We start from the raw sequence: 72089 nt of genomic DNA, 5'->3' as shown, positions 1-72089 counted from the left end.
GGGGGCGAGAGAGGGGCGAGAGAGGGAGCGAGAGTGGGGGGTGAGAGAGGGGGGTGAGAGAGGGGAGAGAGGGGGGAGACAGAGGGGGCAGAGAGAGAGGGGAGAAAAAGGGAAGAGAGGGAGAAAGAGGGGGAGAGATGGAGGGGCAGAGAGAGAGGGAGAGAGATGGGAGGGAGGGTGATGAAAGAACGGGGGAGAGAGAGCCGGGGGTGAGAGAGAGGGGGCAGACAGTGGAAGAGAGAGAGGGGGAGAGAGTGGGGAGAGAGAGATGGGGAGAGAGGGGGGGAAAGAGAGAGGGGAGAGGGCGAGGGAGAGACAGGGAGAGAGGGGGGGGAAGGGAGAGGAACGTGCGAGGGAGGGTAAGAGAGGGGGGACAGAAAGGGGATGAGAGTGGGGGGAGAGAGAGGGGAGAGAGATGGGGAGAGAGTGGGGGAGGGAGAGGAAGGTGCAAGGTAGGGGGAGAGAGGCCGACGGAGAGGGGGTGAGAGCGGGGGGAGAGAGAGGGGAGAGAGATGGGGTAAGAGTGGGGGAAGAGAGTGAGGAAAAAGAGTAGGAGAGTGAGAGGCGAAGAGAGAGAGGGGAGAGGAAGGGGGAGAGAAGGGAAGAGAGACGGGGAGAGCGACGGGGAGTGGGGGGGAGAGACTTGGAGAGAGAGTTGAAAGGAGAGGAAGGGGACGAGGGAGGTGGAGAGAGGGGGAAAAAGAGGGTGAGAGTGTGGGAGAGAGAGGGGGAGAGAGAGGGGACAGTGAGAGGGTGAGAGCGGTAGAGAGTCAGAGACGGAGAGAGAGAGAGGCGAGAGATTTAGGCGACAGAGTTAATGAAGAGCGAGGAGGAGAGAGAGAGTTTGAGGGGTAGAGAGAGAGGGTGAGCGGGGTAGAGAGAGATCTGATAGAGACAGGGGATGAGAGAGTGGGGTAGAGAGAGCGGAGAGGGAGGGGGAGAGATGGGGAGAGGAGAGAGGGGTTAGAGGGGTGAGAGTGGGGGACAGAGAGGGGCGCGTCGGGGGGGAGAGAGTGGGAGATAGAGGGGGAGCGCGATGGGGAGGGGGGAGAGATGGAGGGAGAGAGAGGGGGAGGGAGATGAAGGGAGCGAGGGAGCGGGTTAGAGAGGGGGCAGAAAGGGGGAGAGAGTGTGGGGAGAGAGAGGGGAGAGAGATGGGAGAGTGGGAGTGCAAAAGGAGGCGAGAGAGGTGGGCGAGAGGGGGGCAAGAGGGGGTGAGAGAGGGGGAGAGAGAGAGAGAGAGGCGAGGGGGGAGAGAGAGAATGCGAGAGAGAGGGGTAGAGAGAGCGGGGAGAGAGAGAAGGGTCGAGAGGGTGGCGAGTGAGGGGGGCGAGACGGGGATGAGAAAAGGGGCGAGAGAGGGGGAGAGAGAGGGAGAGGGGGCCGAAAGAGAGAGCGTGTGGAGAGAAAGGGGGAAGATAGAGCGGGAGAGAGAGCAGGCAGAGAGGGGCGAGAGATAGAGGGAGAGAGAGAGAGAGAGAGAGTGGTGGGGGGGAGACAGGGGGAGGGGGAGAGAGAAGGGGGGAGAATGAGACCGGACGAGAGAGTGGGGGTGAGAGCGTGGGGGCTATATTGGTGGGTGAGAGAGGGTGGCGCGACAGAGTGGGGAGAGAGAAGGGGCGAGAGAGAGAGGGGGAGAGAGAAGGGGAGAGATGGGGGAGAGAGTGTGGTAGAGACTGGAGGAGAGAATGGGGGAATGAGTGGAGGGAGAGAGTGTGGGGAGAGAGTGTGGGAGAAGGGGTAGAGAGTGAGGGAGAGAATGGGGGATAGAGTGGGGCAGAGTGAGAGGGTGAGAGAAGGAGGGAGTGAGAGAGGGAGAGAGAGGGGGGAAGGTTTGGTGGCAGAGTGGGGAGAGAGTTGGTGAAGAGAGAGGGGGAGAGACAGTGAGGGGGTACAGAGAGGGGGAGTAGAGAGAGGGTGAAGCGCGGGGAGAGCGAGTGAGTGAGAGGGAATGAGAGGGGGAGGGAGAGTGAGGTGACAGAGTGAGGGGAGAGAGGGAAGGGCAGAAAGAGAGGGGCTCGAGAGACGGGTGTGAGAGAGGGAGAGAGGGAGGGGAGAGAACGAGGGGAAGTGAGGGGGAGAGAGAGTGAGGAGAAAGAGAGGGAGAGAAAGGGAGTGGGGAGGGAGAGGGGGTGAGAGAGAGAGGGGGAGAGAGAGAGACGGGAGACAGAGGGGGAGAGAGAGGGGGGACAGAGAGGGGGAGAGAAAGAGGGGGAGGGAGAGAGGGTGGAGAGCGAGTGGGGGAGAGAGTGGGCCGAGAGATTGGGGCGAGAGAGGGGGAGAGGGAGGGGAAAGCGTGAGGGGGAGAGAGAGGGTGAGAGAGGGGGGGGAGAGAGAGGGGCGAGAGGGGAGAGAGGCGGAAGAGGTGGCGAGAGAGGGATGAGAGAGGTCGGTGTGTGGGGTAAGTCAGAGAGCGTGGGAGAGAGGAGGGAGAGAGGGGGAGATGGAGAGGGGGGGACAAAGAATTGGAGAGAGAAGATGGAGAGGGAAGAGATAGAGGAGAGAGAGACAGAGAGAGAGAAAGGGTTGAGAGACAGGGGTAGAGAAGTGGAGTAGTGAAAAGGATAAAAAGAGAGGGGAGAGAAGTGGGGTGAGAGAGAGGGCGAGAGAGCGGGACAGAGGGAGTGGGAGAGAGAGAAGGGGAGAGGGGGGGAGAGAGGGTGGGCGGAGAGAGTGGGGGAGAGCGAGTAAGGGAGAGTGAGTGGGTAGAGAGAGAGACAGAGGGAGAGAGAAAGGGGGAGAGGGAGAGGAGGAAGGGGTAGTGAGGTGAGAGAAAGGTGAGAGAGAGGGAGAGAAAAAGGTGGGAGAGAGAGAGAAGCGGGGGAGAGACAATGGTGGGGGAGAGAGAGATGTAGGCTAGAGAGAGAGAGGTTGGGGAGAGACAGAGGTGAGTGAGAGAGAGGTGTGCGTGAGAGAGGTCGGGGAAAGAGAGAGAGGGGAACAGAGAGGAGGAAAGAGATAGAGGGGAAGAGAGTAGGGGAAAGAGAAGGAGGGCGAAAGAGGGGAGTAGGGCAACGGATAGGGGTCAAGGGAGAGGGCGGAGAGAGAGATGGGGAGACAGAGAGGGGGAGAGAGAGCGGGGAGAGAGAGAGGAGGCAAGGTAGAGGGAGAGAGAGAGGTGAGTGAAACGGGCAGTGAGAGAGGGAGAAATAGAGGGGAAGGGAGAGGGGGAGAGCGAGCGAGAAAGCGAGGGGCGAGAGAGGGTGACGAGCGAGAGGGGAGACAGAGAGGGTGTGACAGAGAGAGGAAAGGGAGAGGGGGAGAAAGAGAGTTGAGAGAGGGGGGGAGAGAGGGGGAGATAGAGTGGGGGAGTGAGTGGGGGGATTGAGTGGGGGGATTGAGTGGGGGGAGAGAGGGTGTAGAGAGCGTGGGGAGAGGGGGAGAGAGGGGGTAAAGAGTAGGGGAGAGAGAGAGGGAGGGAGTGAGATGGGGAGGGGGAGGGGGAGGGGGAGTGAGGTGACAGAGTGAGGGGGTCAAAAGAGGGGGCGAGAGAGGGGGAGGCAGGAAGGGGAGAGAGGGAGGGGGGAGAGAGAGAGGGGGGAGAGAGAGGGGGAGAAAGAGAAAGGTGAGAGTGAGGCAAGCGAGGAGGCAAGAGATGGGAAAAGAGAGAGGGAGAGAGAGAGGACGAGAGCGAGGGGGGAGCGAGAGTCAGAGCGTGGTAGAGAGGGGTGGCAGAAAGGGGGGGGAGACAGAGGGGGAAGACAGAGAGCGGGGGGAGAGAGTGGGGAAGAGAGGGGGGAGATGGAGATAGAAGAGATGGAGAGAGGTGAGAGGGAAGATGGAGAGTGGAGAGAGAGTGGAGAGATAGAGGAGAGAGAGACGGGGGGTTGAGAGACAGGGGTAGAGAGAGAGGGGAGTATTGAGAAGGATAAAGAGAGAGTGTGGAGAGAGAAGGGGGCGATAGAGGGGGCGAGAGAGGGGGACAGGGGGAGTGGGAGAGAGTGAGGGAGAGAGAGTGAGGGGGAAAGAGGGATTGGGAGAGAGAGGGGAGAGAGAGGGGAGAGAGAGGTGGTGAGAGAGACAGGTGAGGGAGATAGAGAGCTAAGTGAGAGAGACGTGGGGGAGAGAGAGGTGGGGGAAAGAAAGAGAGGGGGAAGAAAGAGCGAGGGAAGAGAGAGGGGCAGAGAGAGAGGGAAAGATAAGGGGAGAGATAAGGGGAAGAGATTGGGGAGAGATTGGGGAGAGATAGGGGAGAGGTACCGGGAGAGATATTGGAGAGAGAAGGGGAGAGAAAAGGGGAAAGAGAAGGGGAAAGATAGGGGAGAGAGAGGGGTGAGAGAGAGATGGATTAGAGAGAGAGAGAACGGGACAGAAAGGGGTCGAGTGCACGGGTCGAGAGAGGGGGTCGAAGGGGGTAGTCGAGTGAGGGCTTTCGAAGGGAGCGGTTGTGAGAGGTGTGTCGAGAGAGGGGGGACAGTGCGGGGGTCGAGAGAAGAGGGCTGATGAGGGGGGTCGAGAGAGTGGGTCGATAAGGGGAGAGTGACGGGAGGGGGAGAGAGAGGGGTGAGAGTGTGGGGGAGAGTGAGTGGGGAGAGAGAGTGGGGGGAGAAAGGGGGCAGAGAGGGGGTAGAGATGGGGGAGAAAATGAGAGAGAGTGGAGAGAGAGAGTGAAGGGTGAGAGATGGGGAGAGCGAGGTGCGAGCAAGAGAGACGGGCGAGAGAGTGGGTGAGCGAGAGACAGACAGAGAGAGGTGCAAGTGTGAGTGAGTGAGTGAGGGGACGGAAATGAGAGAGAGTCTGAGAGATCGAGAGAGAGCACGCGATAAGGGGACAAGAGAGAGAAAGAGAGAGAGAGAAAGATAGAAAGAGGGGGAGAGCGAGATAGGGAAAGATACAAGGTGAGCTAGAGAGAGAGGGACATGAATGAGAGGCACGCGAGGGGGGGAGAGAGAGAGTCAGGTGAGAGAGAGGGATGAGGTGGAGAGTGAGTGAGTGGGTGAGAGAGAGTGGGTGAGGGGAAGAGAGATAGAAAGAGAAGGTGAGAGAGGGGCTGAGAGAGAGAATGAGAGTGAGAGTGTGAGAGACAGGTAGTGAGGGAGTGAGAGAGGGGATCGAGAAAAAGAGACAGAGAGTCTGAGAGAGAGAGAGAGAGAGAGATGTCTCAGGGAGGACCAGTCCAGCAGAGGTGAGAACAGGACCCTCACAAGATGGTGGGAATGAAACCTGGAATGTAGCTTTTCCTTACCCAGCTCTGTGTCCATGTCCTGTCTTCTGGGTCTGAATACAGAAGGCCACTAAGCCCCTCTGTGCTGTTTACTGTGAGTGATCTTACCGGTTGCAGGATTTACTGAAGGCTCCAGACCTCCCTCTACATCTCTCTCTGGCTGACCAAGCGTCTTTGATGCGGTAAAGGACGAGACAGGAGTTAGGAATTCGGCTGAGACAGGAACATCCTGATTACCTGCAGGTGACAGATAAATAGACAGAATGGGAAATTAGACTGATGCAGTGAGGTTTACACATGGAGGATCTGGAAAAGCCCTGTCTCCATCCCTGGCCTGTGCTTCTGAGTCTCTCTGGAATGGGGAATTCCATTGGCTCAGGATCTGGAGTAGCTGCAAGAGTGAGAGACGCTGACAGAGGCAGCAATTAGACCCACACAGTGAGGGATACCACATGGAGAGATACTGAGTGATATCACCAGAGTGCAGGAAGGTATCAGGATCACACAATAGACATGATGAAAGGGTTGTGATTCATGTTGTACTGGGATGAGTACTCTCTGATGGTTGAACTATGAGTGGGAAATGTGATGGCCTCGCGCTATTCTCACCTGACTGTTTATCCAGATGTTAATGCCGGTGTCCAGTATACCCATCTAACTGCTTAATATCCTTTCAGGAAGAAAATCTGTTATAGGCAGCGGGCCTGGCCTACACATGATCCAGACCCAGAGCGATGGGGTTGACTCTAAACTGATCTCTGTAATGATCCAGCAAGGCACTCAGCTCAAGAGCAGCTCAGGGTGGGCATGCGATGCTGGCCAGCCAGAGCCAGCAACACCACATGAGTGAATTAATCACAACACTGCTGGGAGTTGTCCCTTAGATTCCTTTTATATCTTTCCCCCTTCATCCTGAACCTAGGCCCTTCAGTTCTGGACTACCCCACCCCTGGGAGCAGTGTCCTGGCCAATCATGTCGGTAGGCTTATGTGCAGAACTATAAGCTGACAGATAGGATGCAGAGGATTCAGGTGAAAGAAGCTTTCCAAATCCAAAGAGCAATGGCAAAGTCGCTGAAGACAAGCAGAAAGGAACAGGAAGAGACAGAGTTTAACTGAAACTGCACATCAGTGAATTGGACTGTGACAAGAAATTGTGGAAGAGTCAATTGTAATGTTCTTTTTTTTGGACTGGATAAAGTCTCTGCAATAAGGTGGATGGACTGTGGCACAGAGATAAATGAGATTTAGTGGTGACAGGGTGAACAAAAGGTGGAACATGAATATTCTATTGTACACCTCCTTGAGGGGTGTCAGGGAGTGCAGGATGGGTAACCCTGACAGTAATGGGTAACAAAGGCATTACAGAGAAAGCATTTGGCCTCAGATGATGAAGCTGAATCAGCCTGAATGCAGATTCTGGGTAACACGTGTCAAAAACACAAGCAGGAGAACAGTTTAGAGGCTTCCTAACAGCATTTCATTGCTCAGACCTGTTACACATTCCATGAATTCCTGTGAACTGCAAAGGCACTGTGATAATTCTGGGAGACTTCAGTCTTTGTATAATCTGGGACAGTCACATCGGCAAAAGTGATGTTCTCCGAACTCCTCTTTGAATGTTTGTGTCAGTGTTTCTTTGAATGACACGTTGTGCAAACGGCCAGGGAGGTGAATATCTCAGATCGACCGTTGGGTGATGACGCTGAGGGAAGGAGTAATGTCACACTGAGATATACTCTGGGAAATTGTAGTGTAGTGGAATTCAGCGAGATGATGGATTTTTAAAGTGACCATATGCACACCCAACAATCACAACCAAAGCCATTGACATGTGTTTGAGAGGAGAACTGACCAAGGTAAACAGGGGAAATAGTGAAGTGTATGGCTGGAAATGGACAGTGCAAAACTTTCACAGTCATAGAGATGTACAGCACAGAAACAGGGCCTTCGGTCCAACTCATCCACGCCACCCACATATCCTAACGTAATCTCGTCACATTTACCAGCACTTGGCCCAAATCCCTCTCAACCCTTCCTGTTCTATACCCATCCAGATGCCTTTTAAATGCAGTAATTGTAACAGTCTCCACCACTTCATCTGGCAGGTCATTCCATACACGCAACACCCTCCACATCAAAACGTTGTCCCTTAGGTTCCTTTTATATCTTTCCCCTCTCATCCTGAACCTAGGCCCTTCAGTTCTGGACTACACCACCCCAGGGAAAAGACCTTGTCTGTTAATCCTATCCATGCCCCACATGGTTTTATAAACTTCCATGTGGGTTACCCCTCGGTCTCAGACATTCCAGGGAAAGCAGGCCCAGCCCATTTCACCTCTCATTGTAGCTCAAATCCTCCAACCCTGGCAGCATCTTTGCAAATCTTTTCTGAGCCCTTTCAATTTACACAATATTCTTCCGAGAGGGAGGAGACAATAATTTCACACAATATTCCAAAACTGGCTGATCCAATATCCTGTATCGCCACAACCTGACCTCCCAACTCCTCTACTCAATGTCCTGATCAGTAAACGCAAGCATACCAAACACCTTCTTCACTATCCTATCGACCCACAATTCTCCTTTCAAGGAACAATGAACCTGCTCTCCAAGGTCTCTTTGTTCAGAAACACGCCCTGGGACCTTAACATTAAGTGTATCAGTCTTGCGAAGAGTTTCTTTCCCAAAATGCAGCGCTTCTTATTTATCTGAATTAAGCTCCATCTCCCACTCCTCAGCCCATTGGCCCATCAGTTCACCATCCCATTGTAATGTGAAGTAACATTCTTCACTGTCCACAACAACTACAATTTTGGTGTCATCTGCAAACTTACTAACTACACCTGCTGTGTTCACATCCAAATCATTTATATAATTAATGGAAAGTAGTGGACCCAGCACCGATCCTTGTGGCACTCCACTGGTCACAGGTCTCCAGGCAGAAAAAGCCACCCTCCACAACCACCCTCTGTCTTCTACCTTTGAGTCAGTTTTGTATCCAAATGGCTGGTTTTCCCTGTATTCCGTGAGATCCATCCTTGCTCTCCAATCTTCCATGTGGAAACATTTCGAATACCTTACTGAAGTCCATATCACTCACATCCACCGCGCTGCCCTCATCAATCTTTTTGTTACTTCTTCAAAAATCTCAATATCTTGAGACATGATTTCCCACGCACAAAGCAATGCTGACTATCCCCAATTAGACATTACCTTTCTAAATACATGTAATTCCTGTCCCTCATGTATCCGTCCTTCAACGTGCCCATGACTGACTTCAGGCGAACCAGTGTGTAGTTCCCTGACTTGTCCTTACCAGCCTTCTAAAGAGGTGGCACCACGTTTGCCAACCTCCATTCTTCTGGTACATCATCTGTGAATATTGGTGACAAAAATATCTCAGTAAGAGGCCCAACAATCACTTCACTATCTGCCCATAGAGTTCTCGGTTACAGCTGATCAGGTCTTAGGGATTTATCCACCTTTAACCGTTTCAGGACATCCAGCACCTCCTCCTTTGTAATATAGACGTTTTAGAAGATGACATCATCTATTTCCCAATGCTATCTCCCAAACCATCATCCTATTCTATATCTTCCATGTCCTTCTATACAGGAAATACTTGTTCAGTATCTCCCCCATCTCTTGCAGCTCCACGTGCAGGCTGTCTTGATCATTGAGGGGCCCTATTCTCTCCCTCGTGACCCTTTTGTCCTTTATGCATTTGTAAAAACACTTTGGGTTCCACTTAACCCTATTTGCCAAAGCAATCTCATGTCACCTCTTTGCCCTCCTGATTTTCCTCTATCCCTACACAACATTGCAATCACCCCTCACTGACTAATCCCTACAAAACACTGCACTAACCTCCTCCCTGACTGATCCCTACCCAACATTGCACTCACCCCCTCCCTGACTGATCCCAAAACAGCACTGCACTCACTTCCTCCCTGACTGATCCCTATCCAACACTGCAAACACCCCTCCCTGATTGATTCCTAGACAACACTGCAATCTCCTCGTCCCTGTCTGATCCCTACCCAACACTGCAATCTCACCCTCCCTGACTGATGCCTACCCAACACTGTAATCTCCCCCTCGCTGAATGACCTCAAACCAACACTGCAATCAACCTGACTGATGCCTACCAAAGACTACAATCATCCCCTCCCTGATTGATCCCTATCCAACACTGCACTCACACTCTCCCTGACTGATGCCGACACAAAACTGCAATCTCCCCCTCCCTGACTGATCCCTAACTAGACTTAAATCACCCCGTCACTGACTGATCCCTACCCAACACTGCAATCTCCCTGCAGACTGATCCCTACCCAACACTGCAATCTCACCCCCTCATTAACTGATCCCTACCCAACACTCCAATCTCCCCCTCCCTATCTGATGCCTACCCAACCCTGCAATCTCCCCCTCCCTGTCTGATCCCTACTCAACCCTGTGCTTACCCCCTCATTAACTGATCCCTACCCAACACTCCAATCTCCCCCTCCCTGACTGATCCCTACCCAACACTCCAATCTCCCCCTCCCTTACTGATCCCTACACAACACTGCACTCACCCCATCCCTGACTGATCCCTACACAACACTGCAATCTCCCCCTGCCTGACTGATCCCAACCCAACACTGCAATCCCCCCCGACCTGACTGATCCCTACACAACACTGCAATCTCCCCCTGCCTGACTGATCACAACCCAACCCTGCAATCTCCCCCTCCCTGACTGATCGCTACCCAACACTGCACTCACCCCCCCATTAACTGATACCTACCCAACACTCCAATCTCCCCCTCCCTATCTGATGCCTACCCAACCCTGCAGTCTCCCCCTCCCTTAATGATCCCTACACAACTCTGCACTCACACCATCCCTGACTGATCCCTACACAACACTGCAATCTCCCCCTGCCTGACTGATCACTAACCAACACTGCAATCTCCCCCCCGACTGATCCCAACCTAACCTTGCAATCTCCCCCTCCCTGACTGATCCCTACACAACACTGCAATCACCCCTTCCCTGACTGATCCCGACACAACATTGTAACCTCCCCCTTCCTGACTGATCCTTACCCACCATTGCAATCACCCCCTCACTGAATGATCCCTATCCATCACTGCAATCGCCCCCTCCCTGACTGATCCCTACGCAACACCGCAATCTCCCCCTCCCTGAGTGATCCCTACCCCCACTTTAATCACCCCATCCATGACTGATCCCTACCCAACAGTGCAATCTCCCACTGCCTGACTGATCCCAACCCAACACTGCCGTCTCCCCCACCCTGACTGATCCCAACCCAACACTGCAATCACCCCCTCCCTGACTGATCCCAACCCAACACTGCAAGCACCCCCTCCCTGACTGATGCCTACCCAACACTGCAATCTCCCCCAGTCTGACTGATCCCAACCCAACACTGCAATCTCCCCCTCCCTGACTGATCCCTACCATTCACTGCAATCTCCCCCTCCCTGACTGATCCCTACCATTCACTGCAATCTCCCCCTCCCTGTCTGATCCCTACACAACACTGCAATCACCCCTCCCTGACTAATCCCCAGACAACACTGCAATCACCCCCTCCCTGACTGATCCCTACCCAACACTGCAATCTCACCCTCCCTGACTGATCCCTACCCAACACTGCAATCTCCCGCTCCATGACTGCTCCCTATGCACCACTGCAATCTCCCCCTCCTTGACTGATACCCACCCACCACTGCAATCTCCCTCTCCCTGAATGATCCCTACACAACAATAAATCACCACCTCCCTGACAAATCTCCTCCCAACTCATCAATCTTCCTCTCCTTAACTAGTTCCGACCCAACGCAGTAATCATCCCATCCCTGGATCATCTCTTTCCAACACTCCCCCTCACTGATTGATCCCCACCTACCAAAGCAATCTCCCTCTCCCTGACCCATCTGTCCCAGATCAGGTCAGGGAGATGGACGTATTAATATTTAAGGCTGTCATTTGTGCATTTGACTGTGACAGCATTGAGAGAACAGGAACAAATACATGGAGAGGAACGTATTGGAAGGATATGGGCTAAGTGCAGGGAAACGGGGTTAGTGTGGATGGGCCAGTTTGGGCCTAAGAGCCTGTCTCCATGCTGTAGAACTCTATGACTCTATGAACATACCCAGGTGTCCCATAATACAGAAGCAGCCAAAGCAACACGAACACGAGCCAGTACAAATGTTTAACAGTCCTGCAGAATTTGGCAGGAAGCCAGCCTGGCCTTGCAGCGAAGGATTTCTGGCACAGGAGCTGTGGTGAGATGCCCATAGAGAACTGGCAAAGGAAGCTGGAAAGCTCACTCCAATGCCGATAGCCTGGAGGACCCCCGGCTGGGATAAGGCAGCTGGGATCTGGTCACCCCAGGGAAACCTACAGGCTGTGACAGCGCTAGGTCTCTGACACAATGAGCAGGACAGAACGTCGCAGGAAAATCTCACCCACATGGAACTACTCCAGTTACAATTGGGAAGAGCCCAATCCAGTGAAAGGAGGGTCTCTGGGGATGGGGAGGCAGCCTCAGGTTACATTGACAATCTGGAAGGACAGTGTATGAGCTCCAAGCAGCTGCATGAGTCCTGTGCACCTGCAACACGGAGAAACACACATCAGGCCCTAGTAGGAGGTGCCAGGAGCAAATACAATCCCTAGGGAACCAGGGCTCCTCCCAGAATGGGATAATGTGTGCCTTTGGGTTTCTACCTCCCCAGGGAGATAACGACAGGCCCCACACTGACACATCCACACCCGCTCACAGCTGAGGACTCCCACTGCCTTGCTCCCAGGTAACTGCACCTTTTGCCCCCAGCCCTGAGACACAGCCGAACTCAGATTCCATGAACTCTGTGGTTATCCAGTGTCAAACAGCTGATCGTCTTACTCCATATACAACCATTCCAGGTACCCAGCTGGTGGGCAGCACCAAAACGATGCCGTCTCCAGCCCAGATACATGGTTGGATGAGATTGACCGACAGTCTGTCATACACAGAGTGGATGCTGAGGAGCAAACTAAATTAATCGACATGTGCCTAAGTCCAACAGGCCAATCAGCTCTCACTGAGGGCCAACAGCTCGGGAGGGGCATCTGTGATGTGATGAAATCAGCCGTCCTCACTGCTCGAGGGCAGGATAAGGCAGATTCTGTAGAGGCGCTACATAGCTGCAGAACAACAACCAGCGGAATGTCCCTCCCATTCCCCCGCCAGCTTCCCCCGGAGACTCTGGGTCCTTTTTCTGGGCTTTCAGGGATATGACCTGCACCTCTCTTCGCAATGAGAAACTGGGCCCGAGCCTTTGTCTCCCATGTCTCAGAAAGAAGGAGGGACACCTGGGATTCGACCCCTCAGATGCCCTCTGTAATGAGATTCTAGATTAGAGTGGTGTTGGAAAAGCAAAGCAGTTCAGGCAACATCCGAAGAGCAGTAAAATCGACGTTTCGGGCAAAAGCCCTTCATCAGGAATACAGGCAGAGAGCCTGAATGTGGAGAGATAAATGAGAGGAGAGTCGGGGTGGGGAGAAAGTAGCATAGAATACAATAGATGAGTGGGGATGGGGATGAAGGTGATAGGCGGTGGGGAGGGTGGAGTGGATAGGTGGAAAAGAAGATAGGCAGGTAGGACAGGTCATGGGACAGTGCTGAGCTGGAAGTTTGGAACTGGGGTAAGGTGGGGGAAGGCGAAGCCGACATTGATGCCCTGGGGCTGAAGTGTTCCGAGGAGGAAGATGAGGCGTTCTTCCTCCAGGCCTCTGGTGGTGAGGGTGCGGCGGTGAAAGAGGCCCAGGACCTTCATGTCCTCGGCAGAGTGGGAGGGGGAGTTGAAACGTTGGGCCACGTGGTGGTGGGGTTGATTGGTGCGGGTGTCCCAGAGATGTCCCCTAAAGTGCTCAGTAGGAGGCGTCCAGTCTCCCCAATGTAGAGGAGACGGCATCGGGAGCAATGGATACAATAAATGATATTGGTTGGTGTGCAGGTAAAACTTTGATGGATGTGAAAGGCTCCTTTAGGAACTTGGATGGAGATGAGGGGGGAGGTGTAGTTGCAGGAGGCTTGGGCCCTCTTCTAATTAATCGCTGAATACGAAATAAACTTTAGGGATTTCCACATTGTGTTACAGGAGCTCAGGGATCACAGGCGATTGGTTGGGTTTCCCCGAGAACGGGTGTATGGTCGTGAGATACTGAGCACACAGCCCGGACAAGGGGTCAGAGTTCAGACAGTGATACCTCAGGAAGCCCATCAGGGAAAATTCTCAGAAACAAAATTTAAAAAGGGCTGAGACCAGGAGGGAATGCTCCTCCCACAGATTGTCCCATACACATCAGGCTCTTGTAATGGGCTAGTTATTAAACTCACAGGGAATTCCTTGTTCATTAACATTTACCACAAACTGATAATAAAAGCATCAGGGTTACAGTAACCAGAATGGCGTCCTTCCTCATTAAAATTGTTATGTTCCCAACTGGCCCACAGGATAATGGGATGAAGGGCAGGGAAATATGAGGGAAAACCCAGAACAGTAATTAACAGATGAGTGAAAAGAGAACTCCTTAATGATGTAGCCACGGCATACAGGGCAGGAGTGTTACCGGTCAGTACGTTGACTTTGCTAATTTGGAGAATAAACTCAGGATCCTGACACAACAACTCTCTAATGAGCCTGAGAATGACTGAATAAAGGAAACCCAGGGGAGAATGCAGGTAAGTGGAGTCGAAATGCCCATCAGCCATGATTGAATGGCGGAGTGGGCTCGATGGCCCGAATGGCCTTACTTCCACTCCTATGTGTTATGGTCTTATCTTCAGACCATGGGACAACTAGTGGAACATCAGGTTAACCATCACTTAGAGACCAAACTGGAGGGTCACACCAAAACGATTAACCAGATCATCCAGGGCCCAAGCAGAGGTGATGGTGAGCAGTAAAACCACACCCTGTGCAGTATCTACGGTAACAGAATGATGGAACTGCTGAAGGAGGAACTCAGGCGGGCCAGCCAAGGGAAAATCCCATCCTGGATTCGTGACAAAGAGCGTAAATATTTGTTCCAGGAGAACACCTACACGAACATCTCTCACTGTGAGTGACCAACGGCTGGGTTAATAACAGCTGTCAGGACACTCTCGTTGGGACACCTGGGCTTGGTACGAGGGATTCCAATTAACTCAAGTGACCAAAGTTAGGATGAAGTCCAAATTATCAGAGTTGTATCAAAAAAGGTATTTGGATGGGCTACCATGATTTCCTCCTACTTACTGTGGCGATAGAGGGAACATTGACAGGGACCATACTTACGTAATGTGAAGGACCAGGTCATACCATGACATTCCTATAGCCTGTTCTCCAATAATTCGGCTCCTCTCACATCGGCTGTGGTCCTAACTGCCCTCACCTTGATATATCTCGGGATACCGGTGGTTAGGATTGCAGGCTGTAACAGATGGGTACAATCTTGGTGAATAATGCCTGGACACACCCCCAGGGGCTGGAAGTTAGATGGAACTTCCCGGGTGATCACTTTAGTTTCATTCATTTGCAGTGTTTGAGTGTTCCTGGCTGGGCCACTATTGATTGCCTGCCCATAGTTGCCATTAAAACAGATTGGCCATGTTAAATTGCCCATTGTGTCAAGGGATATTCAGTCTCGCTGGAATAGCCATAGGAAATGCAGGGTTTCAGGGATATCATCGAGGGAGTGGGTCTGTTTTGGATTCTCTTCAGAGGGTCATTGTGGACTCAGTGGGCCGAACGGCCTCATTCTGTTTTGTCAAGATTTTTTGATGTCACTTATCAGCCATAAGACCATCAGTTTGACCAATGTACACAATGACTTTTGCACAGACAGCTGGTTACTCTGACAACAAGCATAACCAGCTAATAAAATTAGGTTTGTAATTTATTGCATAAGCTTCTTTTCTTTCCATTCAAGTGGATGAGTTGGGGGAAATGTCACAAACTCCTGGCTAAAACACAGATAGACAGCCAAAGTTTATTGGCCAAGTAAATCTCGCAAATCACAAAACCCGCACACCAGGCACAGCACAAACACAGCATAATGTAAAAGGCAACAGTTATTCTGGACAGACGTATCCATCAAGCAAATGAGGGCCCAGACAGGAAGGCACCGGGTCCTGCTACACAAAGAAACTAACAGCAACAAGCCATCCAAATGATTGGCAATGCTTCAAACTATTAAAGTATTCTCCTAATTGGCCACAACGCTAGAAAGTTCCTGAAAACCATCCAGAAATGAACAAAAACAGGATTCGTCTGCAGATTGATTGCCTGAATCTCTGGAGGCCTTCTGAGGAGACCAGCATGGCAAGAGACAGAGACCATCTGACTATCCAGCGAGAGAGAGGAAGAGAGAATAGAGTTTGGCAGACCCAGAGGCAAAACCGGGGAGAGAGAGAGAGAGAGAGAGAGAGAGAGAGAGAGAGAGAGAGAGAGAGAGAGAGAGAGAGAGAGAGAGAGAGAGAGAGAGAGAGAGAGAGAGGCTGAAGCAAAACCCAGGAGCATGGGAGAGAGGGAATGTGAAAAATCATCGAGAGAGAGTGGAAACCAACTGGAATAACGAGTGTCACCCTTTCAGTCTGTCCATGTTTTAACTCCTGTTTGTCTCAGTCTGACTTCCCCTTCTCTCCCTCTCTCTGTCCTCTCTCCCTCTGCCCTTCTGTCTCTCTCTCTCTGCCCATCTTTCTCCTATCCCCTTCTCCATCACCACTCTCTCGATCTCTCTCTCCCTTTTTCTCACCCTCCCTTTCTGTTATTCACTATTTCAAACCTGAAAGATCTCACCTAATTTTGAACCTCCGCAAAAATACAATGCCCCCCATTTCCACTCTCCTCCCAAATATCCCCTTCCCCAAATATCTTCCCTCCCAAATAATTGTCCCACCAAATATTTCGCTGCCCCCAACATTGCTGTGAGCCCCATTCCCTGGGGCAGAGGGAGTTGAGTGGAAAAGTGTGGAGCTGGAAAAGCCCAGCAGGTCAGGCCTGAACCATCGACTCTCCTGGCTGACCCGCTGTACTTCCCCAGCTCCACACTTTGTAACTCTGACTCTCCAGCATCTGCAGTCCTCACTTTCTCACACAGGTAAATGAGTCTGGGTTGACTGACTGACCTGTGGCTGTTTTCATGCACAGCAATTTCCCAGTGCCAGAATTACAGGTTTGCATCACATATAGAGTCTTTTCTGCCCATTCTCCCTCCTCCCCCATTAAATGATCCTGGTCCTGTTCAGGATCCTCAGGATTGGCCCATGAATGGCCTCACTGGCTATCCTTTCTGTGGAGACCTCTTCTCTGTCCTGTCTCAGGCTTGCATCTCATGCTATCCCTCCCTCAATTTCTCTCTCTCTCTCTCTGACAACAGACCTTCCTTTCTCCACCAACCCCAAAACCCCATCAAACACTCCTCCTGTCTCTGGCTGTCCCACTCCCCCCTTGTCTCCCACTCTCCCCCTTCCCATGTAGACCCACAGCTCCTGGGCTGGAGGACATGGTGCAGAGACTAACACAGCAAGATCCCACTCTGCAACCATTCTCTAGCCACACACACTGTCCTTCTCCTTCCACATGTGTCCTTCTTCTTCTCCCTGTCGTTCTCACTCTGTCCTTCTCTCACTCTCTCCGTCTCCTTGTCGCACATTGCCCACCTCTCTCTCTCACATTCTCCATCCCCACTCTCTTCATGTCTCTTTCTCTCTTTTTGTAACCCTCCCCTTCTCTTTTGCTTGATTTCAGACTCAATGAGAAAAGTAATGTATGTCCCTTACACTCACCCCCTCCCCACAGTCGGGGTAAAACCCAGAAGACATCAGGAAAAGGTTGATCCCACGCATTAACTGTACTGCATCCAGCGACAAAGAGACAAATTCTTCCCAATGTCCCTTCGCCAGTCACTGGGACAGAGCAGAGGGGTCCAGGGAGAAAGAGGAAGAGAAACTGCAAGAGAGAAAGAGAGATGAACAGGCAGACAGTGAAAGGGAGGGAGAGAACAAGAGAAAGACAGGCAGACAGAGGGAGGTAGAGAAAGTGAGAAGAACTGAAAGAGAGCAGGAGAGAGGCAGAGAGAGAAAGGGGGGAGAGAGAGAGTAAAACCCCAGGAAGAGAAATACAATGTCAGACAGATACAAGGTGAAAAAGGAAAGGCGAAGACATGGAGAGAAGGTCAGATAGACAGCAAAAGAGAAAACCCAGGGAGAGATATAGGACAGAGTGAGAGAGAGGAGTTGCAGCAGCAGAGTGATAGAGCTGAGAGAGTTGGGTGGTGGGGGGGGGGGGGGGGGCGGTCTGCTGCGATGCAGCAAGAAGGATGTACAGACAAGAATAGCAAGATCCCACAGAGCTGAGAGAAAGTTGCAGAGAGAGATAAGCAAGATGTTGGTTTTGCAAAAGATTGAATGATTAAGCATTCAGGAAAAACATGGTGCGGTGACAAAGTGGCAGAGTGTTGAAGGAAGGGAATCTACAGGGAAATGTCAACAGGGCAGAGATGTGAAGAATGTTGAGAGATATGAATTGAAGGAAAGATGTGGGAGAGAGAACTGTGAACACAGAAATAGACATGAGAGGTCTCAAGCGAGTGGGAAGCAGTGAGATCGGTAGGATCAGACTGTGCAGCTGCCCCCTCTCTAGCATTTTGCGCCTTTGTCTCTCCTTAGTATAGAGCTCGCCCCTTGTAGTAAACTTCCCAGAAACAGCCTGAATTCATGTGTGTGTGTGCATGTGCGTGTCTGTGTCTGTGTGTGCGTGTGCGCCTGTGTGTGTGTGTGTGTGTGTGTGTTCACTCTCTCTGGTTCCAGCTCCTGTCTGATGATTCCGTATAGCAGAATAATTTGATTCTCTCTCTCTTCTTCCATGAGTCTCGGAGGGAACCAGCCTGATTTCGATTTGAGTTGCAGCCTCTCAGTGAGAAGTGAAATCTCCTTAAGGTTCTCCTTAGCCTCTCACCACAAGGTGGAGCATGCCAGTCATGGGGAAGCAAACAGCAGGCTTGATGGGTTCTGTCCTCCAGCTCCATTTCAGAAGGCCACATGGGAGGGGCTTGTTTCCTTCATCAGCTTCCTGTGCTCTCCCTCCTGGGTTAGGGTGGGGGCCGAATGGCCTTGCTCCTGTTTCCTATTGAGGTGCAGGCTGGCTATGATTGGGTTATATAGGACATGCCCCTGGAGTGAGGTCGGTTAGCTCAGTTGGCTGGTCAGTTAGCTTACCACACTAGCTGAAGTTACTCTGAAGGACTCTCCTTCCCAATCTCTCCCCTCAGCTGGGCCATGGTGACCCTCTGATTAAAACACCACCAGACACCGCTCTGTAATGAGGAGCTGTCCCATGCCCTGGTAAGATTATGGTGACATTACATTTGTTTGTACCTGGAGCACTGTGTGCAGGACTAGTCACTGCATTGCCAGAGGGATGTTAGTGTGTGGGGAAGGTTTACTGGATGAATCCCCACCGGAATGAACAGCACTCTCTTTCCTCCAGTTAATTCACTCTTGCAGCTTTTGTGTCTTTGGAGACACAAGGATCAATTCACCTGAAACAGCAGCTGGATTTTATATTCATGGGCACCTGATAAGATTGGCTAGTTTACACACGCTCTCTCTCTCACACACACATATGAACACAGACACACACTCCCTCAAACACACACAGACACACTCTCAGACACACATACACATAGGCACAACTCTCTCTCACACACACAGGCACACTCTCACACACACATACACACAGACACACACTCCCTCAAACACACTCAGACACACTCTCAGACACACATACACATAGGCACAACTCTCTCACACACATATACACACACAGGCACACTCTCTCTCACACACACATACACAGATGCACTCTTTCGCACAAACAAATACAGACACACACACACACACACACACACACACACACAATCTCTCTCTCACTCTCACACACTCACACACACTCTCACACACAGACACACTCTCTTTCAGGCACACACAGGCACACTATCTCTCTCTCACAAACACACATAGACAAACACACACACAGACAGGCATACTCTCTCACACACATACACACACTCTCTCACACACACTCTCACACGCACACACTCTCACTCTCTCACATACACAGACACTCTATCTCACACACATGCACACACAGGCACACACTCTCTCACACACACATACACACTCTCTCTCACATACACACATGTGGACACACACTCTTTCTTACACACACTCACACACACACACACAGACACACTCTCTCTCACACACACTATCACTCACACACTCTGACACACCGTCTCTTACACACTCAGACATGCACACTCTCTCTCTTACGCATTCTCTCATACACACACTCTCTCACACAGTCTCTTACACACAGACACACTCATTCTCTCATACACATGCACATAGACACACTATCACACACACATACACATTCTCTCTCACGCACATACACAGTCCTTCTCACACAGAGACACATTGTCACATACACACAGGCACACAGACACAATCTCTCACACAGACCTCTCTCACACACACACAGACACACTCTCTCACACATACACACAGACACCCACATCCTCAAACACACACACAGACACACACTCCCACATAAACACATGCTTTCTCTCTCACTCTCTCACGCACACACATACAGACACACAGAGATACACATGCATCCACTTTGTCACACACACAAACACGGGCAGTCTCTCTCTCTCTCTCTCTCTCTCTCTCTCTCTCTCAGACACACACACACACACACACACACACACACACACACACACACTGGCATGGTTGAGGTTTTGATGGAGAAATGATTTCACCGAGGACTGAACGCTGATCTCGCATGATGATTGCTCCAGGCAGACAGACAGCAGCTACAGATGACTTATTGGATCTTCCTGTGCACCATCTCTTGCATCGACAGCGTTAGTATGTTTGGGTGTCTGTTTTTCTAAAACGTCTCCAAGCAACAAGTGACAATAGATTGATGAAAGTTTTCCCCCAAACCATGTTTCAGACACATGCTGCTGTTATTTTTCACCGATTGTTTAAAATGATCTGAATCTTCTGAAATGGGGAGTGGCTTCATTTCAAATTACAACACCAGAGTGCCTCAGGCAATTGCATCTGTTCCTTTCTACCCTCTGCACTCTGTACCGCCAGATAGTGCTCCCTCAGTACCTCAGAAAGTGCTCTCTCAAAATCTCAGAAAGTGCTCCCTCAACACCTCAGAAAGTGCTCCCTCAATACCGAAGAAAGCATCACTTTATAGTGTTTAACCCCCAAAGCCCCTGAGACAGTAGCTCCAGAAAACATTCACATCCTCAACACTTCAGGGGTCAGCCCAGCTCCCCCCTCAGATTGCGTTCACACCCCTTCAGACTGTAAGGATCCACATCCACCCCTGTCCAAGATTGGAGCCCAGGTCCCCAGAACATGACTTGTCTCTCTGGATTAATTTTAGAATTCCTACAGTGCAGAAGCAAGCCATTCCGTCCATTGGCTCCACACTGACTGTCTGAACAGCATCGCACCCAGATTCACATCCTCTACTCTATCTCTGTAATGCTGCATTTCCCATGGCATCTTTGGGCGGTGGGGGGAAACTGGATCACCTGGAGGGAACCCGCACAGATACAGAGAGAATGTGTAATCTCCACACAGACCGTCACCGGGAGTTAGAATCAAACCACTGAGACACTGTGCTGTCCTCTCTCCCTGGATGCCATCTCATCTAACTTTTTACTAAGCAACCTCCCATGTGAAACCTTCTCATCTGTCTCCTTGGTCATCCCTTCAAAAGCTCTATCAAGTTGGATACATTATTTCCACAAACCAAGCCAAGCTGACCATCCCTAATCAATCCTTGCTTTTCCAAATGCATGTAAATTGTCTCTCAGAATGCCCTCCAACAGCTTACCCACCACTGCCATCAGGCTCACAGCTCCATAGTTCAATGGCTGTTCCTTGTAGCATTACTTCAATAATGGCACATCATTAATCACCCTCCAGTCTTCAGGCACCTCACCCGTTGCCACTGATCGGTCCATCTGACAAGGCAATCTCCATCCTTCTGTAATCTAAGGCTATCATCCTCAGTATTTATCACCCAACCAATCTTCATTTCATTCATGAACCCAATGATTAACCCTCCACCATTCAAATCTCAACTTCTCTATCAACCACATCAGCAAGACCCCAACAGTGAGACATGAACATACAGAGATTTCTAACTGGGCCATCACTGTCTGATTCCTGCCACTCAGCATTCTGCGCCAAATTCCTTGGATCTTGAGTTTTTATGTTCACTATCAGTTTCCAATATGGATCCTGATAAAAGCCTTACTGACATCCAAGCAGGCGACAGGAAAGCATTGCCCTTATTTACACACCTGGTTACTTCCTTAAAAAGTGCAGCCCCATTGGTCAGACCTGACCTCCCCTTAACACAACCATTCTGACTGGTCTTCATGAACTCCAGTCTCTTTAAATGCTGATTAATTCTATCTCACAAAATTGTTTCCAACAGACGTCCCACCCACGATATTAGCCTGATTGGCCTGTAGCTGCCTGATATATCCCATGTTCCTTCTTGAATAACAGTACCACATGGTCAGTCAGCCGACACCTCTCCTGTGGCCAGAGGGGATTTGAAAATGTTTACAAGTGTACATGCTAATTCCTCCATCACCTCATTCGGTAAACTGAGATACACTTCCACCGTCATTGGAGATTTATCGGGTTGTAAGAAGGCCAGACCACTCAGAACCATCTCTCTCTCTATATCTGCTCATTCATTTAATTGCATCATAGAGCATCTTCACGATTTCATATCAACCCTGTCCAAATGAGCATTGACAAAATGCATCCATTCACTGTAGCCTCTGGGCCCATGCACAAATTCTCACAGTGTTCCACAACCTACTCTTTCTATCATTATCAATTCACCCTTAATGTCAATGTAAAGTCCTTTCAGATTGTTATTTCCTCTCTTAGCACTCCTCTCTCCCAGTCAAATAGCCTGCGATACGATTTGGAGGAGTGTGGGATGTCATTCTGGATGTGGATTAGCATTGGGAAGCTCAGAAATAAGGAACACACGACTGTGCTGAGTGTGGGGCAGTGGGATTCATTTGGGATGAGCACACGGAAGCTGAGGAATAAACCTCAGCCCTGCAGCATGCAAATATCCCTTTGAGCTGGCAGGTCAGTCATGAAAAACGAAAATTTGATCCCTGGGAAAAGAGGGTGGTAACCAAATGAAGACGGTCTGTTTGAACACAGTCTCTGGAATCTGGACGTTGTAATCATTGCTGAGCAGGGTATGTAGGAAGCAGAGGCAGAAATGTACTGAACAATTTCAGATATTCCTCTTAGACCACACACATGGGAGCAGAAATTAGGCCATTCAGCCCATCTGATAGTGTGGCACTCACTCAGTACTGACTCTCTTACAATGCATGTATCCTCCAGACTGATGCACTGACAGTGCAGCGATCCCTCAGTAATGACCCTCTGACAGTGTGGCACTCCGTCAGTGCTGACCTTCTCACAATGCAGAGATCCCTCAGTACTGACCTTCTGACAGTGCAGCACTGCCCCCATATTGACCCTCTGAGATTGCGGCAATCCTTCATTACTGACCCCCTGATAGTGCAGCACTCCCTCAGTAGTGACCCTCTGACAGTGCTGCGCTCCCTCAGTATTGACCCTCTGACAGTGCAGCATTTCCACAGTACTGACCCTCCGACAATGCGGCACTCCCGCAGTGCTGACTCTGACAGTGCAGCCCTGCCTCAAATGGATCCTCTGACAGTGCAGCACTCCCTCAGTACTGACCCTCTGACAGTGCGACACTTCCTCAGTACTAACACTTTGACATTGCAGTGCTTCCTCCATCCTGACCCTCTGACAGTGCATCCCTCCCTCAAACTGACCTTCTGACAGTGCAGCACTCCCGCAGTACTGACCCTCTGACAGTGCAGCACTCTCTCCGCACTGACCCTCTATCATTGCAGTACATCCTCAGTACTGATCTTCTGACAGTGCAGCACTCCCTCAGTAGTGACCCTCTGACAGTGGAGCACTCCCTCAGTAGTCACCCTCTCACAGTGCAACGCTCCCGCAGTACTGACCCTGACATTGCAGTACATCCTCAGTACTGACCATCAGACAGTGCAGCACTCCCTCAGTACTAACCCTCTGGCAGTGCAGCACCCCCTCAGTAGTGACCCTCTGACAGTGCAGCACTCCCTCAGTACTGACCCTCTGACAGTGCAGCAGTCCCTCAGTACTGACCCTCTGACAGTGCAGCACTCCCTCACCACTGATCAATTAACAGTCCGGCTGTCCCTCTGAAGTGAGTGTCTGATGCCACGTCATTCCCTCATTACTGACACTCTGACTCTGCAGCACTCTCTTTGTAGTGACATTTCCACAGTACAGCACTCCCTCATTACTGACTCTCTGAAAGTGCAGCACTCCCTCAGTACTGACCCACTCACAGTGCAGCACTCCCTCAGCACTGACCCTCTGACAGTGCAGCACTTCCTCAGTACTGACCCTCTGATGGTGCAGCACTCCCTCAGTACTGACCCTCTGACAGTGCAGTATATCCTCAGTCCTGACCCTCTGACAGTGCAGCACTCCCTCAGTACTGACTCTCTGACAGTGCAGCACTCCCTTAGTCCTGACCCTCTGACAGTGCAGCACTCCCTCAGTACTGACCCTCTGACAGTGCAGCACTCCCTCAGCACTGATCATTTAACAGTCCCGCTGTCCCTCAGAAGTGAGTGTCTGACGCCACGTCATTCCCTCATTACTGACACTCTGACTCTGCAGCACTCTCTTTGTAGTGACATTTCCACAGTACAGCACTCCCTCATTACTGACTCTCTGAAAGTGCAGCACTCCCTCAGTACTGACCCACTGACAGTGCAGCACTCCCTCAGCACTGACCCTCTGACAGTGCAGCACTCCCTCAGTACTGACCCTCTGATGGTGCAGCACTCCCTCAGTACTGACCCTCTGACAGTGCAGTATATCCTCAGTCCTGACCCTCTGACAGTGCAGCACTCCCTCAGTACTGACTCTCTGACAGTGCAGCACTCCCTTAGTCCTGACCCTCTGACAGTGCAGCACTCCCTCAGTACTGACCCTCTGACAGTGCAGCACTCCCTCAGCACTGATCATTTAACAGTCCCGCTGTCCCTCAGAAGTGAGTGTCTGACGCTACGTCATTCCCTCATTACTGACAGTCTGACTCTGCAGCACTCTCTTTGTATTGACATTTCCACAGTACAGCACTCCCACATTACTGACCCTCCGACGGTGCAGCACTCCTTCCATGCTGACAATGTGACAGTGCAGCACTCCCTTGGTCCTGCGCCCCACACAGTGCAGCGATCACTCTGTACAGACCCTCCGACAGTGCAGCATTCCCTCAGCACTGATCCCTTCACTCTGCAGCACTCCCTCAGACGTGAGCCTCTAACACCACAGCATTCCCGCAATCCTGACCCTCTGACTCTGCCGCAGTCTCTCTTTGCTGACATTTCTACAGTGCAGCACTCCCTCAGTACTGACCCTCTGACAGTGCAGCACTGCCTCAACACTGATCCTTTGACAGTCCAGCACTCCATCAGAAGTGAGCCTCTGACGCCACAGCAGTCCCTTAGTACAGACACTCTGACTCTGCAGCATTGTCTTTGTATTGCCATTTCTACAGTGCAACACTCCTGCAGTACTGACCAGCTGAGAGTTCAGCACTCCCTCTGTACTGACCCTCTGATAGTGGAGCACTCCCTCAGTACTGACCCTCTGACAGTGCAGCATTCCTTCAGTACTGATCCTCTGTCAGTGCAGCACTCCCTCAGGTCTGACCCTCTCACAGTGTAGCACTCCCTGAGTACTGACCCTCTCACGGTGCAACACTCCCTCAGTACTGACCCTCTGACCGTGCTGCACTCCCTCAGTACTGACCATCTGAGAGTGCAATGCTCCCTTACTACTCACCCTCTGACAGTGCAGCACTCCCTCGGTACTGACCTTCTGACAGTGCAGCACACCCTGAGTACTGACCCTCTGAAAGTGCAGCACTCCTCAGAGGTGGCCCTCTGATAATACATGAACATAGAACATAGAACATAGAAAATACAGTGCAATACAGGCCCTTCGGCCCTCGATGTTGCGCCGACCGAAGCCTACCTAACCTACACTAGCCCAATAACCTCCATATGCTTATCCAATGCCCGCTTGAATGACCATAAAGATGGAGAGTCCACCACTGATACTGGCAGGACATTCCACGAACTCACAACCCGCTGAGTAAAGAATCTACCCTAACATCTGTCCTATACAACCTCCCCTTAATTTAAAGCTGTGTCCCCTAATAACAGCTGACTCCATACGTGGAAAAAGCTTCTCACTGTTAACCCTATCTAAACCCCTAATCATCTTGTACACCTCTATCAAGTCACCCCTAAACCTTCTTTTCTCCAATGAGAACAGCCCCAAGTGCCTCAGCCTTTCCTCATACGATCTTCCTACCATGCCAGGCAACATCCTGGTAAACCTCCTCTGCACCCGTTCCAGTGCCTCCACATGCTTCCCATAGTATGGCGACCACAACTGCACACAATACTCCAGATAAGGTCGCACCAGAGTCTTATACAATTGCAACATGACCTCAGGACTCCGGAACTGAATTCCTCTACCCATAAAGCCCAGTACGCCATATGCCTTCTTCACAGCACTATTTACCTGGGTGGAAACTTTCAGAGATCTGTGTACATGGACACCAAGATCCCTCTGCTCATCCACACTACCAAGTAGCCTACCATTAGCCCAGTAAACCATCTTCTTGTTACTCCTACCAAAGTGAATGACTTCACACTTAGCTACATTGAATTCCATTTGCCACCTTACTGCCCAGCTCTGCAACTTATCTATATCCCGCTGTAACCTGCCACATCCTTCTTCGCTGTCCACCACTCCACCGACTTTCGTATCATCCACAAACTTGCTCAACCAGCCTTCAAGCCCCTCCTCCAGGTCATTTATAAAAATGACAAACAGCAATGGTCCCAAAACAGATCCTTGTGGAACAGCGCTCACTACTAAGTCCCTCACTACTGACTGTCCGACAGTGCAGTGATCCCTCAGTACTGATCCTCTGGCAATGTAGCAGACCCTCAGTACTGACCCTCTGAGAGTGCAGCACTCCCTCAGTACTGACCCACTCACAGTGCAGCACACTCATCGTCTTGACTCTCTGACAGTGCAGCACTCCCTCAGTACTGACCCTCTGACAGTGCAGCACTCCCTCAGTACTGACCCTCTGACAGTGCAGCACTCCCTCAGTACTGACCCTCTGACAGTGCAGCACTCCCTCAGTACTGACTCTTTGACAGTGCAGCACTCTCTCAGCGCTGACCCTCTGACAGTGCAGTGATCCCTCAGTACTGATCCTCTGGCAATGTAGCAGACCCTCAGCACTGACCTTCTGACAGTGCAGCACTCCCTCAGTACTGACCCTCTGACAGTGCAGCACTCCCTCAGTACTGATCCTCTGACAGTGCAGCACTCCCTCAGTACTGACCCTTTGACAGTGCAGCACTCTCTCAGTGCTGACCCTCTGACGGTGCAGCTCTCCCTCAGTACTGACTCTTTGACTGTGTAGTACTTCTCAGAGATTGCCCTCTGGTAATGCAGCACTCCCTCAGTACTGACTGTCCGATAGTGCGGTGATCCCTCAGTACTGACCCTCTGACAGCGCAGCAATCCCTCAGTACTGACCCTCTGACAGTGCAGCGCTCCCTCAGTACTGACCCTCTGACAGTGCAGCATTCCCTCAGTACTGACCCTCTGACAGTGCAGCACTCCCTCAGTACTGACCCTTTGACAGTGCAGCACTCTCTCAGTGCTGACCCTCTGACAGTGCAGCTCTCCCTCAGTACTGACTCTTTGACTGTGTAGTACTCCTCAGAAATGGCCCTCTGGTAATGCAGCACTCCCTCAGTACTGACTGTCCGATAGTGCGGTGATCCCTCAGTACTGACCCTCTGACAGCGCAGCAATCCCTCAGTACTGACCCTCTGACAGTGCAGCACTCCCTTGGTCCTGCACCCTTGACAGTGCAGCGATCACTCTGTACTGACCTCTGACAGTGCAGCACTCCCTCAGCACTGATCCTTTCACACTGCAGCACTCCCTCAGAAGTGAGCCTCTAACGCCAGAGAATTCCCTCTGTACTGACCCTCTGATTCTGCAGCACTCTCTCTGTACTGACATTTCTACAGTGCAGCACTCCCTCAGTACTGACCCTCTGATAGTGCAGCGCTCCCGCAATACTGACCCTCTGACAGTTTTGAATTCCCTGAGGACTGAACATCTGAAAGTGCGACACTCCCTCAGTACTGACCTCTGATAGTACTGATGCTCCAACAGTGCAGCTTTCCCTCAGCTCTGACCAACCCAACAGGGCAGCGCTCCCTTAGTACTGACCCTCCGACAGTATGGCACTTCCCTTACCCTCTGACAGGGCTGCATTCCCTCGTGACTGCCCCACAGCACTCCCGTAGTACTGACCATCTGACACTGCAGCATCCCCTCAGTACTGATTCTCCGACAGAGCAGAACTCCCTCGGTGCTGATCCTCTGACAGTGTGGCACTGTCTCAATTCTGCACCTCCGATAGTTCAGCAATGCCTCAGTATTAACCGTCTGACAGGGTAGTGTTCTCTCAGTACTGACCCTCTGATGGTGCAGTGCTCTCTCAGTACAGATCCTTTGCCAGTGTCGCATTCCCTCTGGACTGAACGTCTGACAGTGCACTGCCCCCTCAGTGCTGACCCTTTGAGAGTGTAGCACTACTCAGTACTGGCCCTCTGGCAATGCAGCAGGCCCTCAATACTGACTATATGACCCACAGCGCGGTGCTCCCTCAGTACTAACCCCCTCACAGCGTGGTGTTCCCTCAGGACTGACTGTGACACAGCGCGTTGCTCCCTCAGTACTGACTGTCAGACACACAGCGCGGCACTCCCACAGTACTAACCCTCTCACAGTGCGGCAGTCTGACAGCATGCTGATCCCTTAGTACTGACCCTCAGAGAATGAGCACTTCCTCACTAATGACCCTCTCACTGCACAGCACTCCCATAGTACTGACCCTCTGACAGTGCAGCATCCCTCCGTACTGACCCTCTGACAGTGCAGCACTCCCTCAGTACTGACCCTCTGACAGTGCAGATAGAAAACTGGCTAACCGGTCGAAGTCAGAGAGTGGTGGTAGATGGTAAATATTCAGCATGGAGTCCAGTTACAAGTGGAGTTCCGCAGGGATCAGTTCTGGGTCCTCTGCTGTTTGTAATTTTTATTAATGACTTAGAGGAGGGAGTCGAAGGGTGGGTCAGTAAATTTGCAGATGATACAAAGATAGGTGGAGTTGTGGACAGTGAGGAGGGCTGTTGTCGGCTGCAGAGGGACTTAGATATGATGCGGAGCTGGGCTGAGGAGTGGCAGATGGAGTTCAACCCTGCCAAGTGTGAGGTTGTCCATTTTGGAAGAACAAATAAGAATGCCGCATACAGGGTTAATGGTAGGGTTCTTGGTCAGGTGGAGGAACAGAGGGATCTTGGGGTCTATGTACATAGATCTTTGAAGGTTGCCACTCAGGTGGATAGAGTTTGTAAGAAGGCCTATGGAGTATTGTCGTTCATTAGCAGAGGGATTGAATTCAAGAGTCGTGAGGTGATGTTGCAGCTGTACAGGACTTTGGTTAGGCCACATTTGGAGTACTGTGTGCAGTTCTGGTCGCCTCACTTTAGGAAAGATGTGGAAGCTTTGGAGAGGGTGCAGAGAAGATTTACCAGGATGTTGCCTGGAATGGAGAGTAGGTCGTACGAGGATAGGTTGAGAGTTCTCGGCCTTTTCTCGTTGGAACGGCGAAGGATGAGGGGTGACTTGATAGAGGTTTATAAGATGATCAGAGGAATAGATAGAGTAGACAGTCAGAAACTTTTTCCCCGGGTACAACAGAGTGTTACAAGGGGACATAAATTTAAGGTGAAGGGTGGAAGGTATAGGGGAGATGTCAGGGGTGGGTTCTTTACCCAGAGAGTGGTGGGGGCATGGAATGCGCTGCCCATGGGAGTGGTAGAGTCAGATTCATTGGCGACCTTTAAGCGGCATTTGGATAGGTACATGGATGGGTGCTTAATCTAGGATAGAAGTTCGGCACAACATCGTGGGCCGAAGGGCCTGTTCTGTGCTGTATTGTTCTATGTTCTATGTTCTATGTTCTATGTTCTATGCAGCACTCCATCGGTACTGGCCCTCTGACAGTGCGACACGCCCTCAGTTCTGTTCCTACGACACTGCAGCACTCCCTCCATACTGACTCAGTCACAGTGCAACACCCCCTCAGTCCTGACCGTCTGACAGTGCAGCACTCCCTCAGTACTGACCCTCTCAGTGCAGCACTCCCTCAGTACTGACCCGCTGAGAGTGCAGCACTCCCTCAGTACTGGCCCTCTGACAGTGCGACACTCCCTCAGTACTGTTCCTACGACACTGCAGCACACCCTCCATACTGACCCAGTCACAGTGCAGCACTCCCTCAGTCCTGACCGTCTGACAGTGCAGCACTCCCTCAGTACTGACCCTCTCACAGTGCAGCACTGCCTCAGTACTGACCCTCTGACAGTGCAGGACTCTCTCAGTACTGGCCCTCTGACAGTGCGACACTCCCACAGTACTGTTCCTATGACACATCAGCACTCCCTCAGTACTGACCCTCTGACAGTGCAGCACCTCCTCAGTACTGACACTCTGACACTGTGGCATTGAACGTATACTGACCCTCCCACAGTGTGGCGCACCTTCATACTGAATTTCAGACAGTGCGTCGCATCCTCTGATCGTTCAGTACTCCCTCAGAACTGACGCTTTAAAAGTGCAAATGCCCTTTGGCCCTGTGTCCCTGACGGTGCTGCAATCCCTCAGTACTGACCCTCTGACAATGCTGCGATCACTCAGTACTGACCTCTGACAGTGCAGCTCTCCCTCAGCACTGCTCCTTTGACACTGCAGCACTCCCTCAGAAATGAAACCCTAACACAACAGCATTCCCTCAGTACTGACCCTCTGATTCTGCAGCACCCTCTTTGTACTGACATTTCTGCAGTGCAGCATTTCGTCAGTACTGACACTCATACAGTGTGGCATTCCCTCAGTACTGACCCTCCGACAATGTGGCACTCCCTCAATACAGATCTCGAACAGTGTAGCACTCCCTCGGTACTGACCCTCCGACAGAGCAGAACTCCCTCAGTACTGACACTCTGACAGTGCGGCACTACCTCATTCCTGCACTTCTGATAGTCCAGCACTCCCTCAGTACTGACCTTTTAGCAGTGTCGCACTCCCTCGGTACTGACCCTTTGGCAGTGCAGCACTGTCCCTGAACTGACCCTCTGAAACAACACTCCCTCAGAACTGACACACTCACCATGTAGCGCTCCCTCAGTAATGACCCTTTGACAGTACATCACTCTCTCAGTACTGACCCTCTGGCAATGCAGCAGTCCATAGTGTGACGCTCCCTCAGTACTAATCCCCTCACAGCGTGGTGCTCCTTCAGTTCTAACCCTTTCACAGTGCAGCGCTCCCTCAGTAGTAACCCTCTCACAGTGAGACACTCTGACAGCATGGCCATCCATTAGTACTGACCGTCAGAGAGTACGCACTTCATCATTACTGACCCTCTCACTGCACAGCAATACCTCTGTCCTGACTGTCTGACAATACAGCACTCCCTCCACACTGATCCTCTGACAATGCAGCACTCCCTCCACACTGATTCTCTGATAGTGATGCACTCCCTCAGTACTGACCCTCTGACAGTGTGGAAATGGCCCTATACTGACCCTCCGACAGTGTGTCAATCCCTCAGTACTGACCTTCCAACAATGCAGCGCACCCTCAGTACTTGCCCTCTGACAGCGTGGGTGAATCTCAGGACAAAACCTCTGACAATACAGCACTCTGTCAGAACTGACACTCTGGCAGTACAGCACTCCCTCAGGTTTGTCTCATTGACAGTGTAGTACTCCTTTTGTTCTGACCCATTGACAGTGTAGCACTCCCTCAGCTACTGAACCTCTGCCTTGGTCCTGCAAATCTGATAGTCCAGAAGTGCCTCAGTACTGACCATCTGACAGTGCAGCGCTCCCTCAGTACTGACCATCTGACAGTGCAGCACTCCCTCAGTACTGACCATCTGACAGTGCAGCACTCTCTCTGTACTGACCATCTGACAGTGCAGCACTCTCTCTGTACTGACCATCTGACAGTGCAGCACTCCCTCAGTACTGACCATCTGACAGTGCAGCACTCTCTCTGTACTGACCATCTGACAGTGCAGCACTCCCTCAGTACTGACCATCTGACAGTGCATCACTCCCTCAGTACTGACCCTCTGGCAATGAGGCACTCCCCCAGTACTGATCCTCTGATGGTCCAGTCTCTCTTAGTGCAGATCCACTGATAGTGTGGCTTGCCCTCTAGACTGAACCTCTGACAGTGTGGTGCTCCCTTAGTACTGACTCTCTGACAGTGCAGCACTCTCTCTGTACTGATCCTCTGAAATAGTTCTCACTCAGAACTGACACTTTCACTATGTAGCACTCCCTCAGTACTGACCTTTTGATAATGCACGCTCCCTCAGTGTTCGCTCAGTACTCACACTCTAATGGCGCAGTGCTCTCTGAGTACAGAGCCTCTGACAGTGTGGCATTACCTTTGGACTGAACCTCTGACTGTGTGGTACTCCCTCAGTACTGACCCTTTTACAGTGTAGAAATCCTCAGAAATGGCTCTCTGGTAATGTAGCAGTCCCTCACTACTGACTGTCTGACAGTGCGGTGATCCCTCAGTACTGATCCTCTGGCAATGTAGCAGTCTCTCAGAACTGACCGTCTGACAGTGCAGCACTCCCTCAGTACTAACCCTCTGAGTGCGCACTCCCTCAGTGTCTGACAGTGTGGTGCTCCAATCGCCACCAGGACAGAACCCCACTGGTCCTCACCTACCACCCCACCAACCTCCATATACATTGCAACATCCATCATCATTTCCGCCACCTCCAAACAGACCCCACCACCAGGGATATATTTCCCTCCACACCCCTATCAGCATTCTGGAAAGACCACTCCCTCAGTAACTCCCTCGTCAGGTTCCCAAACCCCACCAACCCAACCCCCACTCTCGGCACCATCCCCTGCAACCGCAAGACATGCAAATCTTGCGCCCACACCTACCCCCTCACTTTCCTCCAAGGCCCCAAGGGATCCTTCCATATACACCACAAATTCACCTGCACCTCCTCACACATCATTTACTGCCTCCGCTGTACCCGATGTGGCCTCCTTTATGTTGGGGAGACAGGCCGCCTACTTGCGGAACGTTTCAGAGAACACCTCTGGGACTCCCGCACCAAACAACCCAACCGCCCCATGGCTGAACACTTTAACTCCCCCTCCCACTCCACCAAGGAAATGCAGGTCCTTGGACTCCTCTATCGCCAGACCATAGCAACACAACGGCTGGAGGAAGAACGCCTCATCTTCCGCCTAGGAACCCTCCAACCACAAGGGATGAATGCAGATTTCTCCAGCTTCCTCATTTCCCCTCCCCCCACCTTATCTCAGTCCCAACCCTCGAACTCAGCACCACCTACTTGACCTGCAATCTTCTTCCTGACCTCTCCGCCCCACACCCACTCCGGCCTATCACCCTCACTTTAACCTCCTTCCACCTATCGCATTTCCAATGCCCCTCCCCCAAGTCCCTCCTCCCTACCTTTTAGCCTAGCCTGCTTGGCACACGTTCCTCATTCCTGAAGAAGCGCTCATGCCTGAAACGTCGATTCTCCTGCTCCTTGGATAGTGACTGACCTGCTGCGCTTTTCCAGCAACACATTTTTCAGCTCTGCTCTCTAGCATCCGCAGTCCTCACTTTGTCCTCCATGTTAGAGATTGAGCCAATAATGCTGGCATCACGAACCTGTTAGCTGAGGTAACTGCCCCCCGCCCTCCCCTTTTATGGGGGAGGAATTCAATCCCTTTAATAGAGCAAGCTTGAGATTTCAACATGAAAAACAATCTGTACGGACGCGCTGGAGACCTGAAACCTCAATGCAGAGATTGCTGAAGGAGCTCAGCATGTCCGGCAGCATCTCTGAAGGGAGCGGGAGAAAGAGACAGAGAGAGAGTTCACCTTTCAATCCAGTGATTTCTGCGGGAAAGTTGCTTCAGAACAGACCGTTTTGAGGAAGGGTCACTTGAAATGTGAATTGTTCCTCTCTCTCTTCACCATTGCTGCCTGATCTGCTGAATTTCTCCAGCCATCTGTCTGCTTGAGAATTTGATCTGACCTGATTCAAGTGACTGGATTAGTGGTGCTGGAAGAGCACAGCAGTTCAGGCAGCATCCAACGAGCAGCGAAATCAACGTTTCGGGCAAAAGCCCTTCATCAGGAATAAAGGCAGTGAGCCTGAAGCATGGAGAGATAAGCCACTGAGTAATTCAGTCTGTGTTCAATGCCCTGCGGCTGCGTCTGCTGAAAGTTGGCAAACAGGTTTAAGGCTGTGTAAGGTATTGTATTCGGAGGGCGGGCTACATGGGAGAACAGATACAGAACACAGGCACTTCACAAAGATCCTTCTCAATTTAACTTTGTGATGTTAATTCAGAAGGAACAGCTCAGACCTAACATTTCAGTTAATCAGCCAAGGAGAGTATATATGTCATGGCAAAGACTTGTTGTAAAGACTGTACAGAACCGAATTTTAGTGCCTATGTTTGTCCGTAAAGTTTTTTTTGTGAACAAAGTCTCTTTTTGAAATTGATATAAATAATTTTTCGAGGGGGATCAAGCATCTTGAGCTTGTGGAGGCATTGCCCTTTTCCCTAATCTTTCTTAAATAAACAGTAGACAAGTTAGATACTCTCCGAAAATAAACATCAAACTGTCACCAACGGGGAGGAGATGGTGGGATTGTCACGGGGATTCAGTGTTGCCTGACCCCACCCGGGTTCGATTGCAGCCTCGGGCGACTGTCTGTGTGGAGTTGGCACATTCTCCCCATGTTAGCCTCTGGGTGCTCCAGTTCCCTCCCACTGTCCAAGGATGTGCAGGCTAGGTGGATTAGCCAGAGGAAATGAAGGGATCCAGGGATGGGTGGGGGGATGGGGGGATGGGGAATGGGCTGCTCTGCTGAGGGTCATTGTGAACCTGATAAGCGGAATGGCCTGCTTCCACATTCTATGATCAATCCAGAGACTCAAATAATGTTCTGTGCCCTGGGCTCCAATCTTGGGGGTGGCTGTGGGTCATCACAGGGAGAACAGGTTTGGGGATGAACACGGTCCAAGGGGGTAACAGGTTTGCTTTCTGAGGTGTTGAGGGCATGAATGTTTTGTCGAGGTTCTTTGGGGATATACATACTGAGGAGATGCTTTCTGAGGTACTGAGGGAGCACTATCTGGCGGTATAGGGTGCAGAAGGTGGAATGGTACAGATACTCTTCCCTAATCATTTCCTCAGGGTCCCCAAGGCAGGCTGGTGTGTTCATCTGAGATGGAAGCCACTCCCCATTTTCGAAGATTAGATCAACTCTCAGTGAAAAATAACACAAACACATGCCTTAAACATGGATTGGAGGAAAACTGTTATGAATCTGTCATCGCTTGCTGCTTGGACACGGTTTGGAAAAGCAGGCACCCAAACAGACCAATGCTGTCGATGGAAGGGATGCTGCACAGGAAGATCCAAGAATTCATTTGCAGTTAATGTCTGTCTCCCTGCAGAGGTCATCATCCGAGATCAGGGTTCAGTCCTGGGAGAAATCATCTCTCCATCAAAACCTCAACCGTGTGTGTGTGTGTAAGGTTATATTGTGTATCCAAGAAAATAAATTCCTGCTGTTATTTCAGGTTGATTGGTCCTTGATTTTCAAAAAGCTGGCAAAGATACAAATGTGAAAGTTTTTAAAAGCTGAAAAACTCACTTAACTGGGGTAAAGTGAATGCTGTAAAGCTCCCAAAAGAGGTTGGGATGGAAGGAACAAGCAACATTAGATTGAGAAAAGATAGTGCCATTAAGGTGCAGAGGTATTGTTGGAATGTCTATTCAAAATTAACGAAGTCATTTCAGGAGAGGAGAAAACAATTCCAGGTAGATCAAAAACACCTTGGAAATAGTTTCTCAACCGACCTGCTCAGGTATGATATTCCTCTGGACCAGGTGGGACTTGAACCTGGATCTCGTAGCTCAGAGGTAAAGACGCTACCACTGTCCCTTTCTACATTCCCCAAGCTGTACAAGAGACCTAACACTTGATTAGATTAGATTAGAATACTTACAGTGTGGAAACAGGCCCTTCGGCCCAACAAGTCCACACCGCCCCGCCGAAGCGCAACCCACCCATACCCCTACATCTACCCCTTACCTAACACTACGGGCAATTTTAGCATGGCCAATTCACCTGACCTGCACATCTTTGTACTGTGGGAGGAAACCGGAGCACCCGGAGGAAACCCACGCAGACACGGGGAGAACGTGCAAACTCCACACAGTTAGTCGCCTGAGCCGGGAATTGAACCCGGGTCTCTGGCGCTGTGAGCCAGCAGTGCTAACCACTGTGCCACCGTGCCGCCCACCAATTAAAAACAGCCAATGTGACAAGGTTTTCAAGAAGGAAGGAGGGAGAAACCAGGAATATACAAGCCAATTGGTCTGACGGTGGGGAAACTCTTGGAATGAATACTTCGGGACAGAATGAATCTGCACTTGGAGCAGGCAGGGGTTAATCAAGAACAGTAGGTGTGGTTTTATTAAAGGAAGGACATATCTGACCAAGCTGCTTGAATTTATCAAAGAGGTGGCCAGATGTGTAGGTGACAGCAATTCATTTGGTGTAGGCTGCTTTGAATTCAGTGGGGCTTTTGAGAAGGTCCTGCATGGGACACTGATGGCAAAGACAAGAGCCTATGGCACCCAAGGAAATTTGGCAAATTGGATCCACAATGGGCTGAGTGGCAGGAAGCAGAGGGTGATGGTTGAGATCGCTTCTGTAACTGGAAGCATGTGCCCAGTGGGATCTTGCAGAGGCCAATATTGGGTCCTCGTAGTTTCTAGGTTTATAGAAATAACTTTCAATTGAAAGTTGGAGGATTGATCAGTGAGTTCACGGATGATATGAAAACTAATGTGCTGGCAAAGAGTGAGGAAGATAGAATTAGACCATAGGGGGACAAACATGGTAAGGGAATACATGATGAACTATAGGGCCCTGGAAGGCACTGAAGATCAGAGGGACCTTGCTGTGCCTGTCCATCAGTCACTTAAACACCGGGACAGGTGATAAACTCGCCTTTCCTTGTTAAGCACAGAGTTTGAGCTGGGAAGTTCTGTCGGAACTGTCGAAAACATTGGCTAGGGGACAGCTAGCTTGTTGTCTGCATTTCTGGAATCCACATTTAAGGAGGGATATGCGAGTAGTCGAGACTTGGAAGGATGTTGTCTGAGCTGGAGAGTTTCAGTTATGAAGAGAGACTGGAAAGATTGGGTCATTTTCCATAGACCAGAGAGATTGAGAGGGGAGTTGCAGGTAGATAGGATAGTGGAGAAGGCTTTTTGTATGCTTTCCTTTATTGGTCAGAGTATTGAGTAAAGGAGTTTGGTAGTCATGTTGTGGCTGTACAGGACATTGGTTAGGAGTTAGGCCACCTTTGGAGTATTGTGTGCAATTCTGCTCTGATTACTGTAGAAAGGATGTTGTGAAATTTGAAAGGGTTCAAAAAAGATTTACATGCATGTTGCCAGGGTTGGAGGGTTTGAACTCCAGGGGGAGGCTGAATAGGCTGGATCTGTTTTCCCTGGAGTGTTGGAGGCTGAGGAGTGACCTTCCAGACGTTTATCAAATCATGGAGGCATGGATAGGGTAAATAGACAAGGTCTTTTCCTTGGGGTGTGGTAGTCCAGAACTAGAGGGCATAGGTTTAGGTTGAGAGGAGAAAGATTTACAAGGTCCTAAGGGCCAACCTTTTCATGCCACAGGCGGTGCGTGTATGCAAGGGGAAGTGCAGGCCAGTACGCGGCTAGTAACATATAAAAGGTATCAGGAGGGGTATTAGAAAACTCCACCACCACCTGATGAAGGAGCAGCGTTCTGAAAGTTAATGGTTCCAAATAAACCAGTTGGACTATAACCTGATGTTTTGTGATTTTTAACTTGAATTGGAAGGGGTTAGAGGGCGAAGTGTTGGTAAATGGGACTAGGTTAATTTCGGATATCTGGTTGGCATGGACGAGTTGGGCTGAAGGATCTGTTTGTGTGTTGTACATCTGTCTGACTCTATGACATCATTGAGATGTATCAAATAATGAGAGGTGTTGATTGGGTAGACAGTAAGGAAATATTCCCCTTGATGGAGGAACCAGTTAAGACAAATGCTGTAATGACTGGAAGGCAGTGCAGATATTTGAGGTAAGGGGCAGGAGACTTAAGGGGAATGTCAGTGATAAAGTCATACAGCACGGAAACAGACCTTTTGATTCCCCCCAAGTCAATGCTAATCATAATCCCACCGCCTGCTCCTGGCCCATATCCCTCCAATTCTTTCCTGTTTATCCAAATATCTTTTAAACATTGGAACTGTACCTGCATCCATTAACTCCTCTGGAAGTTCATTCACACACGAACCACTCTCTGTGTAGAAAAGTTGTCCATCATTTCCCTTTTAAATCTTTCTCCTCTCACTTTAAAAGTATGTCCCCTAGTCCTGAAGTCTAGGGTGGAATAAGCTCTCTAGTCCAAGGGGAAAATTTCCTCACTATCTACCTTATGAACACCTCTCATTATTTTATACATCTCAACCATGTCATCGAGTAATAGAGACGTACAGTACAGAAATAGATCCTTCGACCCAACTCGTCCATGCTGACTAGATATCCTAACTTACCCTAGTCCCATTTAGCAGTACTTGGTCCATATCCCTCTAATCCCTTCCTCTTCATATACAAGCCCTGAAGTCTATCACCCGAGGGAAAAGACATCTGACATTCACCTTATATATGCCCCTTATTATATTGTAAACGTCTGTAGGGTCGCCCCTCAACCTTCAAGCTCCTTTCCATATAACTCAAACTCTCCAGTCCTGGCAACATCTTGTAAATATTTTCTGTACAGTTTAACAATACCCCTCCTTGAACAGGGAGACCAGAATTGGACACAGTATTCTAGAAGAGGCCTGTACAACCTCAACATGATGTCCTAACTCCTATACTCATGGTCTGTGTAATGAAGCAAAAAGACAGGTGAGAAACTGAATTCACTGCCAGAAGGGTATTGCACACAGAAGCTCTCAAATCATTGAAGAAATATTCAGAAGTGCACTTGCAATGCCAAGACATACAAGGTGATGGGTCTTGAAGGAGAACCTGAATCTGTAGTCTGTACTGCTTGCCCGAAACGTCAATTTTCCTGCTCCTCGGATGCTACCTGAGTTGCTGGGATTTTCCAGCAACACACTAATCTAGACTCTGGTTTCCAGCATCTGCAGTCCTTGTTTTTACCTTATACAAGGTGATGGGTTGAGGGCTGAGAAATGAAGTTACCATAGTTTGAAGGTGGTTTTTGATTGGCCCAGAATCAATGGACTGAAGGGACTTGTTCTGCATTGTAGACTGCTGCGATTCGAAAAAAAAAGGACAATGAAGAGACTTTCATTGAGGTGTTGGCACTAACAATTGTCAATGTGGAAGTGCCACAAGATGGAGCATTATTCTGACACACTGTCAGACCTGGAGTTGAACTCTGTTCTCATTCTCTGCAGATGCTTCTGGACCTGCGACATTTCTTCTGCACTCAGCGTTTATTTGTGGTTACAGAGAGGATCTGAGGCTGCAGAGGTGAAATCTGATTGTTTGTTAGATATGGAGAGGCAAAGCGGGCACTTCATGATTGAAAATTAAAACTCAAATATAGAATTGTGAGGCTGTTAAATGTATATTTTGTTCCACAAATCCAGACGACACAAGTTTCAGTCCAACAGCAGATGCTTTGTTGTCGGAGTGCAGTGTGAGATTCTCAAAAACCCTGAAAGGAGTCGTGTGTCTACTTGCGGTGACACTTCTCCACTAATCTCTGCTCTACACACAAAGGCCGTACTTTTTATGGGAATAATACAAAAGTTTGATTGTCGTTACATTGCTTAAGGCCCGGTGAATATTGATGTCCTACGATAATGAGTGAATGGATTACAGCGACTGATTATCGTATTCTTCATGATCATGTGTCAATGGGAAGAGATTAAGACTGAAGGGTTTTGTCTGTTTTCAATTGGGAATTCACATCCCTATGCTAATACGGAGACAAAGCAAGATAATGGGAGCAGGAGGCAGTTTAACAGGGTTGCGGCCAAGGCTACCAATCTTGGCTGGGGAGGACAAATAACTTTACCTGAGGCTGCAGAGGAATCCACATGTGTGGCTGCAATAGACTGCTTCTCGAAGATTCTGTTATCCGACTGAGATGTTCTGTTTATTTTGTAATTAATTCTGTAGTGAGTCTGTTTCACAGTAGAATGTTTAACTCTTGAGTGCCCAGTATGGCTTGAAAGAGAATTAAAACATGGAACTGATCCCTTTCTGGCTTTATAGCGTCCTCACCACAGTAAGTGACAGCGAACTACTCCTGTCAGATAGAAACCAGCCCTTAACTCACTGACACCAATCACCCCCAGTCGAATATAAACCACCCCACAGGCACAAATCTCCCCATGTCTGATTTCACCCTGCCGCACAGACAACGACATTTTCCTCTAGTCTGATTTAAACCAACCCCACAGTCACTGACACCAATCTCCACCTGTCTGATATAAACCAGACCCACAGTCCGTGACACCAATCTAACGATGTCTGATATAAACCAGACGCACAGTCACTGACACCAATCTCCCACTGTCTGATATAAACCAGACCCATAGTCACTGACACCAATCTCCCACTGTCTGATATAAACCAGACCCACAGTCCCTGACACCAGTCTCGCCCTGTCGGATTTTAACCAGACCCAGAGTCCCTGATACCAATCTCCCCTTCTCTGAAATAAACCACATCGACAGTCCCTGACACCAATCTCGCTCTGTGTGATATAAACCAACACCAAAGTCCCTGACACCAACCTCCCCTTGTCTGATATAAACCAGACCCAAAGCCGCTGACACCAATCTCCGCCTGACTAGTATAAACCAGCTCCACAGTCAATGACACCAATCTCCCACTGTCTGATATAAACCAGCTCCACAGCAACTAACACCAATCTCCCCCTGTCTGATATAAACCAACTCCACAGTCACTGACACCAAACTCCCCCTGTCTGATATAATCCAGCCCCATAGTCACTGACACCAATCTCCCCCTGTCTGGTATAAACCAGCTCGACAGTCCCTGATTCCAATCTACCCCTCTCTGATATAAACCAGTCGCACAGTCCCAGACACCAATCTCTGCCTGTCTGATATAAACCAACGCCACAGTCAATGACTGCAATTTCCTCCTTTCTGATATAATCAAGCCCCATAGTCACTGAAACCAATCACGCACTGTCTGAAACAAACCAGCCCCACAATCACTGACACCAATCTCCCCATGTCTGATCTTAACGAGACCCACAGTCACTGACACCAATCTTCCCTGCCGGATATAAACAAGCCCACAGTCACTGACAAAAAACTCCCCATGTCTGATATACACCAGCACAACAGTCACTGACACCAATCTCCCCCTGTCTGATATAAACCAGACCCACATGCCCTGACACACATCTCCCCCTGTCTGACATTATCCAGCCCCATAGACCCTGACACCAATCTCCCCCTGTCTGATATAAACCAGACCCACAATCACTGACACCAATCTCCCCTTGTCTCATATATACCAACCCCACAGTCATGGACACCAGTCTCCCCCTGTCTGAAATAAACCAGTCCCACAGTCCCTGACACCAATCACCCCCTGTCTGATGTAAACAAGCCCCACACTCACGGAAACCAATCTCAACCGTCTGATATAAACCAACTCCGCAGTCAATGACACCAATCTCCCCCTGTCAGATATAAAACCAGACACACAGTCACTGACAGCAAATCACGCCCTGTCTGATATAAACCAGACCCACAGTCCCTGACACCAATCTCCCCCTGTCTGATATAAACCAGACCCACAGTCCCTGACACCAATCTGCCCCAGTCTGATAAAAACCAGACCCACAGTCCCTGACACCAATCTCCTCCTGTCTGATATAAACCAGCCAAACAGTAAATGACACCAATCTCGACCTGTCTGAAATAAACCAATTCCACAGTCACTGACACCAATCTCCCCTTGTCTGATATAAACCAACCCCACAGACAGTGACCCCAATTTCCTCCTGTCTGATATAATCCCACCCCACAGTCACTGACACCAATCTCCCCCTTTCTGATATAAACCAGACCCAAAATCACTGACACCAATCTCCCTTTGTCTCATATATAACAACCCCACAGTCGTTGACGCCAGTCTCCCTCTGTCTGAAATTAACCAGTCCCAAAGTCCCTGACACCAATCTCCCCCTGTCTGACATAAACCAGACACACAGTCATTGACACCAATCTCGTCCTGTCTGAAATAAACAACTCCACAGTCACTGACACCAATCTCCCCTTACTTGATATAAACCAGCCCCGCAATCACTGACACCAATCTCCACTTCTTTGATATATACCAACTCCACAGTCATTGACACCAGCCTCCCCCTGTCTGAAATAAACCAGTCCCAAAGTCCCTGTCACCAATCTCCCCCTCTCTGATATAAACCAGCCCCACAATCACGGAAACTAATCTCAACCGTCTGATATAAACCAACTCCTCAGTCAGTGACACCAGTCTCCACCTGTCAGATATAAAACCAGACCCACAGTCACTGACACCAATCTCCCCCTGTCTGAAATAAACCAAAACACATTCACTGACACAAACCTCCCCCTTTCTGATATAAACCAGCCCCACAATCAATGGCACCAAACTGTCCCTGTCTGATATAAAACAGACCCACAGTCACTGACACCAATCTCCCCATGTCTGAAATAAACCAGCACCACAGTCACTGACACCAATCTCCCACTGTCTCATGTAAACCAGTCCCATAGTCGCTGACACCAATCTCCTCCGGTCTAATATAAACCAGCCCCACAGTCACTGACACCAATGTCCCCCTGTCTGACATAAACCAGACCCACAGTCACTGACACCAATCTCGTCCTGTCTCATGTAAACCAGACCCACAGTCCCTGACACCAATCTACTCCGGTCTAATATAAACCAGCCCCACAGTCACTGACACCAATGTCCCCCTGTCTGACATAAACCAGACTCCCAGTCACTGACACCAATCTCGTCCTGTCTGAAATAAACCAACTCCACAGTCACTGACACCAATCTCCCCATGCTTGATATAAACCAACCCCACAATCACTGACACCAATCTCCCCTTGTTTGACATATACCAAACCCACAGTCATTGACACCAGCCTCCCCCTGTCTGAAATAAACCAGTCCCACAGTCCCTGTCACCAATCTCCCCCTGTCTGATATAAACCAGCCCCACACTCACGGAAACTAATCTCAACCGTCTGATATAAACCAACTCCTCAGTCACTGACACCAAGCTCCCCCTGTCAGATATAAACCAAAACACATTCACTGACACAAATCTCCCCCTTTCTGATATAAACCAGCCCCACAGTCAATGGCACCAAACTCTCCCTGTCTGATATAAAACAGACCCAGAGTCACTGACACCAATCTCCCCCTGTCTGATACAACCCAACCCCACAGTCACTGACTTAATCTCCCACTGTCTCATGTAAACCAGACCCATAGTCGCTGACACCAATCTCCTCCGGTCTAATATAAACCAGCCCCACAGTCACTGACACCAATCTCCCCTTGCTTGATATAAACCAGCCCCGCAATCACAGACACCAATCTCCACTTCTTTGATATATACCAACCCCACAGTCATTGACACCAGCCTCCCCCTGTCTGAAATAAACCAGTCCCACAGTCCCTGTCACAAATCTCCCCCTGTCTGATATAAACCAGCCCCACACTCACGGAAACTAATCTCAACCGTCTGATATAAACCAACTCCTCAGTCAGTGACACCAGTCTCCACCTGTCAGATATAAAACCAGACCCACAGTCACTGACACCAATCTCCCCCTGTCTGAAATAAACAAACCCACATTCACTGACACCAATCTCCCACTGTGTGATATAATCCAACCCCACAGTCCCTGACACCAATCTCCTCCTGTCTGGTATAAACCAGCTCCACAGTCCCTGATACCAATCTACCCCTCTCTGATATAAACCAGTCGCACAGTCCCTGACACTAATCTCTGCCTGTCTGATATAAACCAACGCCACAGTCACTGACCGCAATTTCCTCCTGTCTGATATAATCCATACACACAGTCACTGAAACTAATCACGCACTGTCTGATATAAACCAGCCCCACAATCACTGACACCAATCTCCCCTGCCTGATATAAACCAGTTCACAGTCACTGACAAAAAACTCCCCATGTCTGAAATAAACCAGCACCACAGTCACTGACACCAATCTCCCCCTGTCTGATATAAACCAGACCCACATGCCCTGAAACCAATCTCCCCCTGTCTGACATTATCCAGCCCCATAGACCCTGACACCAATCTCCCCCTGTCTGATATAAACCAGACCCATAGACCCTGACACCAATCTCCCCCTGTCTGATATAAACCAGACCCACATGCCCAGACACCAACCTCCACTTGTCTCATATATACCAACCACACAGTCATTGACACCAGTCTCCCACAGTCTGAAAAAAAACCAGTCCTACAGTCCCTGACACCAATCTCCCCCTGTCTGATATAACCCAACCCCACAGTCACTGCCACAAATCTCCCCCTGTCTCATGTAAACCAATCCCACAGTCCCTGACACCAATCTCCTCCGGTCTAATATAAACCAGCCCCACAGTCACTGACACCAATCTCCCCCTGTCTGGCATAAACCAGACCCACAGTCACTGACACCAATCTCCCCTTGTTTGATACATGCCAAACTCACAGTCATTGACACCAGCCTCTCCCAGTCTGAAATAAACCACTCCCACAGTCCCTGTCACCAATCTCCCCCTGTCTGATCTCAACCAGCCCCACACTCACGGAAACTAATCTCAACCGTCTGATATAAACCAACTCCTCAGTCACTGACACAAATCTCCCCCTGTCAGATATAAAAACCAGACCCACAGTCACTGACACCAATAAACCCCTGTCTGAAATAAACAAACCCACAGTCACTGACACAAATCTCCCCCTTTCTGATATAAACCAGCCCCACAGTCCCTGACACCAATCTGTCCCTGTCTGATATAAAACAGACCCACAGTCACTGACACCAATCTGCCCCTGTCTGGTATAACCCAACTGCACAATCCCTGACACCAATCTCCCCCTGTCTCATGTAAACCAGATCCACAGTCCCCGACACCAATCTCCTCCGGTCTAATCTAAACCATCCCAAACAGTCACTGACACCAATCTCCCCCTGTCTGATATAAACCAGCCCCACAGCCCCTGACACCAATCTGCCCCAGTCTGATAAAAACCAGACCCACAGTCCCTGACACCAATCTCCTCCTGTCTCATATAAACCAGCCCCACAGTAAATGACACCAATTTCGTCCTGTCTGAAATAAACCAACTCCACAGTCACTGCCACCAATCTCCCCTTGTCTGATATACAACAACCCCACAGACAGTGACCGCAATTTCCTCCTGTCTGATATAATCCAGCCCCACAGTCACTGACACCAACATCGCCCTGTCTGATATAAACCAGCCACACAGTCAATGACACCAATCTCCCCATGTCTGATCTTAACTAGGCCCACAGTCACTGACACCAATCTCCCCTGCCTGATATAAACCAGCCCACAGTCACTGACACCAATCTCCCCCTATCTGATATAAACAAGCCCCACCGTCACTGACACCAATGTCGTCCTGTATGAAATCAACCAACTCCACAGTCACTGACACCAATCTCCCCTTGTCTGATCCAAACCAGCCCCACAGACACTGACCGCAATCTCCTCCTGTCGGTTATAATCCAGCCCCACAGTCACTGACACTAATCTCCACTGTCTGATATAAACCACCCCAACAGTCACTGACAAAAATCTCCCCATGTCTGATATAAACTAAACCCACATGCCCTGACACTAATCTCCCCCTGTCTGATATAACCCAGTCCCACAGTCACTGACACCAATATATCCATGTCTGATATAAACGACCTCCACAATCACTGATACCAAACTCCCCCTGTCTGATATAAACCAGCCCCACAGTCCCTGACACCATTCTCGTCCTGTCTAAAATAAACCAAAGCCACAGTCACTGACACCAATCTCCCATTGTCTGATATAAACACGACCCACAGTCATTGACACCAATCTCATCCTGTCTGAAATAAACCAACTCCAAAGTCACTGACACCAATCTCCACTTGTCCGAAAACAAACCAGCCCCACAGTCACTGACAATATCTCCCCTGTCTGATATAAACTTGCCCAACAGTCACTGACAAAAATCTCCCCATGTCTGAGATAAACCAATCCCACATGCCTGGAAACCAATCTCCCCCTGTCTGATTTATACCAGTCCCACAGTCACTGAAAACAAGCAACCCCTGTCTGATATAAAACAGCTCCACAGTCCTTGACACCAATCTCCCCTTGTCTGATATAAACCAGCCCCACAGTCACTGACACCAATCTCATCCTGTCTGAAATAAACTAACTCCACAGTCACTGACACCAATCTCCCCCTGTATGATATAAACCAGCACGACAGTCACGAACACCAATCTCCCCCTGTCTGATATAAAACGGACCCACAGTCACTGACACCAATCTCCCCCTGCCTGATATAAACCAGCCCCACAGTCCATGACACCAATCTCGTCCTGTCTGAAATAAACCAACTTCACAGTCACTGACACCAATCTCCCCTTGTCTGATATAAACTAGCCCCACAGACACTGACCGCAATCTCCCCCTGTCTGATATAAACCAGACCCACAGTCACTGACACCAATCTCCCCCTGTCTGATATCAACCAGCCCCACAGCCCCTGACACCAATCTGCCCCAGTCTGATAAAAACCAGACCCACAGTCCCTGACACCAATCTCCTCCTGTCTCATATAAACCAGCCCCACAGTAAATGACACCAATTTCGTCCTGTCTGAAATAAACCAACTCCACAGTCACTGCCACCAATCTCCCCTTGTCTGATATACAACAACCCCACAGACAGTGACCGCAATTTCCTCCTGTCTGATATAATCCAGCCCCACAGTCACTGACACCAACATCGCCCTGTCTGATATAAACCAGCCACACAGTCAATGACACCAATCTCCCCATGTCTGATCTTAACTAGGCCCACAGTCACTGACACCAATCTCCCCTGCCTGATATAAACCAGCCCACAGTCACTGACACCAATCTCCCCCTATCTGATATAAACAAGCCCCACCGTCACTGACACCAATGTCGTCCTGTATGAAATCAACCAACTCCACAGTCACTGACACCAATCTCCCCTTGTCTGATCCAAACCAGCCCCACAGACACTGACCGCAATCTCCTCCTGTCGGTTATAATCCAGCCCCACAGTCACTGACACTAATCTCCACTGTCTGATATAAACCACCCCAACAGTCACTGACAAAAATCTCCCCATGTCTGATATAAACTAAACCCACATGCCCTGACACTAATCTCCCCCTGTCTGATATAACCCAGTCCCACAGTCACTGACACCAATATATCCATGTCTGATATAAACGACCTCCACAATCACTGATACCAAACTCCCCCTGTCTGATATAAACCAGCCCCACAGTCCCTGACACCATTCTCGTCCTGTCTAAAATAAACCAAAGCCACAGTCACTGACACCAATCTCCCATTGTCTGATATAAACACGACCCACAGTCATTGACACCAATCTCATCCTGTCTGAAATAAACCAACTCCAAAGTCACTGACACCAATCTCCACTTGTCCGAAAACAAACCAGCCCCACAGTCACTGACAATATCTCCCCTGTCTGATATAAACTTGCCCAACAGTCACTGACAAAAATCTCCCCATGTCTGAGATAAACCAATCCCACATGCCTGGAAACCAATCTCCCCCTGTCTGATTTATACCAGTCCCACAGTCACTGAAAACAAGCAACCCCTGTCTGATATAAAACAGCTCCACAGTCCTTGACACCAATCTCCCCTTGTCTGATATAAACCAGCCCCACAGTCACTGACACCAATCTCATCCTGTCTGAAATAAACTAACTCCACAGTCACTGACACCAATCTCCCCCTGTATGATATAAACCAGCACGACAGTCACGAACACCAATCTCCCCCTGTCTGATATAAAACGGACCCACAGTCACTGACACCAATCTCCCCCTGCCTGATATAAACCAGCCCCACAGTCCATGACACCAATCTCGTCCTGTCTGAAATAAACCAACTTCACAGTCACTGACACCAATCTCCCCTTGTCTGATATAAACTAGCCCCACAGACACTGACCGCAATCTCCCCCTGTCTGATATAAACCAGACCCACAGTCACTGACACCAATCTCCCCCTGTCTGATATCAACCAGACCCACATACCCTGACACCAATCTCACCCTATCTGGTATAAACAAGCTCCACAGTCCCTGATATCAATCTACCCCCTCTCTGATATAAACCAGTCCCACAGTCCCTTACGCTAATCTCTGCCTGTCTGATATAAACGAACGCCAAAGTCACTGACCGCAATTTCCTCCTGTCTGATATAATCCATCCCACAGTCTCTGACACCAATCTCGCAGTGTCTGATATAACCCAGCCCAATAGTCAATGACACCAATCTCCCCATGTCTGATCTTAACTCGACCCACAGCCATTGACACCAATCTCCCCTGCCTAATATAAACCAGCCCACAGTCACTGACAAAAATCTCCCCATGTCTGATATAAACCAGCACCACAGTCACTGACACCAATCTCCCCCTGTCGGATATAAACCAGACCCACATTCACTGACACCAATCTCCCCTTGTCTCATATATAAGAACCCCACAGTCATTGACATCAATCTCCCCCGTCTGAAATAAACCAGTCCCACAGTCCCTGACACCAATCTCCCCCTGTCTGGTGTAAACCAGCCCCACACTCACGGAAACCAATCTCAACCGTCTGATATAAACCAACTCCTCAGTCACTGACACCAATCTCACCCTGTCAGATATAAAACCAGACCCACAGTCACTGACACCAATCTCCTCCTGTCTGAAATAAACCAACCCACATTCACTGAAACAAATCTCCCCCTTTCTGATATAAACCAGCCCCACAGTCACTGACATCAATCTCAAACTGTCTGGTAGAAACCAGACCCACAGTCCCTGACACCAATCTCCCCATGTCTGATCTAATCCAGCCCCATAGTCCCTGACTCCAATCTTCCCCTGTCGGATATAAACCAGTCCCTCAGTACCTGACACCAACCACTCCCGGTCTGATATAAACCAGCCTCACAGACCCGGACACAAATCTCCCCCGTCTGATATAAACCAGCCCCACAGACACTGACACCAATCTCCCCCTGTCTGATATAAACCAGCTCCACAGTCCCTGATACCAATCTATCCGTCTCTGATATAAACCAGTCCCACACTCCCTTACACCAATCTCTGCCTGTCTGATATAAACCAATGCCAAAGTCACTAACCTCAATTTCCTCCTGTCTGTTATAAACCAGCTCCACAGTCACTGACATCAATCTACCCATGTCTGATCTTAACTAGACCCACAGTCACTGACATCAATCTCCCCTGCCTGATATAAACCAGCCCACAGTCACTGACAGAAATCTCCCCATGTCTGATATAAACCAGTACCACAGTCCCTGACACCAATCTCACCCTATCTAATATAAACCAGCCCCACAGTCACTGACACCAATCTCCCCTGTCAGATATAAAACCAGACCCACAGTCACTGACACCAATCACCCACTGTCTGAAATAAACCAACCCAGATTCACTGACACAAATCTCCTCCTGTCTGATATAAACCAGACTCACAGTCACTGTCACCAATATCCCCCTGTCTGATATAACCCAACCCCACAGTCATTGACACAAATCTCCCCCTGTCTCATGTCAACGAGACCCACATTCCCTGACACCAATCTCTCCCTGTCTGATATAAACCAGTCCCACAGTTCCTGACACCAATGTCCCCCGTCTGATACAAACCAGCCCTACCGACACTGACCGCAATGTCCTCCTGTCTAATATAAACCAGCCCCACAAATACGATAACCGACCTCCACCGCCTGATATAAACCAACTCCAGAGTCACTGACATCAATCTCCCCCTGTCTGATATAAAACCAGACGCACAGTAACTGACACCAATCACCCACTGTCTGATATAAACCAGACCCACAGTCCTTGACACCCATCTCCCCCTGTCTGATATAAACCAGACCCACAGTCATTGCCACAAATATCCCCATGTCTGATATAAACCAGACCCACAGTCCCTGACACCAATCTCCCCCTGTCTGATATAAACCAGACCCACAGTTATTGCCACAAATATCCTCCTGTCTGATATAAACCAGACCCACAGTCCCTGACACCAAACTCCTCCTGTCTGATATAATCCAGCCCCACAGTCACTCACACCAATCTCGCCCTGTCAGATATAAACCAGCCCCACAGTCACTGACACCAATCTCCCCATGTCTGACAGAAACTAGACACACAGTCACTGACACCAATCTCCCCTTTTCTGATATAAACAAGCCCCACAGACACTGAAACCAATTTCTTCCTGTCTGATGTAATCCAGCCCTACAGTCATTGACATCAATCTCGCACTGTCTGATATTAACCAGATCCACATGCCCTGACACCAATGTCCCCCTGTCTGATATAATCCAGCCCCATAGTCCCTGACTCCAATCTTCCCCTGTCGGATATAAACCAGCCCCACAGTCCCTGACACCAACCACTCCCGGTCTGATATAAACCAGCCCCACAGTCCCTGACAGCAATCTCCCCCGTCTGATATAAACCAGCCCCACAGACACTGACACCAATCTCCCCCCGCCTGATATAAACCAGCCCCACAGACACTGACACCAATCTCCCCCTGTCTGATATAAACCAGTTCCACAGTCCCTAATACCCATCTACCCCTCTCTGATATAAACCAGTCCCACAGTCACTGACACCAATCTCGTCCTGTCTGAAATAAACCAACTCCACAGTCCCAGACCCCAATCTCACCGTGTCTGATATAAACCGGACGAACAGTCACGGACACCAATCTCATCCGTCTGATATAAACCAGCCCCAAAAACACTGACTGCAATGTCCTGCTGTCTGATATAAACTAACCCCACACACACGAAAAACAATCTCCCCCGTCTGATATAAACCAACTCCACAGTCACTGACGTCAATCTCTCCCTGTCTGATATAAAACCAGACGAACAGTCACTGACACCAATCACCCCCTGTCTGTTATAAACACGACCCACAGTCAATGACACCAATCTCCCCCTGTCTGATATAAACCAGACCCACATTCACTGACACAAATATCCCCCTGTCTGATATAAACCAGACCCATAGTCCTTGGCACCAATCTCCACCTGTCTGACATAAACCAGCCCCACAGTCACTGACCGCAAGTTCCTCCTGTTTGATATAATCTAGCCCCACAGTCACTGACACCATTCTCGCCCTGTCTGATATAAACCAGCCCCAGCGTCACTGACACTAAACTCCCCCTGTCTGATATAAACGAGCCCCACATCCCTGACACTAATCTCGTCCAGTCTGAAATAAACCAACTCGACAGTCACTGACATCAATCTCCCCTTGACTGATATAAACCAGCCCCACAGACACTGACCGCAATCTCCACCTGCCTGATATAAACCAGACTCACAGTCACTGACACCAATCTCCCCCTGTCCGATATAAACAGACCCACAGTCACTGACACCAATTTCCCGCTGTCTGATATAAACCAGCCCCACAGTCCCTGACACCAATCTCTCCCTGTCTGATATAAACCAGTCCCACAGTTCCTGACACCAATGTCCCCCGTCTGATACAAACCAGCCCTACCGACACTGACCGCAATGTCCTCCTGTCTAATATAAACCAGCCCCACAAATACGATAACCGACCTCCACCGCCTGATATAAACCAACTCCAGAGTCACTGACATCAATCTCCCCCTGTCTGATATAAAACCAGACGCACAGTAACTGACACCAATCACCCACTGTCTGATATAAACCAGACCCACAGTCCTTGACACCCATCTCCCCCTGTCTGATATAAACCAGACCCACAGTCATTGCCACAAATATCCCCATGTCTGATATAAACCAGACCCACAGTCCCTGACACCAATCTCCCCCTGTCTGATATAAACCAGACCCACAGTTATTGCCACAAATATCCTCCTGTCTGATATAAACCAGACCCACAGTCCCTGACACCAAACTCCTCCTGTCTGATATAATCCAGCCCCACAGTCACTCACACCAATCTCGCCCTGTCAGATATAAACCAGCCCCACAGTCACTGACACCAATCTCCCCATGTCTGACAGAAACTAGACACACAGTCACTGACACCAATCTCCCCTTTTCTGATATAAACAAGCCCCACAGACACTGAAACCAATTTCTTCCTGTCTGATGTAATCCAGCCCTACAGTCATTGACATCAATCTCGCACTGTCTGATATTAACCAGATCCACATGCCCTGACACCAATGTCCCCCTGTCTGATATAATCCAGCCCCATAGTCCCTGACTCCAATCTTCCCCTGTCGGATATAAACCAGCCCCACAGTCCCTGACACCAACCACTCCCGGTCTGATATAAACCAGCCCCACAGTCCCTGACAGCAATCTCCCCCGTCTGATATAAACCAGCCCCACAGACACTGACACCAATCTCCCCCCGCCTGATATAAACCAGCCCCACAGACACTGACACCAATCTCCCCCTGTCTGATATAAACCAGTTCCACAGTCCCTAATACCCATCTACCCCTCTCTGATATAAACCAGTCCCACAGTCACTGACACCAATCTCGTCCTGTCTGAAATAAACCAACTCCACAGTCCCAGACCCCAATCTCACCGTGTCTGATATAAACCGGACGAACAGTCACGGACACCAATCTCATCCGTCTGATATAAACCAGCCCCAAAAACACTGACTGCAATGTCCTGCTGTCTGATATAAACTAACCCCACACACACGAAAAACAATCTCCCCCGTCTGATATAAACCAACTCCACAGTCACTGACGTCAATCTCTCCCTGTCTGATATAAAACCAGACGAACAGTCACTGACACCAATCACCCCCTGTCTGTTATAAACACGACCCACAGTCAATGACACCAATCTCCCCCTGTCTGATATAAACCAGACCCACATTCACTGACACAAATATCCCCCTGTCTGATATAAACCAGACCCATAGTCCTTGGCACCAATCTCCACCTGTCTGACATAAACCAGCCCCACAGTCACTGACCGCAAGTTCCTCCTGTTTGATATAATCTAGCCCCACAGTCACTGACACCATTCTCGCCCTGTCTGATATAAACCAGCCCCAGCGTCACTGACACTAAACTCCCCCTGTCTGATATAAACGAGCCCCACATCCCTGACACTAATCTCGTCCAGTCTGAAATAAACCAACTCGACAGTCACTGACATCAATCTCCCCTTGACTGATATAAACCAGCCCCACAGACACTGACCGCAATCTCCACCTGCCTGATATAAACCAGACTCACAGTCACTGACACCAATCTCCCCCTGTCCGATATAAACAGACCCACAGTCACTGACACCAATTTCCCGCTGTCTGATATAAACCAGCCCCACAGTCCCTGACACCAATCTCACCCTATCTGATATAAACCAGTCCCACAGTTCCTGACACCAATCTCCCCCGTCTGATATAAACCAGCCCCACAGACACTGACCGCAATGTCCTCCTGTCTGATATAAACCAGCCCCACACATACGATAAGCAATCTCCACCGCCTGATATAAACCAACTCCACAGTCACTGACATCAATCTCCCCCTGTCTGATATAAAACCAGACGCACAGTCACTGAAACCAATCACCCACTGTCTGATATAAACCAGACCCACAGTCCTTGACACCCATCTCCCCCTGTCTGATATAAACCAGACCCACATGCCCTGACACCAATTTCCCGTGTCTGATATAATCCAGCCCCATAGTCCCTGACTCCAATCTTCCCCTGTCGGATATAAACCAGCCCCACTGTCCCTGACACCAATCTCACACTGTCTGATATAAACCAGCTCCACAGTCCCTAACACCAATCTCCACTTGACTGATATAAACCAGCCCCACAGACATTGACTGCAATTTCCTCATGTCGGATATAATCCAGCCCCAAATACTTTGACACCAATCTCGCCCTGTCTGATATAAACCAGCCCCACAGTCAGTGACACCAATCTCCCCCTGTCTGATATAATCCAGACCCACAGTCACTGACATCAATCTCGCACTGTCTAATATAAACCAGACCCACATGCCCTGACACCAATTTCCCCCTGTCTGATATAATCCAGCCCCATAGTCCCTGACTCCAAGCTTCCCCTGTCGGATATAAACCAGCCCCACAGTCCCTGACACCAACCACTCCCGGTCTGATATAAACCAGCCCCACAGACCCTGACACTAATCTCCCCCGTCTGATATCAACCAGCCCCACAGACACTGACACCAATCTACCCCTCTCTGATATAAACCAGTCCCACAGTCACTGACACCAATCTCGTCCTGTCTGAAATAAACAAACTCCACAGTCCCTGACACCAATCTCCCCCTGTCTGATGTAAACCAGCCCCACTGTCCCTGACACCAATCTCATCCGTCTGATATAAACCAGCCCCAAAAACACTGACCGCAATGTCCTGCTGCCTGATATAAACCAACCCCACACACACGAAAAACAATCTCCCCCGTCTGATATAAACCAACTCCACAGTCACTGACATCAGTCTCTCCCTGTCAGATATAAAACCAGACGAACAGTCACTGACACCAATCACCCCATGTCTGCTATAAAACCGACCCACAGTCACTGACACCAATCTCCCCCTGTCTGATATAAACCAGACCCACAGTCACTGACACAAATATCCCCCTGTCTGATATAAACCAGACCCACAGTCCTTGCCACAAATCTCCTCCTGTCTGACATAAACCAGCCCCACAGTCACTGACACCAATCACACCCTGTCTGATATAAACCAGCCCCACAGTCACTGACACCAATCTCCCTCTGTCTGATATAAACCAGACCCACAGTCACTGACATCAATCTTGCACTGTCAATTATAAACCAGCCCCACAGTCACTGACACCAATCTCCCCCTGTCTGATATAAACCAGACCCACAGTCACTGACACAAATATCCCCCTGTCCACCAATCTCCTCCTGTCTGACATAATCCAGCCCCACATTCACTGACACCAATCTCGCCCTGTCTGATATAAACCAGCCCCACAGTCACTGACACCAATCTCCCTCTGTCTGATATAAACCAGACCCACAGTCACTGACATCAATCTCGCACTGTCTAACATAAACCAGCCCCACAGTCACTGACACCAATCTCCCCCTGTCTGATATAAACCAGACCCACATGCCCTGACACCAATTTCCCGTGTCTGATATAATCCAGCCCCATAGTCCCTGACTCCAATCTTCCCCTGTCGGATATAAACCAGCCCCACAGTCCCTGACACCAATCTCCCCCTGTCTGATATAAACCAGCTCCACAGTCCCTGATACCAATCTCCCCCTCTCTGATATAAACCAGTCCCACAGTCCCTTACACCAATCTCCACTTGACTGATATAAACCAGCCACACAGACACTGACTGCAATTTTCTCCTTTCTGATATAATCCAGCCCCAAATACTTTGACACCAATCTCGCCCTGTCTGATATAAACCAGCCCCACAGTCACTGACACCAATCTCCCCCTGTCTGATATAAACCAGACCCACAGTCACTGACGTCAATCTGGCACTGTCTGATATAAACCAGACCTACAGTCACTGACATCAATCTCGCACTGTCTGATATAAACCAGACCCACATGCCCTGACTCCAATATTCCCCTGTCGGATATAAACCAGCCCCACAGTCCCTGACAACAACCACTCCCGGTCTAATATAAACCAGCCCCACAGTCCCTGACACTAATCTCCCCCGTCTGATATCAACCAGCTCCACAGACACTGACACCAATCTCCCCCTGTCTGATATAAACCAGCTCCACAGTCCCTGATACCAATCGACCCCTCTCTGTTATAAACCAGTCCCACAGTCACTGACACCAATCTCGTCCTGTCTTAAATAAACCAACTCCTCAGTCCCAGACCCCAATCTCACCATGTCTGATATAAACCGGACGAACAGTCACTGACACCAATCTCCCAATGTCTGATATAAACCAGTCCTACAATCCCTGACACCAATCTCCACCGTCTGATATAAACTAACTCCACATTCACTGACATCAATCTCGCCCTGTCTGGTATAAAACAAGACGCACAGTCACTGACACCAATCACCCCCTGTCTGATATCAACCAGACCCACAGTCCTTGACACCGATCTCCCCCAGTCTGATATAAACCAGACCCACAGTCATTGCCACAAATATCCCCCTGTCTGATATAAACCAGTCCCACAGTCCCTGACACCAATCTCCCTCTGTCTGATATGAACCAGTCCAACAGTGCCTGACACCAATCTCTCCCTGTCAGATATAAACAAGCTCCGCAGTTACTGACACAAATCTCCCCTTGTCTAATATAAACCAGACCCACAATCACAGATCCCAATCTCCTCTTGTCTGATAAAAACTAACCCCACAGTCACTGACACCAATCTCCTCCTGTCTTATATAAACAAGACCCACAGTCACTGACACCAATCTCCTCCTGTCTTATATAAACAAGACCCAAAGTCATTAACAGCATTATCCCCCTGTCTGATATAATCCAGCCCCACAGACACTGACACCAATCGCCTCCTGTCTGATATAATCCAGCCCCATAGACACTGACACCAATATCTGCCTGTCTGATATAAACCAGACCCACAGTCACTGAAACAAATATCCCCCTGTCTGATATAAACCAGACCCACAGTCCTTGACACCAATCTCCTCCTGTCTGACATAAACCAGCCCCACAGTCATTGACCGCAAGTTCCTCCTGTCTGATATACACAGACCCACAGTCACTGACACCAATTTCCCCCTGTCTGATATAAACAGCCCCAAAGTCCCTGACACCAATCTCACCCTATCTGATATAAACCAGTCCCACAGTTCCTGACACCAATCTCCCCCGTCTAATATAAACCAGCCCTACAGACACTGACCGCAATGTCCTCCTGTCTGATATAAACCAGCCCCACACATACGATAACCAATCTCCACCGTCTGATATAAACCAACTCCACAGTCACTGACATCAATCGCCCCCTGTCTGATATAAAACCAGACGCACGGTAACTGACACCAATCACCCACTGTCTGATATAAACCAGACCCACAGTCCTTGACATCCATCTCCCCCTGTCTGATATAAACCAGACCCACAGTCATTGCCACAAATATCCCCATGTCTGATATAAACCAGACCCACAGTCCCTGACACCAATCTCCCCCTGTCTGATATAAACCAGACCCACAGTTATTGCCACAAATATCCTCCTGTCTGATATAAACCAGACCCACATTCCCTGACACCAAACTCCTCCTGTCTGATTTAAACCAGCCCCACAGACACTGACCGCAATTTCCTCCTGTCTGATATAATCCAGCCCCACAGTCACTCACACCAATCTCGCCCTGTCAGATATAAACCAGCCCCACAGTCACTGACACCAATCTCCCCATGTCTGACAGAAACTAGACACACAGTCACTGACACCAATCTCCACTTTTCTGATATAAACCAGCCCCACAGACACTGACCCCAATTTGTTCCTGTCTGATGTAATCCAGCCCCACATTCACTGACACCACTCTCGCACTGTCTGATATAAATCAGCCCGACAGTCACTGACACTAATCTCCCCCTGTCTGATATAATCCATTCCCACAGTCCCTGACACCAATCTCCACCGTCTGATATAAACTAACTCCACATTCACTGACATCAATCTCGCCCTGTCTGATATAAAACCAGACGCACAGTCACTGACACCAATCACCCCCTGTCTGATATCAACCAGACCCACAGTCCTTGACACCAATCTCCCCCAGTCTGATATAAACCAGACCGACAGTCATTGCCACAAATATCCCCCTGTCTGATATAAACCAGACCCACAGTCCCTGACGCCAATCTCCCCCTGTCTGATATGAACCAGTCCAACAGTGCCTGACACCAATTTCTCCCTGTCAGATATAAACCAGCTCCACAGTTACTGACACAAATCTCCCCTTGTCTAATATAAACCAGACCCACAATCACGGACCCCAATCTCCCCTTGTCTGATATAAACTAACCCCACAGTCACTGACACCAATCTCCTCCTGTCTTATATAAACAAGACCCACAGTCACTGACAGCAATCTCCTCCTGTCTTATATAAACAAGACCCACAGTCATTGACACCATTATCCCCCTGTCTGATATAATCCAGCCCCACAGACACTGACACCAATCGCCTCCTGTCTGATATAATCCAGCCCCAATAGACACTGACACCAATATCTGCCTGTCTGATATAAACCAGACCCACAGTCACTGAAACACAAATCCCCCTGTCTGACATAAACCAGCCCCACAGTCATTGACCGCAAGTTCCTCCTGTCTGATATAAACAGACCCACAGTCACTGACACCAATTTCCCGCTGTCTGATATAAACCAGCCCCACAGTCCCTGACACCAATCTCACCCTATCTGATATAAACCAGTCCCACAGTTCCTGACACCAATCTCCCCCGTCTAATATAATCCAGCCCTACAGACACTGACCGCAATGTCCTGCTGTCTGATATAAAACAGCCCCACATACGATAACCAATCTCCACCGTCTGATATAAACCAACTCCACAGTCACTGACATCAATCTCCCCCTGTCTGATATAAAACCAGACGCACAGTCATTGACACCAGTCTCCCCCTGTCTGATATAAACCAGACCCACAATCACTGCCACAAATATCCCCCTGTCTGATATCAACCAGACCCACAGTCACTGACCCCAATCTCGACCTTTCTGATATAAACCAGACCCACATACCCTGACACCAATCTCCCCCTGTCTGATCTAAGCCAGTCCCACACTCCCTGACGCCAATCTCCCCCTGTCTGATATGAACCAGTCCAACAGTGCCTGACACCAATCTCTCCCTGTCAGATATAAACCAGCTCCACAGTTACTGACACAAATCTCCCCTTGTCTAATATAAACCAGACCCACAATCACGGACCCCAATCTCCCCTTGTCTGATATAAACTAACCCCACAGTCACTGACAGCAATCTCCTCCTGTCTTATATAAACAAGACCCACAGTCATTGACACCATTATCCCCCTGTCTGATATAATCCAGCCCCACAGACACTGACACCAATCGCCTCCTGTCTGATATAATCCAGCCCCATAGACACTGACACCAATCTCTGCCTGTCTGATATAAACCAACTAGGTTAAAAAAAGGACTGCAGATTCTGGAAAACAGAGTCCTGATGAGAGTGGTGCTGGAAACGCATGGCAGGTCATGCGGCATCCGAGGAGCAGGAAAATCGATGCGTCAGGCAAATGCACTTCATGAGGAATAGAGGCAGGGAGTCTGCAGAGTGGAGAGATCTTGTAGAGAGAGGAGGAAAACTTCTTCAAGGCAGGCATCCTTGGAAGAGGATTCACAGTAGGATTAAAACCAACTAGGTAAAATCAAGGACTGCAGATGCTGGAAACCAGAGTCTAGATTAGAGTGGTGCTGGAAAAGCACAGGTACCGTTGATATAAATAAACTCCATAGTCACTGACACCAAACTCCCCTTGTCTGATATAAACCAGCACCACAGCCCCTGACACCAATCTGCCCCTGTCTGATATAAACCAGACCCACATTCCCTGACACCAATCTCCCCGCTGTCTGATATAAACCAGCTCTCCAGTCACTGACGCCAAACTCTCCCTGTCTGATATAAACCAGACCCACAGTTCCTGACAACAATCTCCCCCAGTCTGATATAAACCAGCCCCACTGACATTGACACCAATTTCTCACTGTCTGATATAAACCAGACCCACAGATACTGACACTTATCTACCATTGTCTCATACAAACCAGACCTACTATCAGTGAACCCAATCTCCCCTTTTCTGATATAAACTAACCCCACAGTCACTGACACCAATCTCCTCCTGTCTAATAAAAACAAGACCCACAGTCACTGACACCAATCTCCCGCTGTCTGATATAAACCGACCCACAGTCACTGACACCACTCTCCCCCTGTCTGATATAAACCAACCCCACAGTCCCTGACACTAATCTCCCCCAGTCTGATATAAACCAGACCCACGGTCAATGACGCCAATCTCGCCCTGTCTGATATAAACCAGCCCCACAGTCACTGACACCATTCTCCTCCTGTGTGACATAAACCAACCCCACAGTCCCTGACACTAATCTCCCCCAGTCTGATATAAACCAGACCCACAGTCACTGACGCCAATCTCGCCCTGTCTGATATAAACCAGCCCCACAGTCACTGACACCATTCTCCTCCTGTCTGACATAAACCAGCCCCACAGTCCCTGATGCCAATCTCCCCCTGTCTGATATGAACCAGTCCCACAGTCACTGACAACAATCTGCCCCGTCTGATATAAACTAGACCCACAGTCACTGACACATATCTCCCCCGTCTGATATAAACCAGCACCATAATCACTGACGCCTATCTCCCCCTGTCTGATATAAACCAGCCCCATAGTCCCTGACACCAATCTCCCCCAGTCTGATATAATCCAGGCCCACAGTCCCTGATACCAATCTCCCCGTTGCGGATATAAACCAGACCCACAGTCATTGACACCAATCTCCCCCTGTCTGATACAAAAAAACCTCCACAGTCACTGACACCAATCTCCCCCAGTCTGATATAAACCAGACCCACACTCCCTGACACCAATCTCCCCCGTCTGATATAAACTAGGCCCACAGTCACTGACACATATCTCCCCCTGTCTAATATAAACCAGCACCATCGTCACTGACGCCTATCTCCCCCTGTCTGATACAAACCAGCCCCATAGTCCCTGACACCAATCTCCCCCAGTCTGATATAATCCAGGCCCACAGTCCCTGATACCAATCTCCCCGTTGCGGATATAAACCAGACCCACAGTCATTGACTCCAATCTCTCCCTGTCTGATATAAACTACCTCCACAGTCACTGACACCAATCTCCCCCAGTCTGATATAAACCAGACCCACAGTCCCTGACACCAATCTCACCCTGCCTGACATAAACCAGACCAACAGTCCCTGATACCAATCTCCCCCTGTCTGATATATACCTGCCCCACAGTTACTGACACCAATCTCCCCCTGTCTGATATAAACCAGCCCCACAGTGCCTGACACCAACATCTCCCTGTCCGATATAAGCCAGCTCTACAGTCACTGACACATATCTCCCCTAGTCTAATATAAACCAGACCCACACACACGGACTCCAATCTCCCCCTGTCTGACATAAACCAGACCCACATTCACTGACACCAATCTCACCCTGTCTGATATAAACCACCTCCACAATCACGGACACCAATTCTCCCCTGTCTGATATAAACCAGACCCACAGTCCCTGACACCAATCTCCCCCTGTCTGATATAATCCAGTCCGACAGTCCCTGACACCAATCTCCCCCTGTCTGACATAAACCACCTCCACAATCACTGACACCAATTCTCCCCTGTCTGATATAAACCAGACCCACAGTCCCTGATACCAATCTGCTCTGTCTGATATAAACCAGCCCCAGTCCCTGACACCAATCTCCCCCTGTCTGATAAAAAACAGACCCACAGTCCCTGATACCAATCTCTGCCTGTCTGATTTAATCCAGCCCCACAGTCCCTGACACCAATCGCCTCAGGTCTGACCTAAACTTTGATTCCCATTCTTCCTGGTAGGAAAGTAGGGCCATGTGTGGAATGTTCAAGTCAGTAAGAATTGTCAGCAAGGATTCAGTAAGAATTGTCTGCAAGGATTCAGTAAGAATTGTCAGCAAGGAATCAGTAAGAATTGTCAGCAAGGAATCAGTAAGAATTGTCAGCAAGGAATCAGTAAGAATTGTCAGCAAGGATTCAGTAAGAATTGTCAGCAAGTATTCAGTAAGAATTGTCAGCAAGGAATCAGTAAGAATTGTCAGCAAGGAATCAGTAAGAATTGTCTGCAAGGATTCAGTAAGAATTATCAGCAAGGAATCAGTAAGAATTGTCAGCAAGGATTCAGTAAGAATTGTCAGCAAGGAATCAGTAAGAATTGTCTGCAAGGATTCAGTTAGAATTGTCCGCAAGGATTCAGTAACAATTGTCAGAAAGGATTCATCAACACTTTCTTACTGGAGATTTTAATGCCGGGGAACCTTTCAGATATCAAATTTCAGTTCTTATCACAGGGAGCAAGTTCCATTTGAAGTAGAAATTCAATATTACTTGCACACTAATTGTCTGTGAAATTTTCCTGAATTTTACATAACAATCACAGAGAGCTGGTTTTAAAGGGTCACTATACCCCGAAGAACGCTGTCAGCTACAATGACAAGAATCTTCAACTCTACTCTCGTGATAAGGAAGTAACTTCAGCAGAAACAAACCCTAACTGTCAGGACATACCTGATTCAATGCTGGATGTCACGAGCAACAGGAATAATGGAATATTCCAACCTCTGCAGTCACATGTGGACTTGCTGGTGTGTGAGCTGACTAAATCCACTTGCACTGGTTGAACAGGTCACTCCCAGGTGTGAATCTGCTGGTGTGTCAGAAGTTGGATGAAGTTGTGAATCCTTTCTCTCACACAGGGCAGGCGAATGGCCTTGACACAGTGTGAACTCACTGATGGGTCAGAAGGTTAGATGTATTCGGGAACCCTTTCTCCCACACGGCAGATGAATATTTTTTCCGCAGTTTGAACATGTTGATGGATCAGTGGCTGTGACAGTTGAGTAAATCCCTCTCTCAAATGGAGCAGGGGAATGAATAGCTTCTCCCCAGTAAGAACCTGATATACCAGTCACTCTGAGTGAATCCTTTCTCACAGAGACAACAGGTGAATGGTCTCTCACTTGTGTGAAATAGCTGGTGTGTCAGCAGAGTTGTTGACTGAGTGAATCCTTTCCCAAACTGAGTGCAGGAGAATGGCTTCTCTCCAGAGTGACTGTGCGGATGAATTTCCAACAGGAATGAGTATTTTAATGCCTTTCCACAATCCCCATGTTTACATGGTTTCCCTGTGGTACTGGTGTTGTTGCTTGTCTCCAGGTTGGGTGATCAGTTCAAGCCTTACGCACACACAAACACAGCCCCAGGGTAGTGGGAAATGGGTACTTACTGTCTGTAAGGCTGACAGAAGGAGAAATCTCCAAATATTGAAGATGCTGTTATGAAGTTGAAGGTGTATACTGTACCTTTAAGGGAGAGTGAAGGCTGTTTTGGCAGTGAGCACAACTGCTGTGTGACTGACCAGCAGTCTCAGAGTGTTCTGAAAAATTGAAAATATGCAACATTTGGTTGTAAATTAGATACCTCAGTAATTTGACCACAATTTGAATTTAGCCAATCTGTTTAAATTATGCCCCAGTATACTAAAACCGGAAGAGAGAGAGAGAGAGAGAGAGAGAGAGAGAGAGAGAGAGAGAGAGAGAGAGAGAGAGAGAGAGAGAGAGAGAGAGAGAGAGAGAGAGAGAGAGAGAGAGAGAGAGAGAGAGAGAGAGAGAGAGAGAGAGAGACTGCCATCCAAAACACTCTCGATCAACGGTACTTTTTTTACCCTTGCAGCAGAAGTCCAAAGACGACCCAGGGAGATCTACAAAGAGGTCTCCTCTCTTCCTCCTTCTCTCCAGAGAGAAAAGTCTGAGCTTCGTCAATCTCTCTTCATAAGGCAAGCCCTTCAGTCCAGGCAGCATCCCAGCAAACCTTCTTTGCACCCTCTCCAAAGCCTCTGTATCTTTCCTACAGTAGGGCAACCAGAACTGGACACAATATTCCAAGTGTGGTCTCACCAGGGACTTGTAGAGTTGTAGCAAAACCTCTCGTCTCTTAAACTTGATCCCCCTGTTAATGAAAGCCAAAACACCATATGCTTTCTTAATAACCCTATCCACTTGGGTGGAAAATATGCGGGAACTATGTCCTTGAACACCAAGATCCCTCTGTTCCTCCACATTGCCAATAATCCTGCCTTTAATCCTTTATTCAGCAATTCGAGTTCGACCTTTCAAATTGCATCATTTCGCATTATCCAGGTTGAATTCCATCTGCCATTTCACTGCCCAGCTCTGCACCCTGCCTATGTTGCGCTGCAGCCTGCAATAACCCTCAATACTATCAACAGCACCTCCAACCTTTGTGTCATCTGCAAATTTACTAACCCACCCCTCATCCAAGTCATTTATAAAAACTCAAAGAGCACAGACCCAAGAACAGAGCCCTGTGGGACACCACTTAAGACTGATCTCCAGGCAGAACTTTCCATCTCACCTTCTGTCAACTAACCAATTCTGAATCCAAATAGCCAAATCTCCCTGTAACCCATACCTCCTGACTTTATGGATGAGACCACCTTATCAAATGCCTTGCTGAAGTCCTCATACACCACATTCTCTAGTTCGATCTTCATCGATCTGTCCTGTCACTTCCTCAAAAAACTCAATAAGATTTATGAGGCATGACCTTCCCCTCACAAAGCCATGCTGACTGCCTTTAATCACACTATGCTTTTCCAAATAGTCATAAATCCTATCCCTCAGAATTCTTTCCAAAACCTTGTTGACCACAAACATAAGACTAAGTGGTCTGTAATTGTCAGGGATTTGCCTATTACCCTTCTTGAAAAGGGGAACAACATTGGCCTCCTAGCAATCCTTCTGTATGACTCCCGTGGAGAGTGAGGGTGCAAAAATCTTCACCAGCGGCTTTGCAACCTCCTTTCTTGCTTCCCGGAGTAGCCTAGGATAAATCTGGTCTGGTCCTGGGGACTTATCAATCTTAATGTTTGCCAAAATTTCCAGCACATCAACCTCATCAATCTTGATCTGTTCCAGCCTGTATCCCAGCTCCTCAAAGTTCTCATTCACAACAAGGTTCCTTTCCTTAGTGAAAACCAAAGCAAAAAAAACCTCATTTAGGGCTTCCCCTATCTGCTCAGATTCCAAGCACAAGTTCCCTACGCTATCCCTGATTGGCCCTACCTTCTCCCTGATCATTCTCTATTCCTCGCGTAGGAGTAAAATGCCTTTGGATTCTCCCTAATCCTTCTTGCCAAGCCTTTTTCTTGCCCCCTCTTGGCTCTCCTTAGTCCATTTACTGAGCTCCTTTCTAACAAGCCTGTAATCCTCTAAAGCTGTGCTATATCCTTGCTTCCTCCACCTAACGTAAACTGCTCTCTACCTTTTGCCGAGACGTTCCTCTGTTCTCGTCATCCAAGGTTCCTTAATCTTACCCCTTCGTACCTGTCTCACAGGAACAACTTCGTGCATTACTTGCAATAACTGCTCCTTAAATAATCTCCACATGTCTGCTGTGCCCTATCTGTGGAACAATTGCTCTCAGTTTGTACTTCCCAACTCCTGTCTGATCGCATCATAATTTCATTTTCCCAAATTAAAATGTTCATTTAAATGTTCATTTTTGTTTAATGTTTCATATTCACTTTTAGGGCTAAAGAATAAAATTGATAATTTTCTTTAAATAGTGGAATTTGGGAGTCCTCTGTCACTCATACGTTAACATTTTACGAGGCAAGGTGAGTTTTTCTGTGTGTTTGGTTTAAATTGCAGGAGGGCACAAGGATCTTATTCTGTTCTGTAGATCTCTAACTCTATGCTGTCCAGGTCCTGTCTGCTGCGAATGGTGCAAAGCTTTTTCTAGGCTGTGCATCTGGTTGTAACACTTCTGCTTCCAAGTTCAAAGACGGATATCATTCAGTTCCTGATTAATTGTGTTGTATCAGATTTTGACTGTTTTTGGTTTGGTTTGAGTTTCCTTTCTCAAGCCATCTCCTGATGCCCTGTAAAAGACGTTTATAAAAGTGATCACTGTCAATACAGGAGAGACGTTCAGACCATTCCAGTATTGGTGAATTATTTGTCTCTGTCCTGTTCCCCGACTCCCAGAGCTGTGAATGCCGCCGCCACCACCACCACGGCTCTCCCTCCTCCCTGGGTCAGTCTCACAGGCCCGCCCCCTCTCCATTGTCTCCGTCACTATGACCGCAGGCCCCGCCCACCCCCTTTGCGTCACCAGAATAACTGCGCATGCGCCTCGTCCCAAACAAAATGGCGGCCACGGCCCAGGTCCTGGGAATTAAACTCAGGGCTGAAACCGCGGGACCCGCTCATTCCTATTCGGTTCGCGGGACCTTTACTGGATATTACCAAGACGGATCGCACCACCTCTTCCACCACTGGCTCTATTATTCCTCCAGGACCACCCCCTCCCCGCCATTACCTGGATACTGAAAAAGGGGCCTTCATTCAATTTGCACATGCTACAATGTGCTCTATCCAGCGCCTGCGCATTGGTGTCTTTTGGGGGGTGGGACCTGCAGCCAGGTCTCAGGGATGACCATTCAGTCAGATTGTGGTCTTCTCACTCACTTTTCTTCTCTTTAGTTAGCTTCATAGATTATGTGAAGGGGACACTCAGTGGTCACGAAACAGAACCAGGTATCATATTAGAATTGGAAAGAGTTATTTTTATTTTATGATTGGAATATTGTTCAATTCTGAACTTGGAAGGAGAAAACACCAAGTGAGGAGAAACTGTGCACGTGTCCTGTGTGTGGATGGAATCATCTCAACTGTCAAGATATAATCACAGTCACGCTGGGGAGAAAGTAGGGAAATATGAGGACAGTGAAGGAGGATTCAGATCCCCACCTCAACTGGAAATTCAGCAATGCACTCACACTGAGGAAAGGACATTCATCTGCTCCAAGTGTGTGAAGGGATTCACTCAGTCTTCTCAACTGCAGGCAGACCATCGAGTTCACCCAGATAAAAGAACTTTTTAAATCACAAGACTGTGGAAAATGCCATAGAAATCCTGGGCACTGATGTGCCATTGACGTATTCGAACAGAGGAGAGACCATTCAGCAGTTCTCACTGCGGCATTAAGTTCAGACAATCATTTCATTTCACTGTACACCAGCGAGATCACACTGGGTAGAGGCTGAGAACCTGCTCTGACTGCGGCAAGGCGTTCATTCATTCATCCAGCTGCAGATATATCGGCAAACTCAGACTGTTCCCCTGAGCCGAATGAGAAGGCATTCTGTACCATATCCTATGTACAAAAACACCAGTGAGTTCACACAAGCGTGAGACCATTTCGTTGCGCTGTGTTTAGGAAGGGATTTACTCACTCTTCAGCCCGACTGGGAGGCCAGTGAGTTCACACTGAGACTGGACCTTTTAAATGTCCAGACTGTGGGAAGTGCTTTAAATGTTCCAGGAAACTGATGTTCCATCAACACGTTCACAATGATGAGAAACCTTTCTGGGGCTCTCAGTGCAGGACCAGGTTCAGTCAATCATCTGACATCAAACATCTGTGAGTTCACACCAGGGAGAGGCCATTCACCTGCTCTGTGTGTAAGAAGGGTTTGCTCGCTCCTTCAACCTGCTGAGACACTGACGTGTTCATAAGGAACTGCAGCAATGAGATGCTGCTGTTAACCACATCCAGGCCCAAGCCATGTTCACTGAGTCGTTTATGCTCAGGTTAATTAACCTGTGTGAGACAGGTTTAATATTTTGGATAAAAGTCAAATAAATTAGTTTTGCATTAGATATATTGAGCCATTTTAGCATCTCTGACACAAGTTAGTTCATTTTGAAGGGATCACCCTCACTGCGGCATTTCACCACTTGCCGCACTGAAAGTTGAAGGTTCATGGATTAAGAACTCCAGAAATGGACTGGAGGACAGTCAAGTTTCAGTATCTTAAGGAATAGCTGGTGAGAAACAAGAGAAAACCTGACTGAAGTCTGGGCTTTGCTTGTCAGTGTAAGTCTGGGGTGAATGATGCCTGACTGCCTGATCTGTCTGACATTCAACTAGTTTGGTACAAGATGGGCTCTGTTTCTACGAGAATAGGGACAAATATTCCTCACAACTGAAGGCAAGAAATATAGCCATTAGAGAAGTGGAACGGTCTTTAAAAAGAAGATAGTGAATTATTGTTATAGAACTGAACAAAACCAAAATGTTGCTAAAAGAAAAACAAAATTGAACATTTCTGCCCTACTCTCGTCAGGATTAGAAGACAAGTAAGTAAACTGAAACAGGGAGAACCAATTGATGAGTGATAAGGATTGACATGGAGATGGAGCAAAAGCTATCCGGATTTGGGTAATCCAAGATGGAGGATGGGAAAGGTTTTTGCTGTAAGAACTGCTCGCTTTTGGAGTATTTTAGGTGTTGGAAGTGAGTTCCTCGAATTCCACAAGTAGTAATTACTGTTTTTAATCTGTTGCATTGTTTTGGAAGTTTGGGAGAAAAGATCAAATCAATGGCACTTTAAAAAGGAGGAAGTTAACAAAGTTCGTGACCACATGATCAGGGAGAGAGACAGAGAGGGAGAGAGAGAGACAGAGACAGAGAGAAAGAAACCTACACTGCTAACTGACAAAACAGTGAATCTGCACAGTTACTGCCTTTGCTGTTTGAGTTCAAGTGTTTCCGGATATTGGAGTGAATTGAAGAAAAATTGACAAACAGCGAAATTCACAGCTGACATTCGAGGAACTTGTGTTGGAGAGCACACAGAACAAGAGCAGAGAAGTGCATGGATTTTAAGTGTAATATTGCTGTCATTTATAATAGTGAGTATTTTTTTGAGATTAAAATTTAAAAATATGAAACATGGATTACTAAATTAGACTGAATTACTTTTTTTAGTGCATAAGACTATGCTATTTTCTGTGGGTTGTTACGGTACAAAGATGGCCTTGAGTGGAGTGATGTGCTCTTCCAGTCAGCTGTTAGAGATTAGGGAGAGTTTCCGTCATACTGATAATTATGTCAGCAGTAGGTGTGTTTGGTTGTGAATCCTAACAGATTGCATCGATCAGTTGGAGCGGCAGTTTGTGGCAATGAGGAATTTACAGGGACGAGGGGCATCTGACGGATGGTAGTTTTAAGAAAGGGAGAAAACACAGGAAAAGTAGGAGAGGGAGACTGGTAGTGCAGGAGTCTCCTGTGGTTAACCCCATCTCAAACAAGTATGTTGTTTTGGAAAATGTAGGGGGTGATTGCCTTTCAGGAGAACGCAGCATGCACAGCCAAGTTTCTCGGACCAAGACAGGCTGTCATGTAACGAGGGGTATGTCAGGTACCAAGCGATCGATTGTGAGAGGGGACTCTCTAGTCAGAGGCACAGACAGATGGTTCTGCGGCCAACAGCGAGAAATCAGAATGATGTGCTGTGTCCCTGTTTCCAGGATCAAGGCAGAATATTCCCAAAGGGCAGTGGTACCAGCAGCAGGTCACTGTGCACACTGGAACGAATGACACAGGAAGGAAAATGGATGAGATGCTGAAGAGAGGAGATAGAAAGTTAGGCAGGAATTTTAAAAGGAGGTCCTCGAGGGTAGTAATATCTGGATTACTCCCGATGCTATGAGCTCGTGAGGCTAGGAATAGGAGGATAACGCAGATGAACGCCTAGGAAAAAGTGAAGACTGCAGATGTTGGAGGTCAGGGTCGAGAATGTGGTCCAGGAAAAGCACAACAGGTCAGGCAGCATTTGAGCAGCAGGAGAATCGATATTTTAGGAAAAAGCCCTTCATCAGGAATGAGGCTGTTATCTAAGGGGGTGGAGAGATAACTGGGCCTGGGGAAAGGTCGATGAGAGCGCATTAGGTGGTGGAGTTGGGGGTAAAGGTGAAAGGTCGGAGGGGAGGGTGGAGTGGATAGGTGTGAAGGAAGATTGACAGATAGGACAGGTCATGAGGGTGGTGCTGATTTGGAAGGTTGCGGCTGGGATTGGATGGTGAGGGGAGGAGAAATGAGGAAACTGGTGAAATCCACATTGAAAGTGTGTGGTTGCAATGTCCCAAAGCAGAATATGAGGCATTCTTTCCACACATGATGAGTGGTTAGGGTTTAGTGATTGAGGAGGACCAGGAACTGCATGTCCTCAGCGGAGTGGGGGTGTGGCGTTGAGAGGTTTTCAGCCACAGTGGTGGGGTTGGTTGGTGCAGGTGTCCTGGAGATGTTCTCTGAAGCACTCAGCAAGTAGGCAACCTGTATCCCCAATGTAAAGGAGACTGCATCGGGAGCAACGGATACAGTAAATGACGTGTGTGGAAGTGGAGCGAAAGCTCTGTTGGACGTGGAAGGCTGCGTTGGGGCATTTGGGAAGTGAGAGGGAGTTGGGGGCACAGGTTTTGCAATTTCGCTGGTGACAGACGAAGGTGCCAGGCGGGGAGGGTGGGTTGGTGGGGTGTGGGGTGTGGACTTGACAAGGGAGTGGCGGAGGGAATGGTCTTTACAAAACGCAAATAAGTGTGGGAAGGGAAATAATCTGTGGTGCTGGGGTCCATTTGTAGGTGGCGGAAATAATGAAATATATCCGGAGGTCGGTGGGGTGGAGCGTGAAGATCAGGGGGATTCTGTTCTTGTTTACCTGTGGGAGCCGGTGGGTTTGTAGAAGATGTCTGTGTTGAGTCGGACACTGTTGATGGAGATGGAGCGGTCCAGGAAGGAGAGGGAAGGTGGTGTCCGAGATTAATGTGTAGCCGAGGAACTTGTGTATGGGAGAAAGATTCATATTTTAGAACATTGGAAGCTCTTCTAGGGCTGAAGTGACCCATATAAGATGGATGAATTGCATACGAATTCGAAAGGGACTCATATACTGGCAGGAAGATTGCTGAAACTGCTTGGGAGGAATTAAATTAATAAGGTGGGCAAGGGGATGGGACCCAGGGCGATAGTGAGGAAAAAGATCAATCTGACATTGGTACAGTTGGGAAAAGGAGCAAGTCAAACAGTCAGGGAAGGCAGGAACAAAGCAGAGAACAACGTAGGCCTGATAAATCAACTGCATTTTCATCAATGCAAGAGATCTCGCAGGGAAGGCAGATGAACTGAGGGCATGGTTAGGAACATGGATCTGGGATATCAGAGCAATTGCAGAAATGTCGCTCAAGGATGGGCAGGACTGGCAGATTCATGTTCCAAGTTACAAATGCTACAGGAAGGATAGAAAGGGAGGCAGGAGAGGAGGAGGAGTGTCATTTTTGATAAGGGATAATATTATGACTGTAATTAGGGACGATATTCCTGGGAATACATCCGGAAAGTCATTTGGGTGGAACTGAGAAATAAGAAAGGGACTATTACCTTTTTTGGATTGTACTATAGAGCTCACATAATCAGCAGGGAATTGAGTAACAAATTTGTAAGGAGATCTCAGTTATCTATAAGAATAATAGGGTGTTATGGTAGGGAATTTTAACATTCTAAATGTCGACTGGAACTGGCATAGTGCTAAAGGTTTAGATTAGATTAGATAAGGTTAGATTAGATTAGATTAGATTACTTACACTGTGGAATACAGGACATTCGGCCCAACAAGTCCACACCGATCCTCCGAAGAGCAACCCACCCAGACCCATTCCCTTACATTTACCCCTTCACCTAACACTACAGGCAACTTAGCATTGCCAATTGATCTAACCTGCACATCTTTGGACTGCGGAACGAAACCGGAGCACCCAAGGAGAGGAATTTGTTAAGTGTGTACAAGAAGATTTTCGGATTCAATATGTGGATGTACCTACTAGAGAAGTACAAAGCTTGACCTACCCTTGGGAAATAAGGCAGAGCAGGTGTCAGTGGCGGAGCACTTTGGTGCCAGTGACAATAATTCTATTAGTTTTAAAATAGTACTGGTAAAGGATAGACAGGATCAAACTGTTAAAGTTCTAAATTGGATAAAGGACAATTTTGGCAGTATGAGGGAAAAACTTTGAAAATGTGATTAAGTGCGGATTTTTGCAGGTAAAGGGATAGTTGGAAAATGAGTAGCCTTCAAAAATGAGATAATGAGACTGATTGTTCCTATTAGGGTGAAAGGCAAATCTGGTAGGTGCGGGGAATGCTGGATGACTCGAGAAATTAAAGGTTTGCTCAAGAAAGAGAAGGAAGCATACGTCAGGTATAGACAGTAGAGATTGATTGAATTCTTCAAGTATAAGGGCAGTCGGAGTACACTTCAGAGGGAAATCAGGAGGGCAAAAAGG

The sequence above is a fragment of the Chiloscyllium punctatum genome, chromosome 16 (genome assembly GCF_047496795.1).
Source record: "Chiloscyllium punctatum isolate Juve2018m chromosome 16, sChiPun1.3, whole genome shotgun sequence".
Taxonomy (NCBI): domain Eukaryota; kingdom Metazoa; phylum Chordata; class Chondrichthyes; order Orectolobiformes; family Hemiscylliidae; genus Chiloscyllium; species Chiloscyllium punctatum.
Note: the sequence above shows the minus strand (reverse complement) of the source record.